Source organism: Ixodes scapularis, unplaced genomic scaffold (assembly GCF_016920785.2).
Source record: "Ixodes scapularis isolate PalLabHiFi unplaced genomic scaffold, ASM1692078v2 PGA_scaffold0__279_contigs__length_252992795, whole genome shotgun sequence".
Taxonomy (NCBI): domain Eukaryota; kingdom Metazoa; phylum Arthropoda; class Arachnida; order Ixodida; family Ixodidae; genus Ixodes; species Ixodes scapularis.
In genome coordinates, this window is record NW_024609835.1 from 235,515,761 (window position 1) to 235,587,849 (window position 72,089).

At 47.3% G+C, this 72,089-nt stretch overlaps 1 pseudogene; it reads right to left on the minus strand.

Moving 5' to 3' along the window:
• Positions 1 to 33,810: 33,810 nt before the first annotated feature.
• On the minus strand, positions 33,811 to 56,384 carry LOC120844519 (annotated as a pseudogene).
• Positions 56,385 to 72,089: the final 15,705 nt, after the last annotated feature.

Here is a 72,089-nt window from a genome sequence, read left to right on the forward strand (position 1 = left end):
GTATGGATTCCCAGCATCTGCAGCGTGCTGGACAGATACGGCTGAACCTTTTCAATCGGGTTGCTGTCTTTGCCACCTGTAGTCGCCTGCATGTTCAGAATAGCAGGACAAGCCCCTCCCACAAAACTATGCGATTGATGGGTTCCTCCTCTCCAGTGCTCAGTCTGCTAAAAGGGAAAGGGTGGATAGCTTTGTGGAAGGTGCTTGTCCTGCCATTCTTAATGTCGCTCAACATGGCAAGGCATGACATGTTGGTGAATGAAACTGTCATCGCACAGCTAGTGTCCAGACGGAAAACTAATTCATGACTTCCTCTTTTGTTACACCAAAATCTCGTTTTTTGTCTTTTCTATAAAATTTATCATTTAGATACTTCTGTAACAACAAACTAATGTTAAATCCAGCTTTCATTTCACCATTCGTAGATAATCCATATAAAGTCAGGATTCCTCATTGTGTTACTTAGCCTATTACATCTCATTAATTCCCAGCACTTTCTCAGACTGGAACAACCTTCCTACAGAACTAGTAAACATATCATCCTCCGATGTATTGAAAAATGTGGAGACCACTTATGTGAATATTACGACCTCTCTGATTGCTTTGTTCTATAATTTCACTTGTATACACTTTTCTTTGTATTTTGTGCGTTTTTGCTACCTGGCTTATGTTTGTATATTCCTGATTGTATAATATTTTGTTTGTACCACCCCCCTCTCTAATGCCTTCAAGTCATAAGTGTGTTACAAAACGTTTCAGGGAAGATTGGTGATGCCTGAATAAAATCCAGCACAAACCTGCGGTTTCATGGAATTCTAGGGAGAGTAATCTTAATTAAACACGAATTTTTTAAACAGCATTTCATGTGTCAATTCGGATGTCCAATTACAATGCAATTTTAATTGGATAGTGATTATCGAATTGAAATGTTTGCACACCCCCAGTTTTCATACATTCACATACGTTTGCAGAAGCTCAGGCAATGCTTTTTTCTTAACATATACACAATGAAAGTGTGAAATTAGTCACCCTTGAAATTTGGGTTTCTTAAAAATGCAAATTAGGCATTTGAAGCCAGCACGCACGCTTAGTCTCCGTCATCAGCACACTCCCATGAATGAAACAATCGGCGTTTTCCAAAGTGAGTAGCGCTAGCACTCGAGTCTGACCTCCGTTTTCCCATGCACGCAGTCGTCCGCTGCCTTGGTACTCACAAATTAGAAATGTTCTGCACAGGTCATCATTCCTGTTTCTGGGGCGTGTTCCGAAATTTACTCGATCCTACTCCAGGGTAAGGTTTTTTTTTACCTTGGCGTTCTAAAACCTACCCGTGACCAGCGTTTTTCAATCTCTGTTGTCACGTGACACGACCCACCGGAGTAACTCGGATTCATTTGGAACACAGCCCTGCTCTCTTCGCTTAATAAAAACAGGAATATAATAGTCTGTTCCGTCCGCAGCCCTGTCGAAGGCACACGGGTGCGTGTGTTTAGTACAGTGGGAAAGCAGGCTGTGAAGCTACGCGTTGGCGTGCCACATCTGCGCAGAAAACTCAGTCTAGTAGCGTCGTAAAGCCAAAAGCGCGTAGATTTGCATCACACACTGATAGACTCTGGCTATAATTGCCGAGGGAGGCGAGTGTGAATGCGAAGCGTCGTAGCTTGTACGCGCGTACTAACAGCCAGAGTCGCTTTCTCAGGTAGGAAATTGTTCGTGCAACTTATGCACGTGTGAATATTAGGGCGTTCGCTCGCGTCCTTAGACCCCACGGAGGTCAGTCGTCTATCGCGAAAGTCGGAAAGACGTTTGATAATGGCTGGAATACAGCAGTGGCGATCAAGAAATCGGTTAAGCGCAAACAACTAGCTAGCGGCACCGCGCTGTGCTGCGCCAGGGCCGTAACGCGACAAAACATTGGCGTCATCGACGTGTACACCTGGGCGTGAGGTGGTGAGGAAAAGTTTATTTGTACACGACACGGTAAATAACTTCGGCGCGTCCCCCTTGCGGGCGCTAGGCCTAAGGCAGCGAGTAGCTATACACCGACACGCGGGCTTGACGTCACGGAGCTGCGGCGGCGCTGCGATCGCGCCGGAGCCGGGGGGTGTGGGCAAAAGCGCGCACGTTTCGCATGGGCGTCATAGCATTTCAGCATGCCGCGAAGCTGTGTTGCCGTTAATTGCGCCAAAATGTACAAGAAAAGCAGCAGAGTGAGTTTCCACAAGTTCCCGGTAGACTCTGAAAGGCATAGAAGGTGGATAATATCCGTGGATCGAAAAGTATGGTCGCCTCGCGCGAACGACCGTTTGTGCGGCAAACACTTTCTTGGAGGCAAGTGCGGCTTCCATTTCAATCTCCGTCCCGAGGCTTGCTTATGTGCAGGGAAACCGTTGTCTGATCGAGATCACCCGGATTTTGTTCCCATGGTGTTCGCGCACAAAACACCGGCCAAGCGCTCGTCGGAGGCTCGTTACGCCCGTGCTACCCAGCAGAAGGGGAACAGCGATTGAACGGCAGTGTTGTAGGCGTTACCGAAAAAAAAGTAACGAAATACGTTACTCGTTACTTGCAAATAAAAGGTACGCGTTAGTGAGCTACGTTACCTAAAAATAAAAAGAACGCGTTACCGCTACCGATAAAAAGTAACGCACGTTACTTCTGATTCTGCGTTACTTTTTTTAAATTATGATTTAACACATTTTACGGTTTTGACGATACAGGTCATATATCAAGCAGAAGCTGAACATAAATACTTTATCTCTTTTTATGGTTTCACCTAAATACTTACGAGAAAAAACGCAAAGAAAACATGGCTTGACGACTAAAACACGGAAACAATTGAAGTGTAATTTCTTTAAGGCTTGGGAAGTAGTAACGACTAACGTAACTACGTTACTTGAAATAGTAACATAAGTACGTTACCCGTTACTGTGTCAAAAACGTAACGAGTAGGTTACTACGTTAGTGAAAAAAGTAACGCGTTCCTGGTAACGCCGTTACTTGTAACCTGTTACCGCCAAGACTGCAGAACGGACAAACCTTGACTGGTTGTAAAGCCTTGTGGTCACGAGGGTATGAAAAATATCATACCTTGACTTGAAGACGCTCTGTGTATTTAATCAATTAATGAATACACACACTTCCGCAGACCCACAGTCTGCTGATCCCGCCGGCAGTGCGGAAACCGACTCGATGTAATCGTAGGCCTCGAGAGACTTGTAGGCCTGCACCGTGTCGGCCGTGAACTGACTTGGCGAAAACTAAATAAACGACGACTTGAGCCGTCGACTTCCGTGGCAGCAACTTTACGTCGGAAGTCCAGCACTGTTTACGGCGTACGGATCCTCGTAGGCAACGCCGTCCACGCACAGTTTGTTTCGATACCGCTACCGTTCAGGCTCGGGCAACGAGCTCAAATAGTCGGGCATAGCATACGACATACGTTATGAAGAAATACGACGCACAAATAAAGATACAAGCGTCCCTAGAACGTCAACAACGAGCGCACGCCATAGAGCGCAATGGCGAAAACACGGAGAGGCGGGATGCTTTTGCCCACATAGCTACCGCGCATGCGCGGCCTTCCGGCCGTGTTGGTAAACAGAGCCGCTCCGCGTGTCGGTCTATATGCTCTGCCTAGGTTTGCTGGGAGTATATTGGGCGTGGCGTCTACTGTGAGAGCGTCGATCTCACTTCTACATTTTCAGTTTTCTGGATTACACACTCGCGGCGTCGTACCTTTGACTTGACTTCGGCGGGGCCGGCGTGGCGTTGCCCCAGAGCCAGCCAAAGGCCGGTGGCGGCGGTGGCCGTCTGCTCGTGGGCGCGGTTTGGCGGTGGGGTGACGCCGGAACAGCCGGGTGCGCGTACCACGTGACTACAAGGGCCGATCAACGGCGGTCTCTCTCCCCCTTTCCTCCTCTCTCTCTCTCTTTTTTTTCCCCTCGCGGCTCTGTGTTCTCCGGCAAGTGTATATACGCGTCCCGGTGGTGCCGGCGCCTTGACCTCGCCCCCTCCCTCCACGCTTGTCACCCCTGTCACATGACCCGCAGCAACGCGCGAGCTACACGCTGATAAGCGTCGAGATCCGGAAGGGTGCGCCTGGCAGCCGCTTTTTTCTTTGTCTGCTTGTTGTCAGTACCAGCTCGAACTTCGCTCGTCCACCTGCTTCCATCTGTCGTCTAACCCTGCGGTCTTATTAGGATCAGGGTTGCCAGGTTGGGCTATAAATAGCCAAGTTGGGCTAGTTTTATTTGCAGTTGGCGGGAAAAAATGGTAGTTGGCTATTTGGCTAGTATTGGGCTATTTCTGACCCGTGCTGGGCACACCAAGATGCCTCGAAGCACTTGGGTTTAAAGGTTCTAATATGGTATTTTAGAGTACAGCAAGCAAATTTGTCTGCTCTTTGCGCACCTTGTGCAATTGTTTACCCCCGAAATTTGTCCGCAAGCAAGCGTGTGCTGTTATTCCTCCATCTCAACCAGTGACGGCGCAATTCCTTGCGGCCCCAACAGCACCTGCTCTTCGCATTCTTTAGGTTGGCGTGCACGGCGCACCTATACTTTGTGTTTAATTCTGCATAATTTTGCCGTGATGTCATTCTGGTCACCATGCCCCGATACCAAGCGTCCTATTAATACAGTGAAAGGTACGTTGCCATGCGCGTGTACGAGTGTTTAGGAAGTTCGCCGAAGGTGAAAGGGACACCATTTCTGGGGCGTTTTGGCACCGTTCCAGAACACACAACACGGTGTTCATCATTTATTCTCTAAAATCTTAAAGACTGGGGACAAAAAAAAAAAAAAAAAACGGTACGACACCTGTATCGTTTTTCCGCAGTGATGTATTAGTCCTCTGCCGTTGGTTCTGCGGAAAATAAATGGGTTGTGTGCATGTTTATACAGCCTAGAACTTGGTCTGCCTCAACGGGTGACGTGTCTCTAGCTGTAGGCGAGAAATTAAGCCAGCGCAGTATAACCGGTAGCCTGGGGTCATACACGACTAGTGATGCAGGTGGTTTGAAAATTTCTATTGGATATGTAAAAATTTATTGTGTGTTTTTTGTGTTTAAAACTAGTGTCAATGGTCAGTTTTCATTTTGGCTATTTTTGGGCTATTTTTTGGGATTGACATTTGGCTATTTTTGGGCTATATCTCGTAGTAATTTGGCGGGTCAGAGTACAAACACTTGGCAAACCTGATTAGGGTGTCTCGACAACGTATTGGATGTGCACCAAAGCTATCAGTGTTCGAAAAGTCCTACGCCTCTATCGGCAACAAGCGATTCTTCAAAGTCAGGAATTCTTGCGGTTTGGTTGAGTTCGGCAAATGACAGCTTGTGCGCCACATCGTGTGTAAACTTCCAAGGAGCAGTTCCCTCACGTTTGTTTTTGTGTGGTTGTCCTGCGTTGTCCGTGTCGACAAATATCACGGAGTACATCTTTGAAGTCCGCTATTTTTACGGTAAGTGCACTGCAACCTACTTCTTGGCAACAATTGACCGTTCTTCTACTCGTACTCTTCCAGATTATCTCTATAATTATGCAACCACTATTCTCGCGGCAGCCGGGCGAATAATTTCCCGAAAGTCTACCTTCATAGTCTAGAATTACCTCGGTTTTTGTTTGCTTTGCTATCTTCTCAGTTGTATAAACGCTTAGAGTGCCTCTCAGATTTCACAGATCGCTTGCACGTTTGTACTTGTCTACAGAAGACGTAATAAACTTTGAGGAGAATTGAAAATAATCTTTTGTGTCTGTTTTCCTGTCCATTTGCAAGCACCTACGTGAGCACATTTGTTCTACGTGTTTCCTCCCTGTTATAAATAGGTTTATGAGTTTCGGAACGTCTAAATAAGTTTAAGATAAGCAACCTACCAGACGATTCCTATTTAGGGGTGGCGCATAATTTCCCGATTCGAATGGCACGTCCAAACGTGTGGTCACGTGCAAGGTCGAAGGGGCACCCGTATCAAACGGGCACCTGTATCAAACGGATACCGTTTCGAGCGGGTGCCGTTTCAAACGGCTACCCGTATCCCATAATCACGTTTGATCCAAACGGGTCGATAAGTTTGCACCCGTTTGATTTAAACGGGTCGATCCGTTTGAATTTCAAATGTTTTTTGTTTTTTTTTTCTTTTTTCAGTAGGGTCGTAACTTCTCGGAACTTTACTCGGAACGCCTCCGGGAAAAGCCTGAACTTTCTCAGAAGGCTTTCTTTCACTTTGAAGTAATCCTGCGCACTGTCTGGGTCGAGTCGGACCACAACGTCTGCCGCCTTTCCTGGCAAAACACTGAGAAGTCGCTGTGCCCAGTCCGAATCCGCCGACCCCAGCTTGGTACAAGTGCGCTCAAAATTAATGAGGAATAAACCCAGGTTACCACCGACACGAAAAGGCTGCAAAAAAGCTCTGATGTTTAAAGTTTCCACATTTCTGGCCTCCTCAGACGACTTTTGCAATTTTGCCTTCATCATCCGGAGTTCCGCTTCCTAACGTGTTTTCCTCCTCTCGACCTCATCCCAACATTCTTCTATCTCGTCGACGTCGGCCCCGGAAAACTTACTAGCTTTGATTACTTCCGCTTTTCTTATGGACTTCAATACTGTTATACCCAGCTCTTCCGCTAGGTTTAGTAATCGAGGCTTCGTAATCTTATCGAAGTCCATGGCACCTTTGCTCGAGAAACAAACAAAAATGGAGCAGTGCGGTATTTTGCTTTTCCGGAATCCGGTCAAAATCCTACAAAGTTACACTCGAAAACTCGGAAAAACGACCAGCACTCACCGACCGAAGCCGCAGGCCCCCGGCGCCGCTCATCCCACGGCTGCCACCAGCTGGAACGCTTCGGCCGGGATGGCCGGAGTGACGACACCTTCGTTGTGGCAGGCGACTTTATTTCAGTCCCACCTCAAGCAAAAAGCGCTCCCACGGCCGGTGCAGTGGCATTTTATCGAGTTCGCACCGAAAACGGGGCATGCGCCCCGTCCCGCTTATCATGCCGATAACATATGTTACACCTGTGGGAATCCCAGCGTTCGTGCGAATTTCTGGCGCTTTGCTTACATTTCGGGAAAACTGAAAATCCCAACACTCTGCAGGCTGTGATATTGTAAACATAGAAACTGTTTCTAAGCATCTTTCAGCATCTGCTCATCAGCGCTAATAAAGCATTAGAAATGAAATATAAACATATTGCACCAGATTTCGCGTTTTGTCACAAAGCTAACAGTGGTTTTCTTTCGACTTTTTTGTATAACTCCTAATTTTTTTCACTTTTATTTCTCACGTGCAGCGTGAGCGGGCGTGGTGAGGCGCGGGGCGATTCCGAAGAAGTGAAAAACGCACGTGTACACCTTAAAAAACAAATTGGGTTGTGTGTATATTTATACTGCCTAGAACTTGGTCTGCCTGTACGGGCGACGAGTCCCCCAGCTGTCGATGAGAAATTTAGTCAGCGCAGCAAAACCGCTAGACTGGGGTCTCTAACGTGCATCACACAGTAGCAATACACGAACGAACGTCGGTACAATGCTCATGGCCTATGTTGCTGCTGCGCCATAAAACTCTAAGTTTTTTCACAATGCGTATGCATATCGAAAGGAGCAGGTGTGAGGATTGAAACTTGAATCCATATGCTGCGCTTTTTGGACTCTCACAGCAACTAGGGAGAAGGAAGTGACGACAACAACGCAGGAAACACAGATTGAGACGTTGCCTCCTCTTTTACTACCTTCTGTTGTGTTCTCTTTCTGCCCCAGTCTCAGGTTTACAATCATCTTCAACCTACACCAGCTCGCCAGCACTCTGACTATTTTTTCGTTAAGAGATTGGATGTTGAATAATGAAAGTCTCTCATGACGAATTTCTGCAGAAGAAAAAAAAAAGTGAGCTTTGTTTTCTTTTTCGGAAATTCGTCATCAGCGGCTCTCACCAATCAACATCCCATCTGCGTTTCCTGCACTGTTGACGTCACTTCCCTCTCCCTAGTCTCCGTGGGAGTCAACCTTACTAACCTTACTAGATCAGCTCAGTTGAAAAGCTTCGCATTAGCCGCGCTTCAGAAAGGGGGCCTCCTCGGTTCGCGCGACAGTGGTGGCGCTGTCGTCGCAGCCCGCCCGGTCCGCGAGGACGGCCAAGCTCTGGGCAAGCTCGGGACGCTGGCTTTTCATCGCGAAATCAGGCGGTCGGCGGCACGTCGGCGGCCCTTCCGCATTTCTTTTTAAGAACTGCACTTTGGAAGTAGATTCTGCTGCAGTCTGACGATTGTAATTATGCACGCTATTGATTTATTCGATTTTATATATAATTCATCGGACAGCAGCATGGGTGCCTACAGTAATTTCTCAAAGTATTGAAAGTGCGGAGCGGAGGGGGCGGGGGGGGGGGGGGCATTAAAAATACAGGAGTCGTCGCGAATTAAGGGATGTGCCTTAAGAAACAAAAGGAGGGAGGGGGGTTTACCGCGCTTAGGGTGTGTGTAGGGAAATCACTTGGTGCCTAGCTTTCGGTCTGGCTTCCGAGCGCGATTCTATGTTCGTGTAATATCAAAATACACCGGGATTTACATCATAGTTGATGTCTCTCATATTCGTCTTTGACCAGTATCGACTAACAGGGGCTCGCGTGCGCTTTCAGCGTCGTATGCAGTTCTCGATAAACGGTCCCATTTGTGACAAGAAAACGAACAAAATACGTTTTCTGCCTTCTATTTGTTACCACAAGAAATCGTCGGCAAGGCTAGAATTGCTGATGAATACTGTGCAACGTTTATTTCTGTTTGCATGGAAAAAATTTCGAGCAGAATGCAAAATACCAGGACTGAAAATACCTGTAGTTGGCGATCACAGGGTTTCAGCTTTCTTGTTTGCTACAGCCACCTTTTCCGTCATTTCTTGATTAATGTATCTCGCCTTAACATAAATCGAATTTAAATTAACGCGCGCTTATAAACACGTCAACAAGCATGTTGCTGTCACGCACAGGGAGCATCCATACACTTATACAAATGAACTCGTTTCACATAGCCAAAGAGAGTGTCTCACAATTCGTGCACTGTTGCCGCGAAGCTGTAGCAGGTACTGTAAAATAACGCTTTTAATATCTACCGCACGTTCACGCGTAAATCTTCAAATATACGCACACGAATCCGCGCTGAGCAGCTGATCGGAAGTGATGTCTTGAAATTCTTACCCCTTAGTAACACGTCTCCGAAAGGGCACGCACACGCTAATGAGCGAGGTTGTTACACACGTAAAAAACACACGAGAGCAATCACTGACTTGTTTTCACCAGTAGGAGGCCTCGACGTAGCCGAATACAAGTACAAAAACAGCCTGATTCATTCGAATGATGAAGACGTCTTCAAATTGTCATTCATTCCGACTGCGGCTTTGGTATGTATGCAGCGGTCTACGCTTGAAATTCTGACACAAACACAGAACACCAGAAGAGGGAAGCTGACTGCATTTTAGTCCGCAGACGATTAAAAAACAACTGTTCATGTGCCGGAAACCACGAACGATAGACGTAGCCATTTCGCCGAGCCTCTTGCCTTGGTGCCGAATGTCGCAAAACTGCCAAAGCTAGAAGGACCGGCGGGCATAAATTTACATCAAAAGCACCAGAAAATGACTCAATCCGGACATTATCACACTGGCAACAGTACTTAGTAATACAATTTGTGAACCCACACGAAAACGATGTCTAACGGCGTATCCAGTCCACGGGTACCGAGGCCAGCCAGACCGAACGGGTCGGGTGGGCTTGGGCACGAGCGCTGCAACGCGGCTGTGAATGGCAGCGCGTCACTTTTTCTCAGAGCTTGTCAACTACTCCTATCCAGTAACGTTGGTGGAGTCCAAAAAGCGCAACATAGAGCCCCTGGATCCCTGGGCTTTGCAGCACCAGCTTTCACTACACGTGCTCCGAGCTGGTGTGCGTTACTGTCACTGAATACTCTGTCAGAGTAAAGCCCCTTCATGTTTCAAAAGTAGTAGGATAGAGGAGCTTTATGTAAAAGTACCGCAGTCCAATTCGTTTAATGCTTTGCCGACAACCGTAGCACTGTAGCCGTCTATGTTTTGATTTCCTGTGGCATCGCTGGACGGCAGTATTCACGTGTGCCGTCCCTCTCATCGACGTTGCTCTCATTATCATTTTTTCTAATCGCCGCCATGAGCCATCATATTGGGTGTAGCCAGCGTCTGCTGCGAAGCTCCGAGTCGCTTCTCAGTCACTTAGCATTGAGGCGCACGTATTCCCATGGGATCACACCTTAAAGAGGCGATGCACTGATATTTGTCTTTTGCGCAAATACCGCTTAGAACGAATCCCTGACGTAATGATCTGTGAAATGCCCGTCCGTTTTCACCACACGCAATCGAAGTCGCAGAAAAAAAATAAAGAAAATCGAGCAGAGTTAACCCCCTAAACTCGCAGCCAGAACAAGCGGCCCCGTGATCTGGAGCCGATTATATGCCGGCAATGTTGATCATAGCCATGCGCTTGGGTTGGCAAGGCACAGGACACGCGCTGGGTTCCAGACATTGTAATGGTTCGGCTGTTGTCATCATTGCAGCGATTGGACACAGTACACTACCCGAATGTTTCTCGAGCTATCGATTATCACGAGCCCAAATCGAGTGTCCACGCCATGCTCGGGTCCAATCTATGAGCCGTATTCAAATATCGTCACTGGGCGGTACTGCTACCGCCCAGCTATGTCATCAGGTTTCTCGAAGGAGAGATTGAATGAAAACGCTCGTTTTTGTCCTCGAAATTACAGCGCAACAAAGTGGTTTCTTGGTCAGTGGCGTTGCGTGCAAGTATCATTGAGTCCCACTCGAGCCAGTAAGCTCGTGTAAAGTGAAAAGCAGTCCAATTGAATAGCGTTGCACCGCCCCTTTAACGTTCCGTATTTCGCGACTCACATATGCCTGCTTGCTGCGCCTTCGGGGGCCCAAACACGTGGGAGACCGGCAAGAGGCTCTTCCGATTCCAGTCAGGCAAGAACGCTCATGTAAAGTCGAGAAGTGCTTGGCTTAATTTCCACTACAAAACGGAAGATTACAAAGCCCACTGCAGGAAGAAAAGTTTGTGAGTTTTGTGCATTTCACTTGTCTTCTCCGAGTATTGCTCGCCGCCTCGCAGCCGATCAGGCTGCTTCCATTGAGCGTGGTTCGGCACGGACGATGCTTGAAAGAACGTCTGCTTCTGAATAAGCATTATCTTGCAGTGCTTTTTATTCAAACTGCTTCGAATCTAGAAGAGCGTAAAAAAAAATACTTTTAGCCTTTTCACGTTGGTGAAGAAGAAAGACCTGCGGAGCTGTACATTGGAAGGTAATGGCCGGCCGCTAGTCGTCAAGCCAGAGTGGAACGGTTGTTGCCATCTATGAGCGACGGCGGCAACCAGATACGTGACTTGCCGCTGTCGCTTATGGATGGCGGTAGGTGTCCAGAGTACGGTGTCTTCGTTTCTTTGCGGAGGACAGGACCCTGCGGAAACCAGCTTTAAGGTGCAACCCCACCGTGCAAGACGATTTGGTGCTTTTTTGACGGCTTATAACTTACTTTTGTATGAATCTTATAAGTATAAAGTTAATATGAAATTGAAGAGATGTTTTTCAACATTATTTTATTGTCTCAATATTACGATTTTTCTTAGTTGTTAGTTAATTATTAAGTATTTATTAGACTACAGCGTATAATATTGAAAAACTATTCGACAAACTATTCCTCGAGGTATAACGTCCCATCGTCCACGATATTTGACGTGAGCGTTCGTTTGGATGTAATAAATAAAAAAAATAGCAACGAACTGCACTGATAATGTATATTTTAAAATATAAAATAAAGTTTTAAATAGTATTATTTTATGGCTCTATAAAAACGGAATCACGCAAACTAATCAAAATAACGATGGTTTGACTATATTTTGTTTCAAAAAGCACCTCAGTGGCTCTTAAGTGGCAATGATATTAAAACAAAACACAAAATAATAAATCTTCTCACTGTATCGGAGCCAACGCGCTGGCCCTTGAATCCATAGTTGTTGGGTTTAAATATCGGCCGAGGTGGCCGCAGTCCGACGGAGGCCAGTCTGAGATTTCGGATGCACGTCAAAAGTTCTCCAGTGAGCCAAAGAAACCCCGTAGTTTTTTTATTGAGGCGTGATAAGTGATTTTTGTTTGTTTGGCTTGTGAAACCCTAAAATTTGAATATTTGCTTCGCTTCACCTTAGTCCGGAGTGCAGCCAACGCTATGGGCTGATGAAGCCACTGAAGCAGCGCCAAGGGCAGAGGTTAAGCTGTTCATTATCTTTCTTTGCCTATGCGGTCGGGCTAAACTAGAGCCACTAAGGAAGCTACGCTTCATACAGATCTTGGTGCTTAAAATGACGGTTGTCAGTTATCTGAAGCTTTATCTTGTAAAAAACGCCTTTATCAAGGGGCTTTAGCAGGGACACGGCCCTGGGTTTAGTCGCCCATCTGTATCCTTCCGTCGTGCGATCGTGTACAACATAAACTGCGTAATGCACGTTAAAGACCCCGAGCTAACAGTTCTAGTGCATTTTTTTATAATCTTCAACGCGTAACAACGTCGCCTTACAAAACTGCTGCCCTTTAAAAAAAACTAACGACAAATTTAAATGCGCCGTTACGTTGCATTTTTAATGTGTGTTCGCGTGTTCGCGTTCTTTTTTTCTTTTCTTTTTTTGTCTGCATCTTTGATTATGCGGCTCTTACTTATCATGAAACAGACAATAGTTGTCGGACTTCTGCAAATACAATATATAACTAAGAAAATGGCACGTGAACGCAACCGGAGAAAAAAAAAACACAGGGGCGTACTTAATCAAATTAAATTAGAGTGGGCACGGGAGCGCCGTAACGACACCGACGCTCACGCACGACATGCTTCCCTTTGTGCAGCTCCCGTTGTTCAAGAAAGTCATCGTCCTAGCGCTGTCACTGGGCTCTGCCTCTGTCATCAGCTGTCCCCATGGGCCACTATCGCCAACGCTTCCAGCCGTGTCATCCATCGAGCCCCGCCAAAACTTCCGTCCAGGCGCAGTGACGTCAACCTGGCCGAAAACCCGGCCGCCGGCCTACATAAGGACGGCCCCAGCGCTGCCCCCTTCAGTGGGCACGGTAGCGCCGTAACGACACCGACGCTCACGCATGACATGCTTCCCTTTGTGCAGGTCTGTAGACGTTTCTCGCTACATACAAAAAATTCAAGCTACGTATTCATCTTATGGTTCCCGTGCCTCATTGTTTTCATGTTTTTGCTAAACTACTATTACTCTCTGGTGACGTTGAAACCAACCCCGGCCCTCCAAAGGTTGATCCAAAGCACATTGAGGATATGCAGGTATTGCTACTAAGACCAGACACCAATGTAACGAGCCTGACGACGGGTCAGGCTGCTCTAAAAAACGATGTTGAGAGGGTACTTCATAACCAGACGCAACTCGAGAACTCGGTCTTTGCCCTTACCACCAAGCTCAATTCTCTTGAGAGAGAAATGGCAACCATCGCGCAGGCGAAAACGGATATTTGTGCCCTTCAGCATTTGGCCACTGTACAAACAGCTGTAACTAAAGAAATGACGTCCCGGCTCGAAGATATGGAAAATCGTTCCCGCCGATGTAATTTGATAATTCATGGAATACCCGATAGCGTAGGTGAATCTTGGTTATCCACTGAACAAAAAGTAATAGATTTGGCCAAAAATAATCTAGGTGTTACGCTTGATAGCTCCCAAATTGAGCGTGCGCACAGACTGGGAGCGCACTCGCAAGAAAAAAACAGGCCGGTTATTGTAGGCTTTTCCTCTTACAAGACGAAAAATCAACTACTTCTTTGTGGGCCTAAATTGCGAGGTACACCTCTCTGAGGATTTCTCTGCAAACATCCGCATCGCACGAAAGAAACTTTACTCGTTCGCAAAACCGCAGGGTCTCCCATTTAAACTTCGGTTTGACAAATTGCACATGGGCCCTAAGACTTTCAGCTACGACGCACTTTCGGATTCCGCAATTGAAACTCTCCCATAGGACCGGGCAGGGAGTAGGAGCAGAAATGTTGCCGCTATTAGCTGCGCCATTGGTAGTGTTGCCCCTGTTACATCCCCAATTGTTGCCGCTGTTAGCTCCCAAATTAGTGTTTTATACTTAAACGCGCGAAGCCTAATGCCAAAACGAGAGGAACTTTGTTCTCTTATTTCCTCTTGTGATGCTAAAATTGTACTCATCTCCGAGACTTGGCTTCATTCCGGTATAGACAGCAATGAAATATTGCCGAGTCACCCTGAGTTTATCATTTATAGGCGAGATCGATGTGGCCGTCGTGGTGGTGGCGATGTAATATGCGTGCATGAAAGTATTCAAAGTTCCCTTCTCTTTATCTCGAACACTATCGAAGCAATCTGGGTATCAATGAAATGCGGTTTTAAATCAATCCTGCTTGGCGCCTGTTACAGGCCACCCGATGCGTCATCTAATTTTGTGCCTTCTTTGCATGACGAGCTGTCCACTTTATGTGTGCAACTTCCTGACCATCCTGTTCTTTTATTTGGTGATTTTAATTTCCCCGATATTAAATGGAATTCTCCTGATCAAGATTGTGTTACCAGTGACTGTCGTAAGTTTGTTAAATTTTGTTTAGATTTCAATCTGTCCCAGATGGTTTCTTTTCCAACGCGTGTAAATGACGTGTGGTCAAATATATTAGACTTGGTATTTACGAATCAACCTGAGTGTGTCTCGTCGCTGTCTGGATTCGAAGGCATAAGTGATCACAAGGCAGTACATTGTGACCTAGCATTTCAAGCACCTGAACGTATAAGAATTGTTAAAACGATAAGGCTATACAACAAAGGAAATTATGAGCAGTTTAACATGGACCTCTCAAATTACTTCTCAGTCTTCTTAGATAAATTTGATAGTAGGAATGTGAACGAAAACTGGTGTAAATTTAAGAGCAAATTATTAGAACTTGTTGAAATACATGTCCCAAGCACCACCATAAGTTCCCGATCTTCTAACCCCTGGTACTCGCGCTCGCTGAAAACAATCAACAATAAAAAGAAACGCCGTTTTCGGACCGCCAAAAATAATAATACCACTGAGTCTTGGGACAGGTATAATGAATGCGCAAATGAGTACAAGCGCATGCTTGCGGAACAGAAACGTATTTTCGACCAGGAAACCCTCCCATCCCTGCTCCTTAATAACCCTCGCCAATTCTGGCAAGTTGTTAATCATACCCCACGCTCGCCACTTAACCTGGAAGATGAATTTAAAAACAAAATAGAGGCGAGTCAATGTGCCTCAGTTTTAAATGACATATTCTCTGCTCAGTTCACCATCCCACGTCCTTTAGCATTGTTACCAACCATTGCTAACAACGTCCCTTATATGGATCCAATACATGTTGATTTTGACGGTACTGTAAAAATTATTAAATCTATGAAAGTGTCTTCATCCTGTGGCGTCGACAACATCAACTCTAAAATACTGCAGGGCACAGTGTGTTCGTCGAGTCTTTTTTTAACCAAAAGTTTCCAGCAGTCCTTGAATACAGCGGCAGCTCCTGACGATTGGAGGATCGGAAAGGTCATTCCGGTCCACAAGAGCGGTAATAAATCATCTCCCTTAAACTATAGGCCTATCTCTCTTACTTCTGTATCTTCAAAAATACTGGAGCACATAATCCATCAGAATCTATCCATTCACCTCGATTCCATTTCCTTTTTTAACAAGGCACAGCACGGCTTCCGTAGAAATTTCTCTTGTGAAACACAGCTTCTTTGCTTAACCCATGACCTTTTATCTAACCTCGACTCCGGTTTACCAACTGATGCTGTATTTCTTGATTTTGCTAAAGCTTTTGACAAAGTACCACATAACCAACTGCTACTAAAACTTTCATCGTTAAACCTCGACACCAACGTACTATCATGGATTAAATCTTTCCTCTCGCAACGAAACCAGTTTGTTTATGCTAACGACTCTTCATCTGCCTTGGCCCCTGTAACATCCGGTGTGCCCCAAGGGACAGTCCTTGGTCCCCTACTCTTCCTTATTTACATCAACGACCTTCCACTCCAGGTGTCCTCATCAATGTGTTTGTTTGCAGATGACTGTGTCGTTTATCGTAAAATAGCATCTCCCTCTGATTCTGCAGCGCTACAAGATGACCTTTACTCTATTAATAACTGGAGTAGTAATTCGCAAATGTCCTTCAACGTTAACTAATGTAAACACATGCGCTTCTCTCGTTCCACCTTCCAAACTTCCTCTACTCTTACTCTTAAAGATGTTCCTCTACAACAAACCGACAGGTACAAGTATATTGGTGTTCTTCTAACAAAAAACCTCTCTTGGGACAGCCATATCAATTCAGTGGTGTCTGCTGCTAACCGAAGCCCAGGTTACCTCCGTCGCAACTTCAGATCTGTCCCAAGTAACCTAAAGTGTCTCCTTTGCATTTCCTTAGTACGATCAAAATTAGAGTATGCATCCTCCATTTGGCACCCTCACCTTTCTTCACTAACAGACAGTATTGAGGCTGTCCAAAACCGTGCTGCCCGGTTCATTGCATCTGACTACTCACGTTTTTCTAGTGTTACTCGAATGAAATCTGACCTTTCTCTTCCCTTACTTGCTACCCGACGGAAAATCTTTCGTCTGTGCCTATTGCATAAAGTCTATTATTCCCCTCGACTACATCAGACTCTTCTCACTCCGCCAACCTATTCGTCTTCTAGACTAGATCATCCTAAAACAATAGCCCGGCCACGATGTTTATCCACAGCACATCAAAACGCGGTTCTCCCCGACGCAATTGTGGACTGGAATGGCCTTCCCGGTGACAACGCAGCCATCAGAGATTCCGCCGCATTTCGCGAAGTGATTCAACAACATTGTATTACGCACTCCCCTCTCTAACGCCTCACGGCCTTGAGGGTATTGTAAATAAATAAATAAATAATTTAAATAACACCCGAAGGAAAAATCCATCAATGTAACCCTGTTTGGCAGTCAATGTTTTCTAGTGGACCGCTGACTGCGCCTGACTGTACGTCAAGCACGTCTGATTGGCCAACAAGTTACTCTGACCGACAGTCAAACTCCAGTCAGACTCCACTTGTCGGCTTTCTGATGGTTTCCTGGTGGCAGTCGGCCGCCGCGAAATGCCATCAAGATGTCTTGATGGCGATTCTGATTGTACATCGATTGGCTCTGACTGTACGTCAAAAAGCTTTCACGTGCAGGCAGACGTACGGTAAAAGGACGTAAAATTCGATCGGATACCACTATTTCGTCAAATCTATGAATACAAAAAATAATCTATGCACAAGAAAACAATTTCGGGACGTGAGCCCATAAAACCGCTCATGTTAGAGATATGACACGCAGCCGACCGACAACCTTGATCAGAAGACGCCATACACGCCACTTCGCTGACTTCGCTTCTTCCATAACGGCTTCGCCGAGCTTTCATGAACTATCGCTCTCGACTTGTCTTGTTTGCCCGCTTGCTCCAACCTGTCGATCCTGCCCAGGCTCTACAATGTCTTATGTTTTAGTAGAATTTCTACTAGACAAGACCCAGCCTGTTGTGAGTTTCGATGATTTAAGGGACTTTAGCGGTGTAGCTGAAGACGACAAGGTGTACCAGGTCTACTGGGCCGGAGACGCGCGAAAAAAGGATCGTTCTACGGCGCGAAAGTACGCTACATATCAGGTGAGTAGAACTGAAGTACGGCGAGTGATGTACAAGTGCTTTTCATAACATGCTGAAAGCTTAACTGTATTTGCAGCCGAAGCATCTCGTGTAAAACGGAGGGCCAAATCGAGTTTCCTAAGCGGTGGAGTAGCATAGGCGTCCAAGTGTCCGATTTGTACGCAAGTGGTCGCGGGTAATCTTTTTTTTTTTTTTTTTTTTTCAAAAATTGTGTTTTATTGAGGCATTTGGCGATATTTATGAGTGCGTATAGCTTTACTGTTATATAAATGCTGCCCTTGTTGATGAAATTCCCTTGGCAGTGGCAGTCAGACGCCATCTGATGGACCATTAGATGACGTCTGATGGTCCATCACGTTCCACCAAGGCTGCTGACTGGCAGTCTGTGTCCCAAATTACGTATCTTGATGGAATTTTCAATAGGGTAGAATTGAATATAATTGTGTTTTCAAAGCTTTTAGTGCACCAAAAGCTATAAAAGCGAGCTTGATGCTTTGACTGGTTCGCTTGTTCACTGGATGTGCAGTTCAGTGCAGTACGCTCGCACTAGCATGTTCTGTGTTGCTCGCACGATAAAACCAAATACTTTAGTGAAACAAAGCTTACCTTCTGTATATGTGCGATGCCCTCAGTTTTCTAGTGCTTACACGCTTGTTTAATTTTATGGTTTTCGTTTTTCACTGCGATTCGCTTCGTGGTCTTTTTGTGTGCCACGTGGATGAAAGACCAAAGTAACCCACGAACATTCTATCTCGCAGATTGCAAAAAAAAAAAAAGAAAAAAAAAAACACTTTGCAACGTGTTATGTGTGCCACAATCAATACAAAATGTACCGCTTACCTGAGTAAACATTGTTGTTTGTCAAGAACAACTGCGATTGTATGAAATAACGTAGGAAAAACTCGTTCTAAGCACGCGACCGTTGGCATGGAGTGAATACTCATAATCGGCGCCGAGATGATTGGTAGCTGTCAGCAGGTGGAGTTTTCTATCAACTCAGAGTTAGAATGTCTCTTTTTTTCTGTTGTAAGCAATCAGGAGACAACTTACACCAAATCTGGGGGTAATCAAATACTATGAGCATTCAAACATAACGGCCTGAGCAGTATATGTGTATTAGCTTTAGCTTTTGATGCACCCTTAACTTTCGATACACTCTTCGCTAGTGTAAAATGTCGGCCAGTTTCATTCTTAATCAACGTACCATGTGCGTGCTTACACTATATTTTATAGAACGTCAAACTCTAACCTTTTGCATTTTTTTTTCATTTATGCACACTACTACTTGCGCGCATAAATCAGAAAATTAAGACTGGTACCGGATGTCACAAAAATATTGCAGGTTTTGTACTACCGCAAAAATAAACTACGCATCGCCTCACGCTCATTCTCCGCCCAGAGGTAGCGCTAGAAGTCACAACCAGGGCCCGTTTGCTCAAAGCGCTAAACGCGGCAAAAGTTAGCCGCAGTACCTAGGAGTGGGATTTTGTAATCACGTGACTGGTTCGATAGGGATGCGAGGAAACATGGCGGTGCCCCTGTGAGCGAGCGCCGCTCGCTTTGGAACTAATACGTCGTTGTAGCTACAATATCGGGCGCGTTAGTCAGCAACGAATGGTACGACTGTTCGCAAAGCATGAGCAATGACCTCGCTGCATTTTTCTAGATTGTCTTTTGATTCCGGCCATTCCTAAGCCCAAATGAACGCGATAATTATTGGCATGGCAACGTCTTCGGAAAGCGGATTGTTTTGACTCAATCGGCCGGGTTGATAGCACACAAAAGCAGATAGCGTCCCAATAAACCTTTCTGAATTACCCAAGCATCGAGAAGAACGCTGGAAGTGTAATTCTACAGCACGCGCTCACTGGCCTTCCTCTGATCAAATATTCCAAGTAAATAATCATAATAAGGCTTTGACGAACGCGCGTGCAAAACAAAATTTGTTTTAGACTTTTTGCTTTAGAACAATTACTACTGCAGACACCAGCACGTGCAACGCGTGTAACTACACTGGTACCATGCACCTCGAGCTTGGGGGGACGCTTTCTGCTTTCTCTGCTATCAATACCCGGCCGATTGAGTCAATACAAGGCCGCAATGGCTTACAAACCTTGTTTCTTCGTACCTCAGGTCCTACTATACTTCGTTTCACCTTAGGTCCGAGCGCGGTCAATGTTATGAGACGAAGGACCAATCAAACTGCGCAAAAAGCGCAACGTCATGGCGTGCTCTCTGCGCTTGATAGAACTAGCCGGCGGACGAGCACGCACAGCGAGACGGCGAATACCGGCTTGTCCTATCAACTGCAGAGAGCACGCCATGACGTTGTGCCTCTTTCGCTGTTTGATTGGCCCTTCGGCTCATAACATCAGCTGCGCTCGGACCAAAGCTGAAACAAAGTATACCACTCCTGGCTTACTGCGCGTCCCGGTATAATGGTTTCGCCTTCGACTTCATCACCATGGATTCGCTGCCGCAAGTTCCAGTCGGCGATTCCCGCCGACATGATGACGTAAAGCAGGCCACCTGGATCTACGATTCGCCTCGCTTCATCAAAGAAAACCCATCGACATCGACGACGCCCGCAGCGCCAGATGTAAAAGGCTGGCAGTTCAGTGAATTCTCCAGTGGGCACGGGAGCAGCGCGACGGCCGCAATGGCTTACAAACCTTGTTTCTTCGTACCTCAGGTCCTACTACCACTCCTGGCTTACTGCGCGTCCCGGTATAATGGTTTCGCCTTCGACTTCATCACCATGGATTCGCTGCCGCAAGTTCCAGTCGGCGATTCCCGCCGACATGATGACGTAAAGCAGGCCACCTGGATCTACGATTCGCCTCGCTTCATCAAAGAAAACCCATCGACATCGACGACGCCCGCAGCGCCAGATGTAAAAGGCTGGCAGTTCAGTGAATTCTCCAGTGGGCACGGGAGCAGCGCGACGGCCGCAATGGCTTACAAACCTTGTTTCTTCGTACCTCAGGTCCTACTACCACTCCTGGCTTACTGCGCGTCCCGGTATAATGGTTTCGCCTTCGACTTCATCACCATGGATTCGCTGCCGCAAGTTCCAGTCGGCGATTCCCGCCGACATGATGACGTAAAGCAGGCCACCTGGATCTACGATTCGCCTCGCTTCATCAAAGAAAACCCATCGACATCGACGACGCCCGCAGCGCCAGATGTAAAAGGCTGGCAGTTCAGTGAATTTTCCAGTGGGCACGGGAGCAGCGCGACGGCCGCAATGGCTTACAAACCTTGTTTCTTCGTATCTCAGGTCCTACTACCACTCCTGGCTTACTGCGCGTCCCGGTATAATGGTTTCGCCTTCGACTTCATCACCATGGATTCGCTGCCGCAAGTTCCAGTCGGCGATTCCCGCCGACATGATGACGTAAAGCAGGCCACCTGGATCTACGATTCGCCTCGCTTCATCAAAGAAAACCCATCGACATCGACGACGCCCGCAGCGCCAGATGTAAAAGGCTGGCAGTTCAGTGAATTCTCCAGTGGGCACGGGAGCAGCGCGACAGCCGCAATGGCTTACAAACCTTGTTTCTTCGTACCTCAGGTCCTACTACCACTCCTGGCTTACTGCGCGTCCCGGTATAATGGTTTCGCCTTCGACTTCATCACCATGGATTCGCTGCCGCAAGTTTCAGTCGGCGATTCCCGCCGACATGATGACGTAAAGCCTCGGTTGATATCGAACGCGCTCACCGTTTAGGAAAATTTTCCGGCTCAAGGTGCCGCCCCGTAATAATAAAATTTTCTAGTTTTAAAACTAAAGAAAAGGTACTTCAGGCCAAAGCTAAACTGAAAGAACACGACGTGAGTGTAGCTGAGGATTTTTCACCCGCGACGCGCGAAGTACGGAGGAAGCTGACCGAATTTGCCAAAACGATGCCTAACAGTCCCTCCTTCCAGCTGAAATACAACAAACTGTCCGTTAATGGAAAATTATACACGTACGACCCTGTCTCCGATAAAATTTGTGAGTCACGACTTCCGATATCACAATCAGCTACTACCGATACACGAACAACTGTGCCCTCGGGACAACACGCTGCGTCATCCAGGCAACGTGATACGTCATACACGTAGGGGTTACCGAGGGGCTGTGGTTATCGTGCATCCTTATCACAAGTCTTTATTTTATTTACTAATATCAGAAGCGTTGTCAGAAACCGCACCGAAATGTCTTCTGCTATTGATTCTTGCTCTGCCGATATTGTCGTGTTAACAGAGACATGGCTTAACAGTAACATTCGTGAAAATGAAATATTCGATTTGTCCAATCAATTTCATTTCTACAGACGAGAGATAGGGAAACGAGGCAAGGTGGTCGTGTACTAATAGCGATTAAAAAGGAATTTGAGTCATTCGCACTTCATATTGCGTCATGCTTAGAGATTATATGGGTGTCTGTAAAACTAGCTCATTGTAGAATGGTTGTCGGGGTTTGCTATCGCCCCCCGAATGATTCCTCTACCTTTGTTACTGAGCTCTATGATGCCATAAACATCGTTATCACACGGTACTCAACATCCCCTGTATTCTTGCTGGGTGATTTTAATTATCCAGGAATCAAATGGTCAACGTCCCCCCCTTCACTAAATTCGTCCTCGTCTGTTTGCCAGGAATTTATTGAGTTATGTTCATACTTTCACTTTACACAGATTATTTCCGAACCAACCAGAGTTACACCGACAAGTGCGAACCTGTTAGATTTGGTATTAACTACTTGTCCCGAGTTATGCTCAGAAGTAACATACATGCCGAAAATAAGTGATCACTCTCTACTAAATTTTTCTGTGACTATTCCTGTAAAAAAGTTTTCTAATAGAACTAAAGTGATACGTAATTATCCTAATGCTGACTTTAACCAAATCAATGATGAACTGTTTTTATTTCTACAAGCGTTTCTAAACGGGTTCGAAGCACGCTCAGTTGAATATAATTGGAAGCTTCTAAAAACGAAGATGACAGAGCTTGCTAACCGTTTTATTCCAGTTCGTGTAATCTGTTATAATCCCCAAGCACCATGGTATAATTCATTTATCAGGCGCCTTTCCAATCGAAAAAAACGCATGTATAGAAGTGCAAAAACGTCTAGTGACCAACATCGATGGTCTCTATATCGTACCTCGGCTGATGAATATAATTCTGCAGTCAAATCGGCGAAGGAAAATTTTCTAACCAACACATTACCAAATATGTTGCTGAACAATCCAAGAAAATTTTGGAATGTAGTGAACCCGGCTGATAGTTCGCGAATTGTACTAACGAATTTGGACGGTGAACCAATTGATGACAAACATTGTTCAGATACGCTTAACAACGTGTTTTCCAGCGCTTTTTCGTGTGTTTTTTCTGACGTTTTGCCTTCATTTAGTAACCCTGAGTATTTACCCATGTATCCTGTGCAGATTGAGACTGATGGTGTTGCCAAAATTATTGACTCTCTCAAACCTTTCTCATCCTCTGGTGTTGACTGTATTACTCCCATGTTCCTAAAAAACACGAAAGCCTATACCTCTGTCGCCCTCGCTGAAATTTTTCAGCAATCCCTCAATTCTGGTGAGCTCCCGCAGGACTGGAAAATGAGGAGGGTGGTTCCCGTGCACAAATCTGGCGACAAGCACTCACCCTACAACTACAGACCCATATCAATCACTAGCGTTCCTTGCAAAATTCTAGAACACATACTTTTCTCCCATATCGCGAACTATCTGGAATCAAATTCTTTTTTTCACCGCGCACAGCACGGCTTTCGCAAATCTTTTTCGTGCGAGACACAACTGGCTTTATTCACCTATGAGTTGCAATCTATACTCGATAACCGATCATCCGCCGACTGTATATATCTGGATTTCGCGAAAGCATTTGATAAGGTATCTCACCAGCTCCTGCTACTAAAACTAAAAAAATAGGTATTGATATTAACATACTAAAATGGCTTGAATGCTTTCTCACACATCGTCAGCAATTTGTAACCGCGAATGAAGTCAGCTCTCTCCTTCACCCTGTAATATCTGGCGTACCCCAAGGTACTGTACTTGGGCCATTACTTTTCCTTGTCTATATTAACGATCTACCAAACTGTGTATCATCTTCGATTCATCTATTCGCAGATGATTGTGTTCTTTACCGGGAAATAACCTCTATCAATGACGTGCATGCACTTCAATCTGATATTGACGCTATCACTTCTTGGTGCAAAACGTGGCATATGACACTAAATGTTAACAAGTGCAAATTCATGCGAATCTCTCGTTGTTCCGCTAACTTACCTTCATATCACCTTGATAGTAGTCTACTCGAAACTGTCGAATCATACAAGTATTTAGGCGTCCATATTACTTCTAATCTTAGCTGGCAAATTCACATCGACTCCATTACTAACAAGGCTAACCGTATGCTTGGGTAGCTAAAACGCAACTTTTACTCGGCCCCTACTTCTATTAAATTACTGTTCTACAAAACAATTGTGCGCTCACAACTAGAATATGCTTCAGCGATATGGGATCCTGGCATCGGAACTCTCGTTAATCAGTTGGAAATGATTCAAAATAACTCGGTTCGATTTATATATTCTAACTACCAACGAGCTGCTAGCGTATCCTCCATGAAATCTAACCTAGGTCTTTCTTCCCTAGCGTCACGACGCAAAAACGCACGACTTTGTTTGTTCCATAAAATTTTCCACCACACCACTTTACGCGGTGAACTGTTAACATCACCTTCATACATGTCGTCACGGATGGATCACCCACATAAAGTAGGAGTCATTTCATGCAACACTAATTCCTTTTTTTTATTCCTTCATCCCACGTACGTCTAGTGACTGGAACCACCTTCCCTCTCTGATAGCCACTATTACTAATTATGATTTGTTTCAATCTGCCTTAAAAAATATATCTGATTGATTATTTAACTGTATTAGTAGAAGACGTTGTGTTTCCCGGCTTCAGGCTAGTGGACTATATAGTATCAAAGTGTATTAATCATATGTAACCGTTTTTTTTTTCTTTCGTGTATGCTTTCCCAATTATTATTCCATTTTACTTATTGTATTTGCTGTACCACTCCCCTCTATAATGCTCCATTCCTTGAGGGTATTTATAAATAAATAAATAAATAAATACCCGGCCGATTGAGTCAAGGCAATACACTTTCCAAAGACGTTGCCATGCCGACAATTATCGCGATCATCTAGGCTTGGGAATGGCCAGAATCGAAAGACTATCTAAAAAATGCGGCGAGGTCATTGCTCATGCTTTGCAAGTTAAGTGAGGTAAGGCAAAGCGAAAGCCTCCTGCACCATTCGTTGCTGACTAACGCGCCCGATATTGCAGCTACAACGACGTATTAATTTCAAAGCGAGCGGCGCTCAGTCATAGGGGCACCGCGATGTTTGCCCGCATCTTTATCGAACCAGTCACGGGATTAAAAAATCTCTCCCCTAGGTACTGCGGCTAACTTTAGCTGCGGTTAGAGCTTCGAGCAACCGGGCCCTGATGCCAGAGTTTCATCTCGCACGGACACCTTATTCAAAAGTTATGTGATTTGCTGAAAAGTTCCATGGGAAAATGGAGCCTATTTTTGCCCGTTTACGGTTTCTGGTGCCATAGAGCCCCATGTATTCGAAAACTCCGTCGGCCACCATTTTTTCATAGAAATTTTCAGAAAATCACTTATAATTTTAAATAAGGTATCCGGACCGGGTTGAAACTTTCACAACTTGTTGTGACCTCTAGCGCTACCTTTGGGCGGAGAATGAGCGTTTGGCGAGGGCTAGATTATTCTCGAGATAAAAAAAACTGTTTTTTATGACACCCCGTACATTGTTTAAACCATGTGCAAAAGCTATCCAGAGACCCAGAATATTTTCCTGGCCTGTCATTGCATTTATCACTGAATTCGTATTAAAATTATTTCATGTCATTTATTGATGTGAGTTGATTTTTAACCTCGACATTTCTTTTATTATTACCATTCCCGCACCAGTCCTACTTAGGGTTCACCAACCTCAACATCTAATCCTGAGTGTCACTTCTTGTATTTTCCAGTCTCGTGGTTTTAGTCAAAATAAACTCCCAGCTACCTAAATGAGACACCTGACTGCCAAACAAAAGCTCCTTTGTTTTGATTTTTTTTAGGTGGCTAATTCTTCAAGCTATAATTTTAAAATCCACGTCATCACGTTTTCCTCGAAATCGAAAAAGAGCCAAACAAAAGGTCTGGCCCGTCATATTGCCGCCAGGAGAACCGAGAAAGCAACGCTCGGTCACGAACTTCTAGAAGATTCGCGTTCATTCTTGCACCCTATGTAACTTTCGCCCTGATTTCTTGTTCTCGAATGCGCCAGTTCACCCTCGCCCCGAGCGACGCTCGAACCTTCTTTTCCGGACTTTCGAGATAGTGACGCACTGTAGATAAGCAGCTGCCCATGACCCTATCGAGTCAGTCTCGCTCTCGCTCTCTGTTACGCTGCCGAATCGCCGCCTGCCCTTGTGTTGTCTCGACGCCCTTTCTTTACTTTTTTTGTTTGGCACAAGTTCACCGATTAAACCTCTATTTCTTAGTTCACTGTTCGTCCTCTTGTCATTTTCATTCGTGACAATATACATCTGATCGCACTGAAATATTTGTAATTGGCCTCTCAAATCTCCGATAATGGCGCACAGACAATTTTATATTTTTTTAACGCGTCGGTGACTTTGTTGTGCATATGTCTCGCCATTTCGCGTTTTGTTCTGTCCACATTTGCTGGAGACGTCAGCTCGGAGCAGAGGCAACTTGCCCCCTTGTACGAGAACTGGCGCAGCCGTACGCGTTCCAAAGAAAGCTCGTTCAGAAAAAAAACAAGCAAGGGGCCAGGGATGAAAAATTCAGGATATACACCTTTGCAAGTGGGATCCCGGCTTAACCTCGAACCGCGCGCCATGGTGAGGCGGACCTACTCTCCAGCCAGGACGTTTGCTTGCCAAGCGTCTCTCGCCGAAGCGTACACCACTAAGCGCAGAAAGAAATTTAAAAAATAATTATAAAACGTACACGTGTCGTCTTCGACCGGGAAAGAGCAAGGACAGTTAAATATAATGCCTAAACCGGTAACAAATCAAAAAAATTCAAAAATATCTGAAGTCTCAAGGCGCTCTTCAGAATGCGTCACAAGTCGCATGGCCTTTGCATCAACGATGGCTGCGCTCGCGGCACCTCTGGCTTCCACAACATGCAGGAACAGAGGCTGCGATCGTTATAAAGTCAGCTCCAACCCTTAAAGATGTCCCGCCCTACAATATGTGACGCTACGATACTGTGTGGATACCTCCTCCTGCGTTCCGAGACAGAAAGTGTGCCGCTAACGATAGCCATCGGCGATGCAGCAAACGGCACCATCTTGTCATCGCGCACCCCGCTGACGTGCCCCTGGCGCACCCCAGCATGGCGGAAACGGTACGGGGCGCCAGCATCGCTCAAAATGGCAGCGCACAGAAGCCTTTCTTGCAAACGTGTATAGAAAAATACCCCACTGTAGTGAAGCGCCACCACACACGATACTCGCATTGATGTACAGGTCTGAAAGGCGATTCCACCGCCATCTGTTGATTTAGAATCACACTAACCAAGGGTGGAAACGCACCTTAAGAGCTCCGCAGTAAAAAAAAAATGCAAGTAGCTTTGCATGCAAAATTCGAAGCGCAAACATCCGGGTGACTCATAACACAATTTAAGCGAAGTCTTGAGTGAATGAGCACTCAAGCGGCTGTCATTTGAGATTTTGTTTTTATTTATTTGCTGCTTCCTTTTTTTGTGGTACAAAAATAACGAATGAACCCATGACAGCGCGGTATTAGCTAGGTATGCCACTTGGTGCCTTGAGTGAATGAGATGCATCTTGCTGCTCAGGTAGAATGAATGACGACACAAACATCCTTGTTGTTTTCGATTTAGAGAGTCATTGTTCTCACTTTGAGAAATTATCGTAACTCACCGTCAGTTCCATTTATCTGCATTAATCATTTAGAGAGATGGCGTCGACTGAAAACTGCCTTGATAATCGTCACGGGAAAATCATTGCTGAGCTTCGCTGCAAGCTTAATCTGGCAAGCAAAGCAATTGACAAGCTATCACAAGGGTTTATACTATGTTTCAATCTATCCCGTTCCTGTCCTGTCCTCAGCATCTAGCATGCAGTTGTAAATAAATGAATGAAATGCTTCTGCATTTATACGACACCCGTCTAAATTCTCAAAAAGCGTAAACAAAAATTACCAGCTGCCTATTGTGATTACAGAAACAAGAGGCTATGCTCTGAGTGATAGGGAACTGGCCTTAAAATGAGATATTTTACCAGTGGGATATGGCTACTAACCTTTAATGTGAACCACCGAGTAATGAATCGTTAAACGTGTGCAGCTAGACTGCATTGTTACTGATAAGGCAAATGATTTGAAGTGGCTATCCACAGCGCCATAGGTATACATGAAAGAACGTTCGGCACCGCCAGCGACGCGGTATGCGTACAGGTATTGTACAGTCTACTATTCAAGAACCCAAAATTGCGACCGGGATATGGATGAATTTGAGCGCCACGGCGCGGAGCTGGGGAGTTTCGATACTGTGGAATCCTATTCAATAACTCTAGCGTGCACAAACCCAGACGGCCACCGATTCCCCTGATTTATACCCCTGTCAGACGGGCTAGTTTAGTGTCACTTCAAGCGAATGCAGTTCAACCCGTCGAAACACACCCCAAGTGTGTTGGTACTACACGGGAAAACTTAGTGTCTCTCCAAAATTATGCCAATGACAATGGGTAAGTAATGGGCACGCAAAATATTACAGTGCATACGCATTTTTTCATAAATAACTTCGTCGTCTTATTAGAAACACTTACCACACATTGCTGCGCTAAGTCATGCCCTTGGAGGCAGACCAAGTTCTAGGCTGTATAAACATACACACAACCCAATTTTTTTTGCGCTAAGTCACGAGCTTTAATCTAAATATAAATTCAATTTAATCATTACGATCAGCTATTACAAGCCAGTGATACACGTCCGCACGCCGCGACGATGCTCATCTATGCTCTGTTTCACTTTATGGTGTACCGCAGGAAAGGCTACAAGCCCGAGCTCCTTGCTCTATGGCTTATCTCGGCGGCACAAGCTCTCGTGCGTTAAGAGTAGTTCCCAACGCTATGAGCTCGCGCTTCTAGCCTTGTCTGCGGTACAACATAAGGTGAAACAGAGTATAGATGAAACGAGCAGGGGTAGGGAGTAGGGATTAAACCCAGGATTCCTGGGTTCTGCACTCCGCGTGCTCCAAGCTGGTGTGCGAGAGCCCACTCGGCCACTCGCCACTCGCCACAACAAAACATCATGAAGTGTGTGGAGGACGAGCTCGAGAGCGATATGCGCGATGTTGGACAGCAAAAGCGCGTGGTTGGGGCACTTTTCTCCGTGAGAGCCCAACGCCTTTCGGATGAGAGGCAGCTGGACCTGGATGCCGACGCACAGGCAACAATTTCAAGTGACATCGATCAGCAGCTGACATCGATCAGCACCTTCACCATAGCCGCTCTCATGACCGGCATCCTACCCGTGATCACTGGAGAACGGTGGACATTCCAGAGGAACGAACGGTGGTTCGAAGACACCTTGCCCCATTTGAGTGTATTCCATTTCAAGCAAGCCTTTCGCGTCTCTCCTGCCACCTTCAGATTTGTGGTAGAGTCTTGCAGGTGCCTCCTGGCCGTCGCTGGCCGTCACGCAGGGGCCAAGGCTAGAAACTAGATTAGCCGCTTGTTTTTTCTACACCGCCCTGCTTTCCCGCCAACAGAAAACAAGTGCGCATCTAATATTACTCAAATCAAAATAATATTAAATTTACGCAGCGTTTGTTTCTTCTATTATTTTTACACCTTAAACACTGATATCGAGATTACACACTCGGACTACCGGAGCCAGCGTAGTGTGCTTCCCGAACTCACTTCATCGGAAGTGTGTTCTTCGGGTAGGGCTGGCGATTGAGCTCAGGATCACTGGGTTCTGCAGCGCTAGCTTTCTCTTAACGTATTCAGACCTGGTGTGGTGGCCCGCTCGGCCACCGATGCCTCTTAATAAAGAAACTTAAAAAAATAAAGATTAGACGTTTACAATTCTCTGTAATGCCGATTTGGAGCGCAGCTCTTGAGGAGGAAGGGGGGCAAGGGTACAAAGAGGAGGGTATGCCAGCTTCTCCTCCTCCGTGCGCTCCCATCCTCCTCTCTTTTTCTCACCCCACTTAGCGTAAACATTTCGCAAAATTCCCAACTAAATTTAGCCGGAAAATTTTCCCGCTGAATTGACGTGTGACGTCTCATGACACCTCATCTAAAATTGTAAGTGCGACGTCACGTGACGTCACACGGATAACATTTTTCCTATAAATTTAGCAGAAAACTTTTCCGCAAACTTAGCAAAATCTTTTACCGCAAAATTTGGCGGGAAATTTTCACCCTCGTGAGGTCACACGGTACATCACACGTGATGACACACGTGACGTCAGGTGTGGCGTCATTTTAGGAAACAGCCCGTAATGCAACGCGCGGTTGCGCCGACGCCGCTCAACTCAGAAACGGGTGCCTAGGAGCTGTGCTCTTAAACAACGTTACATTAACGAACGATTTTCACGCCAATTGGATAACTCTGATCGATCATCGCAAGCCAAGATAAAGAACGAAGGATATCCAACCTTGGCGTTCCGCTTCGTTCCACGGAAGTCTAAGAGCAGGCCCTGACACTGCCTAATCAGATCATAATTATCGTGTCGTCTCGAATAGTTAATGCTGAAAAAAAAAATACACTCTATCATTTTCTGCTAACCAAGATAGCCATGAATGACTGACTTTGTCGTCGTATTGTAATAATTCACATGTACGGTAATCTTGATTCAGATCTGCCTAAACTCCAAGTCCACGCCACTATGTTTTTTTTGCAATGACACTCTTCTACATGTCGTGTCTTTCACGAATTCCTTTTTCTTTATAAAATAAAACTTACGCCACGCTTTTTGGTGTTTTTGTTGTTATGTTTTAGTGTTAAACATTGCTATTGATGCCACGTGCTCGACTGAGCGAAGTGAGTTCGTCAAACTCACTCCAAGCCAAGTGTGTTCCTCAGGAAGGAGTCGTGTGGCACTCGCTTGTAGTGACACTAAACTAGCCCGTCTGACAGGGGTATTACACCTTTGAGCGACGCTCAAAGCTGCGCTACACCCTAGCTGCGCGACCGCGTGGGCGACTGTGGCATTGGCATCACAGCCAGGGAAATTTGGGATACATTTGTGCCAAGCGAATGGTGCACGGCACACACAATATGCCTTGACAGCGGACGCAGGCGCGATCGGTTTTAGTGGATAACTGCAAGATTTTCTTGCCGTCTGGAGAATGGGTCTGAATAAACCCACTTGAAACAATCAAAGGCTGTGCATTTGAAATTTTTATGTCATCACAATGATATCTAGAGCAGACACGAATTGGACACCAGCGCAGCGTCAACGTTCGATTGGAAGTAGCGTCCAGCAAACGTGTCGAAGGATGCTCTGTGTAGGGCTTGGGCTTAATTAGTGAGTGGGCGCCATTCGAGTTTGATGGTGTACCGTTGAAAAATAACGCTGTAGTTTTTGGTCTATTGGGCCGCTGTCTGCTTTTTTGTGCTATCAATACACGGCCGATTGAGTCAGGGCAATCCACTTTCCAAAGACGTTGCCATGCCGACAATTATCGCGTTCCTTTAGGCTTAGGAATGACCAAAATTGAAAGACTATCTAAAAAAATGTGGAGAGGTCATTGCTGATGCTTTGCGACTTAAGTGAGGTACGGCACAGCGAAAGCCTCCTGCACCATTTGTTGCTTACTAATGCGCGCGATATTGCAGCTACAAAGATATTGTCACGAACGACAGTTGATGAGGCGATGGTAACTGGAGGAACTAAACGTTTAATGGGGCGAGCTTGTCCCCAAAAATAAAAGGGGAACAGAAGAAAACAGAGCATCGCGGGCGTCAAAGTCGGCGTGAGAGCAGAGTCGAACGCTGGGACGAAACCTGACTCCGGCTCGCAACGCGGAGCCCCTTGTGTACATGCGTGGGCTTCTGGAATGATCGGCGTAGAAGGTTCGACGCATTGAACATTCGGACCTCGAAGAAGCAACAAGATTCTCCAGTTTACCAGAACACTAATTCGAACTCTGGCTTTTGGCGTGGGAGGCAGGCACCTCAACTGTTAGGCCGCCCGCGCGCTGCCTACTTGGCAGCTACGCGCGCGGCATTACAATCCCCTTTAGAAGGTGCATCACCCCGATGCAACACAAAACTAAACAAAGCAATTAAAAAGAACGGTAAACTAAAGAGTCATATAAACACACTAGGTCCACAGTCCTATCGAGCGTAGTACGGCTTCAGGCGCACGACGTGGACGACTTCAGGATGTGGTGGGCGGCGTGTTGATGTTCTTTTCCGTTGAGCATCACCTCGTAGTTCAGATCTACGAGTCGACGAAGTACCTTGTAGGGTCCAAAATACCGTTTCAGGAGTTTCTCGCTGAAACCACAGCGGCGAATCGGTATCCAGACCCATACCCTGTCTCCGGGCTGGAAGTGACGTCCCGACGACGAAGGTTGTACCGGGTAGCGTCGATATGTTCTTGATCTTGAATTCGGAGTCGGGAGAACTGGCGAACGTCTTCGGCTCGTTGAGCAATCACCTGGGCGTCAGGGCTTCCATCGTCAGCTGGTTCGCGGGGTAACATCGCGTCGAGCATGATCGTTACTTTCCTGCCATGCACCAGCTGAAACGGGGTTGCTTCTGCTGTCTCTTGCACCGCCGTGTTGCAAGAAAACGTGACGTAGGGTAACACCGCGTCCCATGTCTTGTGCTCTACGTCGACATACATGGAGATTATGTCGGCGATTGTTTTGTTTAGCCGTTCTGTTAGTACATTTGTCTGCGGATGGTACGCAGTGGTTCGACGGTGGCCGTTGCCATTGAGACAAAGAATCTCTTGCGTCAGCTGGGCCATGAACGATAACCCACGGTCGGTAATGAGGACTTCGAGGTCGCCGTGCCGGAGGACAATGGACTCGATGGGAAGCTTGGCGACTTGAACAGCCGTACCTGAAGGAACGGCTCTCGTTTCGGCGCACAGTGTAAGATAATCGGTGGCGACGATTGTCAAGCGGTTTCCCAACGTTGACGGCGGGAAAGGGCCAAGTAAATCCATTCCGATCTGCTAGAACGGCGTGGACGGGGGAGGAATTGGACGCGGAAGTCCTGACGGCTTCGTCGGCGGTTTCTTGCGTCGCTGACACTCCTGGCATGATCGGGTGTAGAGATGAACGGTCTTCGGTAGCCTCGGCCTGTAGTACGTTTCTCGAATCCTGGCGAGCGTCCTGCTGTAGCCAAGGCTGGGCTCGAAGGTTGGAAGGAATAACCAGCAGCCATGCTGTTCTGTTGCTGACGAAGTTCTCTTTGTACAGCACCCCTTGCCGTATGGAGAAGGTAGGTGTAGTTTTTCTGATCGAGCGGAAGCCAGGGGCCCGGCGTTGAATCTCAAATATGGAATGACACCCGCCGGCTGCTGGTCATGGTCTCTGAGTGTCGAGCACACCAAGCGTAGGTGCACGGCCCTGTTTATTTCACGCGCGGCATCGACTTCTTTTTCACTGTCGGCTATATGGACCATATACAAACTCTACATATTCTCTCCCTCCCTTGAAAAAAAAAAAACGAGGGGAGGAAAATACCACTAACGCTAGAAAAAAAGATTATACTGCTACCCCGAAAGTTTCAAGAAAAGAAAAAAAAAAATAGTCCAAAAATTCAAATGTCCATGATTTCATGAGATGTGGATGATGGGCTCATGTCCAAGATATTCTTGACATAGTCTTTAAATAGTTCTGGTAAACGTGTATGACATCTTGGGCGTCTTTCTACTTGAAATGTCGATGGTAGAGGTGTTCAAACAGGCGTGGCGAAGCCCCATTCAGTAGGCGTGTTTGCAGTCAGGTGTGGTGGCGATGAGCATGATGGGGCACCAATAACGGCATCTGTGGTGGACGCGGCAATTGTATTAGGCGTAGCTGAACCTTCGGGCTCAGGACCAGCAACCGAAACACAATCAGGCGCAGTGTCAATTCGGAACTCATGCACTGGAGGCGTAACGCCAGCCTCGGAATTCACAGAGGGGGGCCCTGGTGATCTGCCGCTCGAACTGGAGTCTGGCAAAGAGCTGCAGTACCCAAGTCCAAACAGTGAAGAACTTGGACCAAGAGATGAAACAGGAGTCGGGGTTGCAGGACCAAGAAGGTGACGAACAGCTCCGTCGAGGCATGGCGGAGAAGCACTTGGCGGGGATGGACCACGACCATGAACATCTAGCGCCAGGCAGCCGAACCCAGTACCTGCAGGAACCTGAGCACCTGCAACTGCTGAACAAGGAACCTCAAGGACTCCGCGAGGAAAGCAGCCAGGAAGCTTTACTCCAAGGGGTGAGGGAGATAAGGGGAAAATATCGTCCTCTAAAGCCCAAGAATACACCTTCGAAGGCTGCAGCGTTTTTCGAGTGAGCCTTTCAGCGTTCCACGTTGTTCCATCGGCGAGTTTGTATGTCGACGTACCAATCCTTTCACGGATCTCCTGCGGAGTTGAATATTTATGTCGCATTTTGCCTTTTCGTTTTTACTTGAAAATCTTTACGAAATCTCCAGGTGCAAAGGATGGAACCTTCAAGGGCTCTGCGTGAGTCAGAGTACTGCTTCATTTTTTTCTGATAGACCTGAACCCTATTCTGTAACCTCTGTCGAGCCTCAACCTTTGGTATTGAAGGCTCATTGTTATTCTGTCCTTGAAGACGCAAAACGTGTACGATGATTGCGACTATGTAAGAGAAAAGCTGGGGTTTCTCCAGTGATCGCATGGCGTGTGCTTCTATATACACCAAGATACTCAATGATTGTATCGTATATAAAACGCGCTCGTACAAGGGCCAACTGAATAGTAGATTTCAGAACCCTGTTAAATTTTTCCACTTGACCATTCGCTTTCGGGTGATATAACGCAGACTCGGTGTGTTTTGCCCTATTAAAAAAAAACAAAAGAAAAACATTTGAAATTCAAACAGGTGGCACCTGGTCGAGCGGTTTGATTCAAACGGGTGGCAAACTTGTCGATTCGTTGGAATCAAACATGATTATATGATACGGGTACCCGTTTGAAACGGTACCCGTTTGAAACGGCACCCGTTTGATACAGGTGCCCGTTTGACACAGGTGCCCGTTTGATACAGGTGCTCGTTTCAGACGGGTACCGTATGATACGGGTGCCCGTTCGACCTGGCACGTGACCACACGTTTGAACGTACCATTCGAATCGGCAAATTATGCGCTAGCGCTAAACGGAAGGTTGGTTATCTTAAACTTATTTAAGACGTCCCGAAACTCATATACATATTTATAACATTGAGAAAACACGTAGAACAAATACGCTCGCGTAGGTGCTTGCGAATGGACAGGAAAGCAGACGCAAAAGATTGTTTTCAATTCTCCTCGAAGTTTATTACGTCTTCTGTTGACAAGTACAAACGAGCAAGCGATCATTGAAATGTGAGAGTCACTTTAAACTTTTATACAACTGACAAGATTGCAAAGCAAACAAGAACCGAGGTAATTCTAGACTATGCAGGTAGACATTCGGGGAAATTATTTTCCCGGCTGCTGCGTGAATAGGCGCTGCATAATTTTACAGATAATCTGGAAGAGTACGCGTAGAAGAACGGTCAATCGTTGCCAACAAGTAGATTGCAGCGGACTTGAAACATTTCATCCGTGATATTTGTGGACGCGGTCGAAGCAGAACAACCACACAGACACAAACGAGACGGAACGACTCCTTGGAAGTTTCAACACGATGCGGCGCAGAAGCTGTCGTTTGCCGAACCCAACCAAACCACAAGGATTCCTGACTTCTTTAAAGAATCGCTCGTCGCCGATATACACGTAGGACTTTTCGAACACTGAGAGCTTTGTGCACATCCAATACATCGTCGAGGGACATCCCAATAAGACCGCAGAGTTAAAGCCCGTTCACACAGTTGCGTGAAGCGCCAAACGATCATTTCGTTCGTGTTTGTTCGCAACGCAAGGAGTTGAGCCGGGCTGAACTTTTTCGTTACGTTCAGGAAAGACGGGAGCGACGGACCAATCACAGGTCGAAGAGAGTTCTCTCGCGCGCGTTGCACGCCGGTCGTCCCGGGCTCCTTCGATCTGCAAACATGGCTTCGGTGGTGATCGTCGCTGTGGGCGGCGTGGTGGAAGCTCATCGTTCCGCGTAAAAGCGCTATCCTTGACTGTGAATTTTCGTCGTGTGTCGTTATGATAGCCCAGCACGTACTAAAAGGGAAGATCCACCTACTCGTGCGACGATGTCGTGGCGGCACTCTCAAGACAGCAGAAACGCCCGTGCCGTCGTGTTTGTTTACTTCAACTACAGTGGTGCTTTCTTAGCATTTGTGTCCTCGAACATCACCCAGATTTCTTTTTTGGCGTATTTCATGCATGTGCTCAAGTTCAAGGTATTACTGGTGCGTACCGTATAAACGTAGCGATTTTTTACTCGTTTGCATCAACCGAGAAAGGTGATAAGTGTTAGCAATCCTGAACGTTCTCAACGTCTCGCTCGCAACGTCTATCTGATCACAAAATTATATTTATACGTTGCAATATTGCTGCTAAGATTACATCGCCTTTCATAATCGTAGAAAAAGCGTGTAGCGAGATTTGTACCATTGGCAAAGTCGTGCATTAAACGTCGTGATCGTCCAAGACGGCGTACTGCATCTTTCTTTTTTCTTTTTTTAATGCACTACCCTGCAAGCGTATTCTGAGAAATAAAACCAATAAAGTTTGTGGTCATAGAAGACGGTCTGTCTATTTTCTGTTACGCAAGTGAGTGGCAGCGCGTCCCCTTCTTTTTAGAGGCACCGCTGAAACAGCTGACGTCGGCGGAGAGGCGGTCGCCGTGCTGCCGACGCACTGCGCTTGCTGCAGGCTGCAGGGTTGCAGGAGTGTACGCGCGGCGCAGAGCGGTCGTTTCGGTCACGGCGGACGCAGTCATGAATAACGGGTTCGTTCCAGATGTCTGAACCAGCCTTTACACAGCTATTGTAGGCGCACAGCAGATCTTCGTGACTGTACGCCGTAGCCGAAACCTCCGGCTGCTCCGGTGGACCTCGCGTCGGGCAGGAAACCGTCCGCCATGTTTGTAAGCGTACCTGGATTGCTTACTATTGGGCAGGACCAGGAGCTGAAGCTCGTTTCTCATTGGCTGTTGATTCGTGTGGTTGCATGCGGTAACATGTGTGTGTACACGTCGCGCACAGTTGTCGTTGAAGTCGCAGCGGTTGCATTCGTTTGTAAGCATAGTGGTCGCTCCGAACGCAACTGTTGAACTGTGTGAACGGGCCTTTAGGCGACAGATTGAAACAGGTAGGATGAGCGAAGTTCAAGCTGCAACTGACAACAAGCAGACAACGAAAACAGCTGCTGCAAGGCGTGCCCTTCCGGATCTTGATGCTTATCAGCGTGTAGCTCGCGCGCTGCTGCGGGTCACGTGACAGAAGTGACAAGAAAGGAGGGAGGGGGCGCGGTGGTAGGCGGAGGACACCGAGACAGCTCCGAACGCTCTCCCCAGGCATTCCAGTGAGACGTGCTTTTTGTAGCCTCGGTAAGCAGGCGCGTGCGCATTTTAGCACGCGCAAACGCAGGGAATGGCGGCGGCCAGAAGCTCGGCTTGCGCCTGAATGAACGAAGTACTCGGCGCGAGCTTGTTAGACTGCTGCACCGTGGACTGCTGCAACAGCGAGCGTGCTATCGCAATGCTCGATGTTCTTGCAGCCGCGTGTTCGCACGCTACCTTCGCTGTGTCTTGAAATGAAGTGAAACGGACTCTAGAAGTACATTCCTCATGCGGTCGCGTCTTCTGCGAGAGAGATTCTAGCTGAATAAATAAATTGAGGCGACAAAGACGGACGAAGTTTCATAGTTCTGTCAAAAATATCGGCTCACCAACGTCGCGCTTTACATAAAAAAAGTGTTGGTTTTAGTTGCAGTATAAACGAACATCAGCGGAGTTAAAATATAAATATAGTTACTTGCATTACGCGGACGATCTGAAATCGATGAACCGGCGCTACCAGCCTTCCAGAAACATTGGCTGCCACAGCTGAAACAGTCGTGCCCACGCCGCCGATCGGTACGTTCAATATCAAACGGGCTCCCGAGAGCCATTTGATTAAACCGGTACAGTATACCAGTCACCCGTCTGTGCAACATGGTCACCGGTTTGAGCAAACGTGTAACAACTTTGCTCAAACGGGTCGCCCATTTGCCCAGAAGAGTGACCCGTTTGCCAGCGAAGTGACCTGCTGGCCCAAATAGGTGACCGTTATGGCTCATACGGGGGACCCCATTGAGCCATACGGGCGACCCCTTTGACAAACTGGTGACCGGTATGGCTAAACTGTTACCGGTATGGACCCGTTTATTTTCATACAGGCGCCAAATCGTTTTTTTTTTTTTTCAGTAGGGTATTCTACTTGTCTTGAGGAACTGCGAAAATTATCGCTGGTAATCTTCTCGGGTAGTCCCTCGCGAGAAAAAATCAATTTCAGGAAACTGATGACCGAATCAGCCGTGACACTGGAGACAGCTGCCACTTTCGCCCACTTGGTGTAGTACTCCACTACAGTGATGAAAAGTAGATCCTTGGCAGGTGCTTGTTCGAATGGGCCAATGATATCTATGCCAAGTTTGGTCTAAGGATGTAAAGGAAACTCTACCGGCTGCAGAGGCGCGGGAGATGACTTAACTGGCTTGTCGGTCACTTGACCGACTGTGCAATGCAGCACGTAGTCCTTAATCTGCATGGAGATGTGATGCCACTAGTAAAGTTCGTTGATAAGGATTGTGGTCCTAGAAATTCCTCGATGCGTTTTGTGACCAACCTCAATCACTTGATTCCGAAGGCTAGATGGAACTACGATCTTCTCTCCTTGAAAAAGAAGTCCGTCGATCACGGAAAGCTGCTCACGAACGAAAAAGTATGACTTCAGCTCTGAAAACAGCTTGTTATGCTCTGACCATGATGAAGAAATAAACACCATACCTTGGGGGACACCGAGATCCCTTGCAGTTACTTCTTGGAAATCCTTTTGGTTAAGGCAAGCGCAAATGATAGAAACAACCTCTTTAAAAACTGTGACGCTCTCTGTATCTGACACTGGAAGGCGAGACAAAGCGTCTGCGACGAGATTGTTGCTGCCTCTCTGGAATTTCATGATACAATTACAATTAAAAAGTTTGGCAACCCAACGGCTCATACGATGAGGCCGGACGCCAGTTCCTTGAGTTCTCATCAAGGTCACAGGTGCTTAAAGGACAGTACGGATGTTGAACTGCCGACCCCACAAATAAACGTGCCATTCTTCAGAAGCCCACCGTATAGCCAGAGCTTCCTTTTCGCAAGTAGAATACTTTCGTTCAGCCCCCGTGAGAAAACGGGACGCGAACGCAACGGAGTTCAGCTGTCGTCCGCGTTGTTCTTAGAGAACAGCCCCTAAACCGTAATTAGAGGGGTCGGTCGAGACTATGACAGGAATGGTAGGGTCGAACATAGAGAGTATTGTTGCCTGCTGAAAGCAGGACTTGATATTTTTTGAAACTGGCAGCTACATCAGGGGACCAGACAAAACATACACCCTTGCGCAGAAGACGAGGAAGGGGTTCAACGACCGCGGCGCAAGGTGGAAGAAATTTACTATAATACTCTGCAACACCCAAAAAGGCCTTCAATTGGGAACGTTCTGCTGACTCTGACAAGTTCAGGACTGCGTCTGTCTTCGACAGAAGGGTTGCTATGCCTTCTGCAGACAAACAATGACCCAAAAAAGAAAGTTCATTAACATTAAAACAGTTTTTCGATTTAAGTTCATTCCTGCCTGAGCGATTCTTTTGAGTATATCTCGCAGTTTATCATCGTGCTCCTGTTGGGTTGACCCATATGCAATGACATCATCTAGATAGAACTGGACGCCTCGACAGCCTTTGAGGATTCTGAACATTACTTGTTGGAAAGCCACAGGGGTGGAAGCTAATCCAAAACAAACCCGTTTAAAACGGAGAAGTCCCTCATGCGTCACGAAAGCAGTGAGGCCGGGACTATTAAGGCCCATACGCACATTCGCGTTTGAGCGCGGTGCGTTCCGTAGCGGCAAGCGGACGCGTTGCCTTGCGAAGGCCGTTTGCGCCAAACTTGTACGCACAGTTGCGTTAACACGCAGTCAACCGCAAATAAGAACGCGCTATTGTCGCTAGTGGCTCACCAATAGTAAGCGAAATCCAAGGCAGCATGGCGGCGCACAGCGGCAGCGTCGAAGTGTTCGATCTTGGGACAATCTCGCCGACTTCCCCGACGTTTTGTCAAGCTTGAACCATCGCAGCCTTGAAAAATACAGTCCCCACAGCTCCCCAAAACGAAAAAGCAAGCACTGCGACCGGCGAACCGGATACGTCTCGCCGAGTCGACCGGGTGGGGCGAGCGAACACGTCACCCCCTCTCCTCTTTCGGCTTCTGATTGGCCGAACGCACCCGAACGCACCGCAACGCTTCGGAAAGTTGAGCGAATCTCTACTCGCTTGCGTCGCGCTGCTGAGCGTTGAGGGAAGGCGCGCGTCGCTCCGCAAGCGACCTCGCCTGGCCGCAAGGACTCCGCGACGCACTCAAACGCGTTCAAACGCGAATGTGCGTATGGCCCTTTAGGGTCGAGGCGGACATGATGGTAGGCGGATGCTAGATCCAATTTCGAAAAATGTGACGCTCCTCGAAGCGAGTTTCACAACTCGTCGATATTTGGGAGTGGAAAAGAGCCAACGACGATAGCTCGATTTGGCGCACTCAAATCAACACACATCCGGATTCCGCCATCTTTCTTTTTTATTAAGACGATAGCTGACACTCATTCCGAGGCATTAACGCGCTTGCTGACGCCTTGACGCTCAATTTTTAGAATCTCTGCTGTGACCGCATCACGCAGAGTAAGCGTTAAACGACGGAGCTTTGACTGTACGGGTGGAACAATGTGCCGTACACTAACTGTATAAGTGTGATTTTTAACCAGTCCCAGCTCAGAACTGAAAAGATCTTCAAATTCTTCGAAACCAGGGGGCTGTATGGAGAAATCACTCACCTAAGAAGACTTTGGATTCTGTTCCGAAGTATCAGATGAAGGAGCAGTTGAAGATGATGAAAAATGGTCGCTAGCGGAACCAGAAGGACCTCAAGTCTTGTAAAAAGATGGTGTGAGCGGACTACTTGGAGCACCAGCTGAACTTGGAACTTGTGAAGTTGAGGCAGAGGAACCCGCCGTACGTGGTGACTGTGGGACGTCAGCCGATATCACATGTCCGTGGTGGGCTGAATGGGAGTCAGCTGCCTTAATATAATAATAATAATAATAGTTTATTTCCATGAAGCATGGTGGAGCAAAGGGTAAAAGCCTCAAAGAAGGCTTGACCAGCCCTCGGCCCCGTACATTGGCATTGCAGCGAAAAATATTATATATATATATATATAATATTTTTTGTGTGTATATATACGTGTGTGTATGTGTATATATATATATATATATATACACTTATATATATACACACACATATATATACACACACATATATATGTATATTACATGCACCAGATTACAAAACAGCCATTAGTCACCTAAAGAGATGGCAAGCACAGTCGTTGCAGACAGAAATAAAAAAAAACACAAAAAGAGTGCATTCTGTATAGCATAAACAAATTAGTGAATCATTTGAGTGGGGAAGGAAAATCACTGCTACATATAAAGAGACCGCAAAGCCTTGAAGGACATTAAGTCAATGCAAATTTCTTTTTCTAGAAGGAAATTTAAGAGTTTTGGTATGGTATGTTGCAACTTTTGCCTACCATAGTTAGTAGAACAGTGAACAACCTTCCAATACTCCATCTGTCTAGTTAAGTGAACGTGTAGATTTGGTGTCAATGCCGCTAGAGTTGACAGCAATTTATAATGTTTCTTTTTTCTGATTTTAAACTCAGAATCAATCTACATTCATAAAGGCTATGAAATTTTAATAACCTAAACTTCTTAAACAAACTGCCGGTATAGAAATCATAAGGCACGTTGCATATTATTCTAACCATTTTTTTCTGCAATAAAAATAATTTTTGCATGTTTGTGAATGTGGTGTTACCCCAGACGAGGTTGCAGTAGCTGAGATGTAAATAGAATAAAGAATTGTAAATTAAAAGCTTCACACTGACTGGGAGTGTTTTGCCGTTACGGAATGTCAGACCTATGATGGTAGATAATTTTGCAAGTAAGTGGTTAATGAGACTGTCCCACAACATATGTTGCGAAAATATGACTCCAAGACTTTTAAAATTACTGACAATTTCAATTGGCGTATTGTCAAGCACAATGCTTCTCGTTAGATTTACGCACTAATTTTTGGGTTGAAAAATGATAGCTTTAGTTTTATCAGTATTAATTTTTACGCAGATATCTTTTGTCCACACCCCCAGTTTGGAAAAAGTGTCATTGGCGATTGTGACAAGATCGTCGCTATTATCTGAAGAAAAGAATAGGCTACTGTGGTCGGCATATATGACAAATTTTGCAGGACTTATGTTTACAGTGTCATTTATGTACATAATAAAAAGAAACGGTCCAAGAATACTCCCCTGTAAGACGCCTGAGTGAATAGGTTTAACGTCAGAAGAAAATTGGCCAATAGAAACATATTGGCAACGGTGTTGCAAGTAGGAACGTAGGAGTTCTAAAGGCAACCCACGGACACCATAGGGCTCAAATTTTTTAAGTAAGATGTTATGGTTGATAAAATCAAAGGCTTTCGTGAAGTCAACGAATACACCTAAAACCTGCTTTTTCTCTCCGAATTTTTTTTTTAATATATTCTTTTTGCTCTAGTAATGCTAATTCTGTCGATCGACCTGTCCTAAAACCAAATTGGGCGGGAGTCAGCGGGTTTTCTTATCAGAAAATTGAACTAGGCGAGTATGTATTATTTTTTCTAGGCCATTGGAGAATACCGGGAGGATAGAAAGAGGTCGATAGTTGCTGAGAATATTTTGTCACCCTTTTTATGCAACACTGCCACTTTCGTAATCTGCATCTCTTCAGGAAATAACCCGTTGTTAAAGACAGATTAAAAATGTGACACAGACAGGGTGCTACTAAGTCAAATACGTATTTAATAGGTCGAATTTGCATATTATCACAGTCACAGTTACTGCTATTTTTCAGTTGCATAAAAACGGAGCAAACCTCAGAACTTGTGACAGGTTGAAGAAAAATAGAATGGTTATTTCTATACTCCAAGTAACTGCGGAACGCATCTGTGGTGGTATTATCACTAACTAAGCCTGCAAAGTAGTCATTAAAAGTGTTAGCTAAAGAATTACCATTTAAGTACACTCCTTCATGGACAATGCTATTTACAGGCTGCCGATTTGGAACGCGATTTAAAACGGAGTTTAATTTTCTCCAGACAACATCCGCACGTGTAGATTGCGCCTGAAAAGAGTTAGTGTGATACACTGTCTTAGCTTTCCGTAGTATTTTTGTTAATTGATTTCGATAAACCTTAAAACTTAAAAGCTGCGACGGTTCTCTAGTTTTAAGGAATTTCTGGCATAGCATATTTTTTTTTCTCAATTTTCTTCAACAATTCAGGCGTTATCCATGGCTTGCGGATCTTTTAGACACTTTCAAGGTTTTCCAAGGAAAACGACGATTGTAAAGAGTTGTAACGTCCCACAAAAATGTATTATACGCAAGATTAACATCCTCACAGTTGTATATTGGGCTCCAATTAATTTCAGAAAGATCTGCTTTAAAAGAATTTAATCTGTCGTTTGTTATGTCTTGAAACACAAATGTTTCTGTGTTTCTAACTTCTTTATATGGTTTGGTATTTAAGCAGAGGAATATTGGAAGGTGGTCACTAATATCATAACCTAGCGTTCCGGATGTAATCTTATCAGGCAGTGCGTTTGTAATAAAAATATCGATCATTGTTTCACTACGCACTGTGACTCGTGTGGGAGATTTAATAACGCTGACACATCCGTTTGTTTCGATTAAAATATTAAATTCAAGTTTACAAGCGCTATCTTTCAACATATCAATATTGAAGTCTCCCCCCAAAATTAAATCGTAATGGTTAGCCTTTACGACCTGTAAAAACCGCTCGCAAAACTGAAAGAAGGAAATACTGCGGCCATCTGGTGGTCGCTAAAGCACACTTATAGCAGTATTCCCTGTTCTCACAGAAAGCACTTCATAGTCTTGAGTGATACAGCAATAATCAGCCCAAAGTTCATAATTTATTGATTTATTTACGAGCAAACACACACCTCCCCCGCGACTAGATATGCGATTCAAGACGTAACTGGAGTATAATGGCATTTGAAGTGCTTCGGTTTCTGTTGCATAGCATGTTTCGGTTAGCATTATTATATCGAATGAAAATTTAAACTGTGCAAAAGGAACTTCTAATCTAAGCTCTCTATTTTTAGCAGATTGTGCATTAACGTGAAAACATTTTAAAAAACGCTCGTCCTCGTCACCAAGAAGCTGTTTCAGGTCCCGAGGAAGCACATTCTCATGATAAAGCATTACAGAAGATGGATCCTTTTTTTAACCTTTCTCGTGGCATCTAACGCAGTTTAAGCAGAGAATCTGCAGACTCAATCACAACCGCCCGTTCACCTGCTTTTCGTCTCACGAGAATTTTGCCATTCACATGCCAAGCAAATTGATAAGACTTCTCTTTCGCCCATTCTTTTGTAGTCCAGAGTAGTGCTTTGTTTTGCTTTGTCATATATTCCAGTAAATATATGTTGTCTCGATCAACCTTTTTCTTGTTGCGCAACCTATGATTGCGAGTAGTCTGCCTCAAAAATCTTACAATGATACCAGGCACTTTGTCTGGCTTAGCTTTAAGTCTGTGAACGGCAGTGACCTCCTCCATCGTCAGTGGTCGCGCATCAATCATTTGGGCCACCACATTTAGCTTGGCAAGCAGGTCTTCCTTTTCTGAATACGGAACGCCATGTACCTCGAGGTTAAGTTGTTTGCTGCGCCATTCCAATTCGTTCACTTCGGTCCTGAGTGACTTCATTTCCGTATTAGAAGCCGCTTCAGCTTGTTCAATGTTAACTACGTGTTTTTTAGGTCCTTCATTTCTTTGTCTTGATTTTTGACGTGTGCCATTAGGTCATCATACTGTCTAGACATCATTTGAACAGAGCTTTCGATGAGAACCACTGTCTCTCTGAGGCTTAGTAGACTGTCCTGTTTTTTGTTTATTGCAATAAGCATGCTCGCCACACCAATCTCTTCGTTTATTTCTTTCTCGCGTTGACTCACCCTTGCCCCTGCCGTGGCGCTCGTTCGACACTGCCAAACCTGGCGGAAGGGTGCACCTTTTGACCTGTATTCTGTCTTTGTAACACCAGAACAATCACCAGTGTGATACTGGTATTTGCAGTCTACACAAGTAAGATAAAACGTACCTTCTGGTAACGATTCGTTACACACCAAGCTTGTCATGTTCGTACACCAAAGCCAACAGCGAACAACAATATGGCAGCAGCGGCAGCAGCAAGGGAGTAAAAGGTACGGAACTCACACTTGGATGCAAAATGAACCAACCTGTGCGTAATGAAGAGAGTTCTTAGCGTGGTGTACACTCCGTGCCGCCGCCGCTGCCAATATAAAAACATTTCAGCTGTACCCCAGACAAAAAAGCTTGAGATCACGGACGGCGTCTGTGTAGAGCAGAGAAGGTCCCTTGCTCACAACGTAGAACAGAATCGTCGCAAAGCGATCGTTGAAAGCGACATTTGCTTGAAAACAGCCTCAGACTGGGATGGATCTCTGAAGGTAATGCACCAAAGTGCGCGGTGGTTTCATTATTTGAATTCGACATTCTTTGGAAGGTTTCTATCAGAGATGATAGAAACTGCCGATCCAGTGTCAATTATCAAAAATATTAGGATGCCGTTTACCTCTACATCGGCAATGAAGTTTCGTGGTTGTCGACTGGCTGGCTGCGGAGACTCATCGTAAGACCCAACAGTGTACACGCTGGGTCGTAGGTCATTGTCGTCGTCTGGGAACGTCACGATGCCATGGATGGGAGTCCTGGCATGACCAGCTCCGGAGCGCTGGTACCGGCGCCCAAAGGATTGGCCACGTCCAACCGGCAAAGCTGGTTGACGTCGATCGCTGCCGACGGGTGGAGGTGGGTAACTCCGGCAGACGTTAGCGAAATGCCCGGACTTGCCACACGAGAAACACGTTGCCCGCGAAACAGGGCACATCTCTCAGGAATGGGGCCGATGGCCAAAAAAATTGGCATGGCACTTCATCACGCAGAAATGTGTGCGCTCCCGGAGGCGCATCACGCGCAGAACGACGGTATGAGGCACGGGTGAGCACCCGAGGTCAGTGAAAATGTGAGTAGAAAACGAAGACAGGATGCCGAAGCCCGCCATCTTGACTAGGGCTAGCAACGAACTGCTGTGGAGAGCGGCCATTTCTACAGAGCGGAGCGACTACCCGATCAACGGAGAAGGACAACCGTGATGCGTCAGAACGCGAACCAGCTCCTAATCGATGGTACATATCGCAGTCTCGAGATATCTTCTCGAACTGTTGAGCAACGGAGACAGCACGTTCAAGGCTCGGTGCGGTAGCCCCCACAGGCTCTCGAATCAACCGATCCAGTTCTAGCGATGATATAAGTGTCCCATCAAAAAAATCTCCGCGATTCTATCGTCAGGAGAGTCACCATAGTCGCAAAGCCGCGCTTTGCGACTATGGTGACACCATAGTCACCATAGCCGCGCTTAAGGAAATCCAGTACGCTTTCACGGGGCGCCTGGACACGGCTGTGAAACTTTTTCCGCTCAAGGACCACGCTTGTACCAGCAGCGAAATAACAGTCCAAAGCCGTTAATAAAACGTCAAACTCTGTGACGTTCTCGTTCACGGCGGGTCCTGCCATGTTAAAGGTAGCTACTATTCGTTGGCCCTCCTGGCCAAGCAAGCTTATAAGTAAGGCACGTTTGCTCTTAGCCGAACACTGATCCGCTTCAGTAACATCGAGGTAATTCATAAAACTCGATTTCCATGTCTTCCAAGGCTCTATGGATGTGCTTGGCGTTGGCAAAAATGGCGGGGGAGCTAGGAATGGAACAGCCGCCATGTTTGGACACGCTCGAACGTTGAGCAGGAAGTAAACTCAGCGATAAGTGAATTAGTACTGGCGAGTGTCGGCCACCATCCATCCGCGGCGCGGAGTTCGTTAATAAATTCCCATCCTCGTCACCAAAATGTAGTATTTCTGATCAAGCGGCGGCCAGGGACTCGCCGTTGAAGCTCAAAGAAGCAATGACACCCGCCAGCTGATGGCCATGGTCTCTGAGTCTGGAGCGCCCCGAGCGCGGGAGCCCGGCCCTCTTTATTCCACGCGCGGCATTGGCTTCTTTTTCAGTGCCGGTATTATCGATCATATACAAATACTACAGTAGGCAGGATTCGTGAGAAAGCCCGGGGAACCGTACTCGCTTGCCCCTCTAGGTGCTCGATGAGCGCTCGTAGTTCAGGGTCGTCTCGTTGGAGTGCTGCCATGTCGCTGACATCAAGAGCGCCGAGGAAACGCTCATTGTCGTCGTCGACGATGCAGGCAGGTCCGGCCTCGATTGGGGCCCTTGACAGGCGGACGGCGTCATTGTGCTTCCGGCTGGATTGGTACACCACGGTCATGTCGAACTCCTGCAGTCGTAGGCTCCACCGGGCGAGGCTTCTGGAGGGGTCCTTCAGATTCGCGAGCCAGCCGAGCAAGTGGTAGTCCGTGACGACGCGAAAAGGACTTGCATACAGATATGGGCGAAACTTTGTTATTGCCCAGACGACAGCAAGGCACTCCTTTTCAGTCGTTGAGTAGTTCTTATCTGCCTTAGACAGCGTCCGACTCGTGTATCTGATGACTCGCTCTGTCCCGTCTTGCATTTGGACCAGTACCGCGCCAAGTCCGGTGTTACTGGCGTCCGCATGGATCTCTGTTTCAGCGAACAGGTCAAAACAGCCAAGAATCGAGGGCGTCCGGAGTCTTCATTTTAGCTCATTGAATAACCGCTGGTGTTCTTCTGTCCATTTAAACTTCACGGCGTCCTTCGTGAGGTTCGTCAGGGGTGCAGACAGCTTGGCGATGTCCCGAACAAATCGTCTGTAGTAGGCACATAGTCCGAGGAATCTTCTCACGGCCTTCTTGTCAGACGGCGGCGTAAATGCAGCTACGGCACGGGCCTTCTCGGGGTCAGGGAGTTCACCATTGTTTTTCACGACGTGGCCAAGAAACTTAAGTTCACCATAGGCGAATAGACACTTTGTTGGCTTCAGTGAAAGGCCGACGGTATTGATGGCACGGATCGAAGTCGTCTCAGGTGTTCGTCGAAATCTCGTAAAAATACCCCGAAATCGTCCAAGTAAACGAGGCAGCTCCGCCGTTTCAGACCTGCCAGCACGGTGTCCATGACTCGCTGGAAAGCGCCGGTGCTGCACAAAGTCCGACCGGCATCACTTTGAATTCGTACAGTCCGTCGGGAGTGACAAAGGCAGTTTTCTCCCGGTCGCGTTCGTCGACTTCAATCTGCTAGTAACCACTTATCAGGTCCATCGACGAGAAATATCGGGAATGACGCAATCGGTCTAACGTATCGTCGGAGCGGGGGCGGATATACGTCCTTTTTAGTCACCGCATGCAGTTGACGATAGTCTACGAAGACTCTCATGCTTCCTTCCTTCTTCTTTACAAGGACGACTGAGGACGGCCATGGACTTCTTGATAGTTCAATGATGTCGCCGTCGAGCATTTACTGGACTTAATCTTGAATCACATTTTTTTTTCTTTTAAGGAGACTCGATACGGCGACTGGTGGACAGGGAGCGCGTCATCGTCGGTAATAATGCGATGTTTCGCTATTGTTGTTTGGCGAACTTTCGATTACGTGGCAAAACAGTCACTGTATTCGACGAGGAGATCAACCAGTTGCCGGCGCTTAGGAGCTGGGAGCTCGGAATCGATGTCGAGTGGCGGCGGCGACGTGCTTTTCTGCTGTGACGACGAGCTTTCCTCGAAGATTGCGGTGACCACGGCTGGCGCCTGAAGCTCCTCGACGTGAACAACGGTGGTACCCTTCGTTACGTGCTGCTCCTCTCAAACGTTAGTTACGAGAACAGTTTTACGTCGTTCTTGAAGCTCCATTACGCCTCGTGCGAAGCCCATTCCTTTTTCAAGGAGCAGTTGGATGCTGCCTTCCAAAAGAGCTTCACCGTGCATGGCTGCGTCGGTTATGACGGTGATGAAAACACTGGACCGCGGCGGCCGGTTCACATGGTCGGCAATACCTCGGATCGCGGTTGACGTCGTGTTGTCCTTCACCGGCGGCTGGACAGGCTTTCGCAGGGAAACTGATTGCCCCGAGGTCGATGACGGCGCCATACTGGCAGAGAATGTCCATTCCGAAAATAACGTCCTTTGCGCAGTCTTGCAGAACAACGAACTTGGCAGCGCACGTCTCACCGTGGATATCGACTCGAGCAGTGCACCTTCCAACAGGCGTAATGATGTGTCCGCCAGCATTACGTATCTGCAGCTCCTCCTACAGCGCCGTCACTTTTCTAAGCCGGCGAGAGAGCCTCCCAATCAAGACTGATTAGTCTGCTCCGGTGTCCACGAGTGCCGATGTGTCGGGGCCGTCCATTGTAACGTTTAGGTTGTAGGACACTGTTCAGTAAGCTAGGTTACGCGTACTTTCGCGTTCCGAAGGGGGGGGGGGGGGGTTCCAGAGGACGACGAAGTAAAGAACACTTTTAGTCTGGGCTCGAAAGAGAATGGTTGTGTTTTTGTTCCCATGGGCTAACACAACATGGTGGCAGCAACTGGTTAAGGACGTTCGCCCTGAGAGGACATCAGTAAAAAGTGTACCGGGCCGACTACTACAAACCGATGGCAGCAGGAGACCGCAGTTCTCAAGAACCTGAGTTTCGGTTCGCCATGGCGGCTCCACTTTTTGCATGCCATCCACCGGAAGAGTTTGACTTTTCCAAGTCAGAGGACTGGCCCCAGCGAATTCGGAGGTTCGAACGCTTTCAAGTGGTGAGTGGACTCCAAACAAAAAGCGGTTCCGAACAGGTCAGTGCCTTAGTCTACTGCGTGGGAGACAAGAGCGAAGATATTCTTCTCTCGCTGAAGCTGACAGAGGCGCTAATGCAGCAGTACGACGCAGTACGAAACGCGTTCGAAGAGCATTTCATTGTTCGAAGGAACGTAATTTACGACAGGGCCAAGTTTCATTTGAGAGTGCAAGAGTCATCCGAGTCAGCAGAAGACTTCGTAAGAGCACTTCATAGATTGGCCAAGTACTGCCGGCTCAACAACCTCCCGGACGAAATGATAAGGCACCGCATCGCAGTGGGTATCCGAGAAAGGAAGTGGTCCGAGCGGATGCAGCTCGACGCGAAACTGACATTAGAAAAAACAACCAGAATGGCACGCCAGTGAGAGACTGACGAAGCAGCAAACTGATCTTTACGTAGAAGACAGTCTCAGACGAGTGTCCGCGACGTCACCACCGACGTGCAAGCTGAATGCGAGAAGGTCTTCCAAAGAGGCTACTAAAGAAACGTGTCTGTTGTGTGGCCGGAGTTATCATTCACGAAATAGATGTCCCGCTGAACAAGCAATCTGCAACAAGTGCAAGAAAATAGGACATCTTCCAAAAGTTTGCCGCAGCTCCAAGACCGTAATAGAAGTCAAAGCCGAAGAGCCTGCCGTTCTTGGAGTCATGGAATCAGCCGAGGAAGACGGATGGAGGATTGTACTTACAGACCAAACAGCTCCGGTCTCTTTCAAAATAGACACGGGGGCAGCCGTCACTGCGATTCCAGAACGAATCTAGAGGCAGTACCTCAGTGCATTGCCTCTGGTTGAGGTCAAAAAACTAGTAAAGGGGCCCAGCCGAACAAACTTGAGCGTACCGGGTGTACTGAGAGCAGATATTCGCCATAGAGAAAAACGCATATTCGCTGAAGTCTATGTCCTAGAAGAGCTAGACGAACCATTTTTGTCGAGAGGACAATCTGTGGAGTTGGAACTTGTACAGAGACTGAGTGCGGTAGTCGACACGAAACCCAGGATAGTCGATTCAAAGGGCGAGTTTCCGGAACTTTTTCAAAGCCTTGGCTGCGTAAAGTAGCCTTACAAGATTAAGTTATGCAAGGATGCAGTTCCCTTGTCTCTGAGCACTCCACGAAGAATTCCAATTAACTTAATGGAAAAGATCAAGGAAAAGCTCGACAGTATGATCACCCTGGGTGTAATCGAAAGCGTGGACGAGCCCACAGGCTTGTGATCAGCAATGGTAGTCGTGACGAAGTCGAACGGAACCTACAAAGTTTTCGTTGACTTCACATAGCTGAACAAGTATGTGGATTGAGAAAAACATCAGCTTCCAGTGGGAGACCACGTACTGGGACAACTTGGGAATGCGTAGTTCTTCTCAAAATTTGATGCTAATTCTGGATTCTGGCAGTTTAAGCTTGCTTAAGAGTCCCAGATTTTGACCACCTTCATCACACCATTTGAACGCTTTAAGTTTAAGCGACTTCCTTTAGGTTTTGCACCTACTCCAGAGTTCTTCCAGAAGAAGATGAGCCGGCTTCTGAGTGGAATGAAAAGACAAGTTTTCAACATGGACGACATTCTTTTGTGCGGATCCAAACGAGCAGATGCCGACAGAAACCTGAGAGACGCCCACTCTCGACTCAGGCAGGCAGGAATTACCCTGAACGAAACTAAGTGTCGGTTCACATGAACTGAGGTAATGTTTCTTGCCATATCATCGACCAAGAAGGAGTTCGTCCAGATCAGGATAAGGTAGAAGCCATCGTGAAGATGAAAGCTCCCACTTGTATCGCGGAGCTTAAGAGCTTTATTGGAATGGTAAATTACCTTGAGAAATGTTTTCCCAATTTGGCCCAAAAGTCACACCCGCTGGTCGCATTGCTGAGTTCCAAAAACCAATGGGCATGGAACCACGAACAACAGAGTTTGAAAAGCTAAAGTTGATTTTGACATCAGGGCCCGTTTGGTCGAAGCTGGTTAACTAACCGCGGTTAACCGGATTTCCATACGAGGGGGAATTTTAGGGCACGTGACCTGCAGAGTAGGGACGCCAGAGTCATATAGTACCTAGCATCAGACAATATGGCTGCTACGGCTGCTCGTCACGCTTGGGAACATTTATTTTTACGAAGATGCGTCATCCTCGTGCCACGAAAGGAACATTTCAACACAGAGTCTATAGTCGGAGTCGACGGCAGCTCGCCCACCGCCGGACGGCGAGCGTGCTGTGGGAGCATGGCTACGCTTGACTGGTCACGTCAAGTTCGAGTTCACGCATCGCCCGTGGACTTGTTTCAACGAATGGTACAGTCAGCGGGATCTTCAAAATATATTACTTAGGTGAGTGGAGCGATGTTTCACGAGAAAGTTATGTGATCGTACCACTATCAAAACGTCATGTCAGCAGATCTTGCGTTGTAATCAGCGTCCAGCTTTCTTTTTTTTCACTTTTGAAACCTACCTTGAGCCGCAATCGCATGGTAGTGAAACAAATCTCTCCGAAAAACTGCCTCTAATCGCGGAGTCTGGTTTATAGTACAGTTCGCCGTGTATTGTACTTGCAGCGCATCCACAACACCGACGACCTCCTTGCAGCGGGAGACGGTTCAACGAAGGCAAGATGTAGACTAAAAACCTCGGAATCAAATATCCGTTACCTTAATATAAACTGCCGGCACGGATGCCGGACTTGTACAACTGGGAAATAAACAAGCACGGATGCCGGACTTGTACAACTGTGAAATAAACAAAGCTTCTATCATGAAAAAAGTGCCCATGTTTTCTCTTGCGCCTGTCTTTCGTCAATTTATTTTGTTTTGGGATAACTAGATGTTTTGTTAGGATTATAAGGAGAGACATAATTACGTAGCAGACGATCACATCCAATCTGAAATCGAAAATGAGTCAGGCGACATCAAGCATCAGCATGAAACGGCGGAGAAATTGTACATTGGATGAACAATTACAACTAATTTGGGTAGTGGGCAAGCCAAAAATATCAAATTATAGGGAAGTTCAATGCTGCGATCACGACCCAAAGACAGGCATGGACTGTTTGCGCATCCCAGACCAATTACAGCAGCGTTCGAAGAACCTTTTAAAGAAGACCAGATTGCTGTACAGCTTATACAAGCACGAACAGCGCACAGGTAAGTTCATTGTGTTCTCAAGTTTTAAAAAAATATTGCATTGCTTTAGTGATAATATACGGACAATCAGACTTTGAAACGTGCATGTGGACATTTGTATGCTGTATTCGTGCACATTTGCCCTCTGCTGGGAGTCGACTTGTCGTCTTCTAAGAACAGCAGTAAAAGCAGTGTTACAGCATCAGAAGACCATTTATTGCAGTTTATGTACAAGTTCTGCACAGGCTGTCTGGAACTCGTAAAACCGTTCTAGTGGAAGACCCAAAACTTGGGACACAATATTAACACACATTTTTAGAGCACAATGGTCCAGGCCAACCGATGCCGACAGGCCAAACTTTAAGAAAGTAAAAATTGCATGATTACATAGTCCACAGTTTCAGCAATGCTATGTCACAGCTACTGAATGTTTAAAAGAATGCCTCATGCAGTATTTGTTCATTTTGACTTTCCCATGGAAGATTCATTTACATACTTGGTTGAACAGTGAACCCCACCTCCTTTGTTTTTGCTCATGACTCGAGTAAGTAGTAGACGATACGAAATTACTATGCCTTAATTCATAGCTGCTGGGTCAAACCCCCATGTCTTGACGCCCCTCGTCGAAGCCGTCCTCGAGACGATCGGTGAGGACTTTCCCAATCTGTGCGGGTTTGGTTGCCACGATAGGTGACACGGAAGATTAGGTGACTGGTTTCTAGACCCGATTGTGTGAGGAGTAAATGGTGCTAAGGAACCGGTCATAATAAAGCAGAACTGTGGCTCCAGGCGAAGCTCTAAAGGACGAGGACAAATGTTGATAACAAGATGGGCATAACGAGGAAAGAGTCAAAGTACAGGCTAGCTGGTGGAAGTCAACCATTTCGTCGTTTACCCTGAGACTGGGGTTTTTTTTGAAGAGCAGAAGTGACAGAAAAAACAGACAGGTCTCAAGACAGGTTGAGACCTGTCTGTTTTTTCTGTTACTTCTGCTCTTCAAAAAAAAAACCCAGTCTCAGGGTAAACGACGAAGATGGGCATGTTGCCATTTGAATAGCATTACTGCCGAGCACTTTTATATAAAGACCAGAGGCTAGATTCCCGAAACATTCTTACGGCAAAAAAGTTAGCAAATTTATCTTACGACAAAGTTACAAACTTATGAGTATTCCCGAAGCAAAATGTTTTTTAAGTTTTGCGCACATTTCGACGAAATCTGTAACTTGCGCAAAACATGCGAAAATGTTGCTTCGGGAATACTCAAAAGTTCGTAACTTTGTCGTAAGATAAATTTACAAGCTCTTTTGTTGTAAGAAAGTTTCGGGAATCTGGCTTCAGTTTTATTTCAACCACAAAAGCTCAAAGGCGGGCCGAAGTATAAGTCACGAAACCGTCTTCCAGAGTACACTCCAAGATTTGACAAGACAGAGCGCTACCACATTTCTCGTTATTTTCAGCAAGGCTGAAAGAGTTTTACGGAAGCTACAAATTTATCAAATAGGACGGCACGCAATGAAAAATCAGGAGGTAAAGCTGTTTACCATAATCTAATAAAAATTATATGCAACAAAGTGACAATGGCTTTTTTATGCTAACTGTAACAGGTTTTCAATATGTCAATTAAAATATCACAAACAGTGCAACCATCCTGTTGCTAGTTTTACCAACTTAGGAAAATTGGCTCAAACACTACCTTCATTCCAGTTGTGAAGTTAACGACTCCCATGATGGTAACCTGTGAAAATAAAATCGATGCCAGTGAAACTATGTGCTGTAATGTTTGAAGTTGTCCTATCAATGTGCACAGTGCAACGAGATTTGACTGGAAATGTGACCACTAATTTTTTTAACTGTTAATCACAAAACTAGACAGCTTCATTCGAACCTTTAGCAGTGAAAGTGTATGAACACATGCCTGCAAATGCTCTTCACAACCAAATGCGCATTTTCCCACACCATGTATTGGGCGATTGTGCAAGAAGTAACGACACTGTGCTCCGACCTCAAACCTGCATGTAAGTATATAAACCAACTTAGCTACCAAACTTTGTCCTCTGCACCAACACGTATAAATAAATTTTGGCCCAGCATCGGCATCTTTATCAGGGTTACAAACTATGCACAGTGTGTTCTCTTTGCCCGTACTGACAAGAACAAAACCTGACCACTTTTTACATATGCATTTGTCGCAGCTCCAGGGGAATAGATTCACAGCCTGGTCCCTCTGGGAGCGGAAGTGCTGTACGAGAGTCTGCCACAGGAGGCGGTGCAGCGGGCTCTAACGAATGTGCCGTACAGCTGACGTTGGTGCCGGGAGGCTTCACAGCGGTTCCTGCAGGAGACAGAGAGGCAGCAGCAGCTGGAGGGAGCGAATCTCCTGCTGGAGAAGGAGAGCACAGAAAGGGTTAAACAAGCTGCCACGGCAACTATCGCAGCAGCAACTGCTGCAGAGGAGTTCTACCATCAGTCAAGAAATTACTAGAGGAACGAAAAAACTTTAAAAATATTTAATTGGACTGGAAACACAGCGTGCAGAATTGCAAATCAAATTGTTAAAAAAACAATTAGGAGAAGAGTAAACGTCGACATACTAGGCTGTTTTTAATTTGAATTTTGAATATATTTGTTTACATATGACAAAGCCAACACAGCTGCTGAGAAATAAAATTCATTTTACTTGCAACTGTCAATAGATTTCTGGATTCAGATCTGCTATACTCCGTCTCGTCCTACGATGGACTCGGCGGCCTGTAGCCCAATGCTACAGGCCGCCGAGTCCAATCACGAGCCCGTTTGAAACCATGTGGTATATTTGCTGTGGGCCCTAGTCCTTCGTCGGGTGAGATGAAATATGACTAAAGCATGTACAGTGTACTAAAAAGTTTTATATATCAACATTGTATCACAGAGGATAAGTTCTAAAAGGTAATGTTTGACGACTTTACATCATTGGGAGTACCTTGCCAACACAGTGCACTGGCATTCAAGACCATGCGAAGCAGCATGCTCAATATATTAGTATACTTACGCTCATCCGATGAACTGGCTAATGATGGCGTACCAAGCCTCATTGCTTTCATCACGACCCGCTGCCACGGGCTCGACGGGAACCTCTTCGGGGAGGACAGTGCTTGGCATGCTGCAAGGGTATGTCTTGGCCAGGTTGTGCAGGACGCAGCAGGCGACAGTGATGTCACAGCATCTCTCTGCTGCATCCTCAACTCAGCATAGAGGCAGTGGAACCTACGCTTGAGCTGGCCTATCGTCCTGCACAGAGTATAAATAAAGCAAGATCTGTTATCCTTTCGAAGGGGTTTAACAAAAACATCTAATGAGGTCGGCATGTGATGTCTATCATCGCTCCAGCCCATTGAAAACATGGTATTATGCCTAATATTTTATATTTTTTGCTGGAATATTTTAACATAGTAATGATATGCAAATTTTGTTAAGATACCAGTGATGGGATTGGTCCGAGTCATTTTGGCGCAGCTCTTGGAGCAGTCAAAAGTCAATTTTGGAGCAACAAAAAACTTCTGTAGCATAAGCACACATTAATTTTTATTCATACCAATGCAAGCATTATGTCAAGCTTAATTTTTCGGCCTGTCCAACTAAAAGTTATTGTCTACATTACCTTCTCACATACATTCAAACCTTTGTTAGCATCAGCTGCACAACAGGAGTCCCTCAAACACAAAACTATAGTGTTTAGTTGCATAGAGAAGCACCATGACAAGGTGACAAGAAGGTGAGTGATGAAGGACAACACAAACTGCTTTGAATGGTTATTTTAGGTACTGATGCCACTGAAATAATACAATAACATTGATCACATAACCTGATGCTTCCTTCAAGCTCTAGAGGTTGTAATAAAACTGCAATATATAATTCAGATAAAAAGCAAAGCACTTGTCATTTGATTATCAACATAAATTACATTTTATCTCTAGAACTTTATAGCAAAAACGGCACGTGAACGAAACTTAAAAACAATCCCGCCGAACTCATTCAGGTTCTTCCCGAGATTCCATCCACTGCTCCCGTCAATTTAGTTCTAATCTACTTACACCTATAGAAAATTGATAGCTAAACAAATGAGTTGGCAACTTGGCATAAATAAACAAACATGCAAAAGAGCACGTATAAATGTTCTTGCAATACCGAAGTACCCTTACTAAGTCTTGAATTCGAAAAACGTACCGCTAGTATCGCACAATCTATCATATTTACGAGCTGAAGTTGTATTCTGGAATTGTGTTGCGTCTCGCTTTGGAGGAGTGCTTTCCGCTTAACACGGAGGTGCGCTGCGGCGAAGCAGGACATGCAAAATCGCGATGCCTACTCCGTGGTGTTTGCTTCTCTGCAGTACACCAGAGCGCGGTGAAAAGCGCACTCAACGACACTAGTTAACCCTCCAGAATAAAAAGACGACTAAAAAGAAAATTATTACGAAACTTCCAGATATTGTCTGTCATTCATACAAAATGTAATCGAATAGTATGGTATTTGAGACGATAATCAAAAGTTTTCAAAAACCTGTACACTTGCGTAAGCGTATCATAACGGTCCGGCCGGGCAGCGAGGCCCGAGCTATTATATCTTCAGTATTATTAAAGTGACATTAAGTTTTGGCAGTATGTTGGAGCAAATTCCTCACATTTTGGTTAAATGTAGCAGAAGGTAGCAGGATAATCAGTTTGGGGCAAATGGCGCAGCAATCGCATCACTGATATAATGAAAATGTTCTTTGCAAAAACCTGCAAGGAAAATGCAGTTTGAGATAAGCAGTATTTAGGAGGATATGTTTGAATATGTCTGTACTCAAACTGTCCAAAAACAAGACCTGCATAAGCCAGTGAGTAATTTGTTTTTCACCATCGCAAGCATTGCTTTTTTTTTTCTAAGAACTGCTTTACATTTGGGCATTTCTAACAACTGTTTTTTTCTTTTTAAAAGTATGAACTTCTAGTAAAAACTTCTAGGTTAATAAACCCAGTCATACAGCACCAACGGGAAGGATATGTTTCAGAAAACTTCTATTCTGGAGTTCAAACAGAAAAGAGTGAATGAAATAGAATAATTAATGTGACATATAAAGTTAGCTGACAAACAGTTGAACCTTAGAATAAACTATACAGGCTATGGCAGTAGGTTATAGCCAGTAGTATAAATAATGTGGAGTAGAGATACGCCTTCCTTTCCTTGCTTCTGAGCAGCCGTAGCCTTCTATGCAAGAACATAAAAATGGTAACAAATGTAAAGTGCAGGCACAACCATATGAAAAGGTTTAGGTGCCTCAAGGTGCCGAAACCCTGAAGCGTCGAACAAGGACGCATAGCCTGGCTTTACCGTTCCACGGTGCTCCTCGTTGTGCTATGCGACGCATTGTAGGCGACCTCCGCTGCTGATGACGGAGAGAAGGGCATCATCAGCCATGGTTTGCCAGGTGTAACCGCTATCTCCGAGCAGCAGACCATCGTAAACGCCATCGGCCAGCTTGCCTGACACCGAGCCCTCTGTGAATATCCTAGAGCCGTGGGTGCTTCCAGGCATCAACAGCACCCGCGACCGAAGGAAGCCCACCGACCTCAAAGAAGGCCTGTTGCAAGGCATGACCCTCAGCTTCACCTGGCCACCTGCATTGTAGATGAATTTGAGTCAGTCTGTAGCACTATGACATTAACAGCGATGGTATTGTTGTTGGGATCACATGCTCAGAAATAACACACCTATCATTCACCTTCATCAATAGCGGGCAATAAAAACCTTGTCCGCAAAATGACAGTACTCAGTAGAAGCAAGACTAGCTCAGTAGCACCAAGTGCAAAGTGGGGAGTGTAGAAACCAGGCTGTTTATAAGTATGTGCACTCCTACTTTATTTGTAGTTTCGTTGCATTTGCACCTGCATCAATAATAGGTACTAAGGGAGTCATTTTGTACACTCCAGTTGGTTCGTGTAATTTTACTGCTCAGTTCACTGCTCTGCATGTCACGCTAATAACCAAAAAAAAAACAAATATCGAGTGCTGAAGCAACACTATTAATGTTCCTTTAGGGAGGTACCAGTATACAAGGGGATCGATATGCTGGCAGATATTCATGCCAGCAAGTCTACAGCTTAAGAAACAAAAACTGAAGGGTCATTGCACAGGTGGTGCGCCGTAAATAAATTGCAGAATATGCGTGCTGAGAAGACCACTTTCAACGAACTCAGGTATTCACGCACCAAAATTTCTATACAAACGGTTTCTGCAATAATGGTGATTGCTCATCGAGCAATCTAGGCTGAGGCTTTCTTCTTGGAAAACTGGCATGCACATGCGCCTAGTATGGGGACGCGCCAGGAGATGCCCCAAACCACTTACCCTATGAAGTCTCGGGGATGTAGTCCCCTGCAGTGATGAGGAAGTTCTCCTTGGCGTGGAACTACAGGGCGACAATGACCTGCTGCTCTGCAGAGAGGACGCGGCTGCGAGGCGTCGGCCGCTCCAAGTCCGGGCGCAGTGGGTCGGCGAGGAACACAATGCCCGCGCGACCGAATCGAAAACGTTCCTGCAGTTCGTCCTCGTCGTACCCCTCCAAAGGGTTCAAGAGGTCACAGAACACACGCTGCCGTCCCCTCATCACAACAGCGTACTGGGCGAACACGCGCTCTCTTCGATGTTGGCGTCGCGTCACAGTCGACATTGCGTCCCTTACCTTCGCCAATCCGTCCGCTAATCAGTTGTCAGTTAGTCGGCGGGCGAGTCGGCGGGTCGGTTGGGCAAACGGCAGAGAAGACAAACAGTGAAAATCAGCTGATAACTAAAGCGCGGAATACGTGCGTTGCAAGATACGGGAACAAAACAACAAATCTGTAAAGACCGTTGCCAGAACCGAAATCAACGCTATAAACTTATGCTGTGTTTGGTGAAACAATACATGCATCAAAATATTTAGGATATTTTGAACTATATATATATTTTTTATGCATAAAAAGAAACACTACAATAAGAAGTCGGTTTTATTTTTTTTTTAAAGACAAAACTAGCGAAAAAGTTTCTTAAAAGGCTATTTGTTTGCTTCGACCGGCAGGTGGCGGGAGCTACCGCATAATAATAAAGAACGGAGAAATTGTGCATCGAGTTTTTGTCGAACGTGGATAGGTACTCGGAGGTGCCTAGGTAGGGAAACGCGGTTAACTTTTAACCGCGGTTAGAGTTAACCAGCTTCGAGCAAACGGGCCCAGACCCGATACTCGTTCTGCTTGACCCAAGAAAATCAACCATGTTGTCGACAGACGCCTCTTCTTTAGGAATTGGCGCAGTATTGAGCGAGAAGCAAAAGAACGGGATTTACGGACCAGTGGCGTAAGCGTCGAGAACACTCAGCGAAAAAGAAAGACGATACGCCCAGATCGAAAAGGAAGGACTGGCGGTGGTCTGGGGGTGCGAAAAGTTTCGAGACTTTATAACCGGGATGAAAATACATATTGATACGGACCACAAACCGCTGGTTCCTATATCTTCGTCCAAGAGCATGGAAGACCTCCGCCAAGATTAGAGCGAATGAAACTCCGGATGATGCGGTTTCCTTATGGAATCACGCATGTTCCCGGAAAAGACTTCGTCGCGGCTGACGCCCTTTCCAGATGTCCCCTGGGACGTCCACCGGACATGGAGATGGAGAGCGAGATATCAGCACACGTGCGAGGTCTCACTGGAAATCTTCCAGCAACGGACGAAAAGTTGAAAGAAATTCAAGCTAACCAGAAAATTGACGCAGCATGTCAATCTCTAACGCACTTCAGTGAGCTAGCCAGCGTAGAAAGCGTTAAACCAAGAGTCCAGTGCCTACTGGCAGCACAGAAGTGACATTGCAGTGGAAGACGGCCTTTTAATGAGGGTGTCGAGAATAATTATTCCTAAGGCAATAAGAAAGCAAGTCTTGGACAGAATTTGTAAGGGTCATCAAGGCATCGTTAAATGCAAAGCACGCGCCCGTGAATTTCTGTGGTGGCCAGGCTTGTCTAAGCAGATATGCGAACAGGTAAGTTCTTATATCTGCATTCAGGAAGCAATCAACCGCCGAGAGACTTTGATACCAACTCTGTTTCCTGAACGGCCTTGGCAGCAAGTAGGCGTAATCTTTTCTACCTGAAAAACAAGTGGTACTTCATAGTGACGGATTATTACTCCAGATACCCCAAACTTGCTCCCTTGGCCAGCTTGTCAGCTGTTTCTGTCGTCGACCACATGAACTCCATCTTCGCAATATGTGGGGCGCCAGAAACCGTATACTGCGACAACGGACAACAGTTCTAAAGATTACTTGAATCCGAGTTCTCCAAGTTCCCCGAAGAATGGGGTTTTGTTCACAAAACTTCTAGCCCAATGTTTTCACAAAGCAACGGTCTTGTGGAAGCCGGAGTGAAGATTACCAAGAGGAGCTGAAAGAAGAAGGATAATGCGTACCGTGCATTACGATTATACCGTGCTACCCCCCTTGGAAACGGGTTTAGCCCAGCTGATGTTCTAATGGGCCGAAGAATTCGAACATCTGTTTCAATTGTTCCCTCTTTGTTCAAACCTGTTACTCCCTAGCCCCAGAAGCTACGGAAGCGGGAGGAACAAAACAAAAAGAAACAGAAACGTAACTTCGACACGAGACGTGCCGCACGTGCGTTGAAACCTCTGCAAAGCGGACAACGCGTCTCAAACAGGTCCACCTCGCTCCTACCAGGTCAAAACGGACCGTGGGATTGTAAGGCGCAACAGATTCCATCTGGTACCGTAGACTCCAGCCTCTTCTGGGGCTCCGGTTACCAGTGACAGGGTAAGGCCTCTACCAGAGCTGCCAGCAGCCCCTTCTAGTGGGCCACAAGCTCTGAGTGTCACTAGAATTGGAAGGACACTGAAGCAGGTGAATAGATTGAACTTGTTATGCTATTCACCAACCGACCAAAAGGGGGAGGTGTTCAGTAAGCTAGGTTACGCGTGCTATCGCGTGCCGAAGGGGGGGGGGGGGGAGGGGGCTGCTAGAGGACGACGAAGTAAAGAACAGTCTTTTTTGGGCTCGAGAGGGAATGGTTGTTGTCTTGTCCCCATGCTAACACAACAAACACCGATGCAGGGGCGTCGTTGTAATGCGTGGCATCGGGAGAGTGGGAGTGCTCCGGCATTTTTGGAGGCTTTTTACTTTGTTAGTCTTCGGCAACGCCACCTCCAGGCGATGGCGCACTTAGTTTTCCCGGCGACGCAGGGGAGACAGGCTCTCTTGGCGGGGTCGTGGCGCTGGAGGTGCTGAATGTCATGGCGATGGAGAGCGATATTCACGGCGTAGAGACGGAGCTGAGGTGGGCGAGTGTCGGTGGTACTCCTCGATATGGCGAGGGCGTTCACCCTCCCTGGGGCGTGGGTTTTTCGGGTGGTACCCACGCAGCCCCTGTTGTCGGTAAGGACAAATGCAGTAGATACGGTCGGCTTCCCCGCAGTGGTAGCACAACGGGCGTCGATTGGCCGTTCTCCGCACGTCGGTTTTCTTTGGCACAGCACCTTCTGGGTGGACGTGCGCCCGATCGTTTTGGCGTCAGGGATACTGCGGCGCTGGCGGTTCACTTCGAATAGGCGCCATGTACGGACGTGGGGCTGGTGGTTCTCGTCGAACCATTGCGGCGTAGGTTAGCGTCGGTTCCTCAGGAGCTGCCACGCTGATGGGAGCCTCTAGTTGGATGACTCTCTGGACTTTTTCCCACACAACCTCGGCGATGGAGAGCGAGGCCGGGCGTGCGGCAGTGAGCGCAGCGTCTTCAGCTCCTCCTGGACGACCTCACGGATGATGTCTCAGATGCCGGGGAGGTTGGAACCAAAGTCGGATACGGATGTGGCCAGGCTAGTTACGCCAGGGTGTCGCTGGTAGTGTCTGCCGCGCGCATCTAGGGCCCGTTTCATATTTGTCGCCTCCGTGACGAACTCCTAGGCTGTTGTCGGCGAATTGCGAATAAGACCTCCGAAAATTTTGGTCTTCACACCCCTCATCTGGTGGCGCAGCTACTTCTCCTTTGTAGCCTGAGGGTTGGCGCGTGCGCTCAAGCGAAGAACATCCTCGACGAAGCTGGTGATGCTCTCATTTGGACCTTGGTTTCTTGTTCGAAGGAAGTCTTCGTTCCTCCCTTGTCGGTGTTGGCTGGTGAACGCCTTCTTCAGTTCTTGCCTACACACCTCCCACGAAGTTAAAGAAATTTCGTGGTTTTCCAGCCAGTACCTGGCAGTCCCTTCCAGCGTAAAGGAGATGTTCTGCCAGCAGTGCTCAACTGACCACCTGTTATGGCGGGCCACACGTTCATAGTGTTGCAGTCAGTCCTCGATGTTCTCGTGGGCGTCTTCGTGGAAAGGCGTTGGAGTTCTGGGTGCGACGACCAGGTATACGACCGCAGGAGCGGCCGGGGTCTGGGCCGGGTCGGCCATCGCCGTCTTCTTCGTTTGCTTGGTCTTGGGTGGCAAGAGTCCTAACCTCGGGGTTAGGCCAAGGTTCCCCACTGAAAAAACCCGTACAAATGTATACCGGCCTATACCGGTTCACACCGGAGTCCTGTATTCTCATATCGGTAACCGGTAGCTCTGTACCGGCGACCTGTAACCACGTACTGGCGAAGCCGATACGCCGCACCGGCTGTCCATACCATGTACAGGCGGCCGGTAAACACGTACGGGCACCTCCGGTAGGCCACACCGGTAACCGGTAACCACGTACCGGCGAAGCCGATACGCCGTACCGGTTTCCCATATCATGTACAGGCGGCGAGTGAACACATACAGGCGAAGCCGGTACGCCTCACTGGTGGGCCGTAATAACGTACCGGTGGCCAGTAATCGATGCGCGGCTAACAGCAACCACGTATCGGAGCGACCGGTAACGCCTTACCGGCGCCGCCACTTAAACCGGCGGTCGGTAACCTTGTACAGGCTCTACCGGTATACACAATAGACCGATCTCACTAAGCGTTGGGCGCATGCGTAAAGCCGCCATACCTTTAGTTCACAGAAGGCAGACTGCCGTGCACGCGAGGGCCCGTGCCTTCTCGTGCTCTACACGGGAAGAGCTCCAGCGAGGTTGTCGCACGTGCCCAAACACTAAAGTTCCCTCGCTGCATTGCGGCAGCGGTGGCGTAGTCAAACTGGACGGTGTAGAGTGCCTTCATACACACGCGCGCTTTTGCTTGAGTGGTGACATCTCAGCCATTTTTCCGCCCAATCGTTTTTTTTTATGCACCTTGAAGTGTGCGCCATCCGGTGTCACTCAGCTCGAGCGCGTAGCTTTGGCTAATGCATAGACGCCATTTCACCGCCCAAGTCACGCACCGAGCGCGCGAGAGCGTCACGCGCTGACACATTCAGGGCAACAATGGATGTCTTCACACTGAGACAGACAGCCATGTAGGCACCCTAGGCCGGTGAGATCGGTCTATTTAACGCCACCAGAAATTATCAGACCTCGACGGGAACGCGCGCACCGCGAGACTAAACTGTGATATTTTTTTTCTATAAAGAATTTTAATCAGAAAATCACATATTAGGTCATTTCAGTTTAACATTTTCAGCTATCAAACGCAACCTATCATGACACGCATATTTAAAGTCATAACATGCGAAAACCAAATCTATGCGAAGCGAGGCCGGGATAAACGAGAGTTCGCTTCATAGCTTTGAGCCCTGTACCACGGTAGTTTCGGTTTCGGTTTATTGACATCGGATTGGATTGGATTTCATAGCTGCAAGCCAAAGTGCAGAAAAACAACCAACGACGGACAAACAATGTTTTTCTTAACAAGAAATAAACTTAACATGGTAAGTTTCTATGCTTTTAAATGTTTTAAAACTAATTTGAGTAATAATGGTACTAATATAAACTAAGGCAGATTATAACTTCAATCCAATCCAATCCTTATGTACCCGCGCCGCTGGCCAGCTGGCCAGTGCTCTTAAAGGGGTTATGACACGCCAAAAATAAAATATTACATAACTATACTGCTAGGACCCATTGTATGTTCCTATAATCCTGCTAAATTTGTTTTGAAAAAGGCGCGATAATTTCGTGGATAAATCGATTTATATGTGGGCCCCTCGGAGGGGCAGATCCGGGCGGACCTGGAGGCTGATGACGTAGCCAGCCTCCAGCGTGGTGTCTACTTGCACGCACTCACAGACTTGGCTCTCTTGGCGTATCGAGCCTCAGCTTCCTCGTTTACCTTCCACGTTACCAGCATCCGGTCTGTGACAATTACGTCTACGGCATCGATCGCCTTGTCGAAGTGTTCGACATTAATCACAGCAGAGATGAGAGTGATTGCTATCAAGAGGTGTTGGAAGCCGTTCATTTTGACTGCGACCCGCTGGTGACGAGCTCCAGCGACGACGAGTTCGCCGTGGTCACTGTCGTCCGGGAATGTCTCGCAGGCGCATGCAGGGTGGAAGGTCAACCGGCCGGGGGGCGAGGGCGAGATTAGCTTTGAGTTTACCGAGCTGTTTGAGCGGTTTTGTTCGTACCGCGACGAGAAGAGCATGGGCGATCATGGGGGCGCCTAGAATGAGAGGGTGTTCATGGTCACATGGTTTATGGACACCATGGTGTGACTAAGTTGAGCAGTGTTGCCTGGTCGCCAGATGAAAATTATAAAAATTCGTAAATTGAATATTGCAATTATCAGAGCTCTAGAAATTGCGTAACTTGGTGTATATACTAAGTAGCCTATGACCATTCCATTTAAAGAATAATCTATCCGTTTAATTTTTGTGTCATAACCCCTTTAACCAAAGCCTCATTGACGTTGGGGCTATCTCGATCGGTGTGTATCGGTGTCGATATGTACAGGGTGTCACAAAAGAAAATTTACACCGTCTTTTTTACCGCAAAAATAAACTAGACATTGCCAAACGCTCATTTTCCGCCCAAATGTAGAGCTAGACGTCACAACCAGATGCCAAAGTTTCAGCCCGATCCGATAGGTTAATCAAAAGTTATAAGTGATTTTCTGAAAATTTCAATGCGAAAATGGAGCCCATTTTTGCCCGTTTTCGGTTTCTGGTGCCATAGAGCCCCATGTGTTTGGAAACTCCGTCGGCCGCCATTTTCCCATTGAAATTTTCAGAAAATCACTAATAACTTTTGATTAAGTAATCGGCTCGGGCTGAAACTTTGGCACCTGGTTGTGACCTCTAGCTCTACCTTTGGCCGGAGAATGAGCGTTCGGCGATGCCTAGTTTATTTTTGCGGTAAAAAAGACCGTGTAAATTTTCTTTTGTGACACCCTGCTAAGCGTGCTTGATTTATGTTGATGGCGCGAAGGCAATAGTCAGCGTTAACCGTATCAAGAAGTTGAAACCGGCGAGCGTTGGCGACTTTGACCCCGACGTGCCGAAAAGCCTCTACTGGGAGGCTGTTGGATTCTGCGCCGGGGATTGGCAAGTTCTTTTCTACGCATCAGGGGCTCGAAGCACAACGTTTACTGCGAACCGTTAATAGGGAGTTTTCGTAGATCGTTTCCGCTGTCCCGCAGCGCCCTCCGCAACTCGCTATTTACCTGGAACTCTACAGTCAAGGCTATCGGCGCGCAGGCGCAGTAGTAACTTCTTCATTGCGGAAAGATTAGCGGAGGGGGAAACGTTTTCTACGAAAACTCCCTAATGTTAGAAAGCCCCTAATTTTTGACAAATTCTGCACGTCCAAAAATTAACGAAATTTAAGGAGACGTGCAAAGCGGAAATTTGGTGGGCCCCCGTTCCGGCGTCCCCCGTTCCGGCGTCTAGAATTCGCGAAATGTGGTGGGCACGAATATGTCCTGGCGCCGGATTTGTCAAGAACTGGGCGGTCAAAGCAAAGGGTTTTACATTGTTGAACTACAGGGCGCTCCAGATGGCAGCCACGACATTTAAAGTAAATCACAACAAATCGGCTTTGTAAGCTACGGAAACTCTACCACATAAGTTCGACTAGGTGGTGCATTTAATTTGTAAAAATATTGAACAAAAGACTTGTTGAAACAAGGGTTATAGCGCAGGGTAGCTGGTGAATGGTCATATTTATAAACTTCGATACAAGGGGGGGGAGGGAAAGGGGGACAAACCAACACCACCTGGACAGAAGGCCTCCACACGAGTCATCATAGTAAGATCGATCGAGGCGAGAAATTGGGCACGAGTGCTGCGTCAGTGTTCGGCTGCGGCTTGTGGCCAATCAGTGCGTCGAAGGTCGGGCTCGGCTCCAATAGCCGACCGAGCGCGATCCGACTGTGATGACGTTTCATAGCGGAAGAGGAAACCATGCGGAGGCCTTCTGTCTAGGTGGCATTGGACAAACACGACTTTGAAATGTTACTCAATGTGCATGTTTTGTCTTGCAGAGACACGAGGCGAGCTAGTTGCTGCTTTGAAAAAGAAGCACGTGGCCATCCCTATGATATTGGACTCAAGGTTCAAGGTATATGTGTGCCTTTAAACTGTTTTTCTTACCTCATTCTTAGACTCTGTTCAAAACCAGCTTCCTTAAGTTCGTCTTTTGTGTCCCTCTTTCAAATGGGCACCATACTTCACTTCTGTTACCAGTGGGCAGTAATTGTGGGTAAAATTGCACGGTTAGGCTAAGGAATATTGCCGCGCGCGCAGCTGGCCAAGTAGGGAGCGCGCGCGTGCGTGGCCAAGAGGTTATCGTACCTGGCTCCCACACAAAATTCCAGGGTTCGATTCCTGGGACCGGCGTATCTTTTTCTTTACCCCTGCAGACTATTATTCTGATAAATTCGAGAATCCTGTTGGCTTGTTCGAGGTCAGAATGTTCTACGCGTCTACGCCGATTATTCCAGAAGCCCACGCATGTACATAAGGGGCTCCGCGTGGCGAGCCACAGTCAGTTTCGCCCCAGCGTTCGACTCCGCTGCTACGCCGACTTCGACGCCCGCGACGCTCTGTTATCATCTTTTGTACCCTTTTCTTTTTGGCACAAGTTCGCCACATTAACCGTTTATTTATTCCTATTTATTTCTTGTTTATTGGTCACCACCTGTGACATTTTGGTGGAGGTGCGGAATAACCGCATGTCCGTGCAGCGCTCCCCTCCGTGTTCCCGCAGTGCTAGTCCGAACCCAGCCTCCCGAGGACCGAGCGAAGACCAGATCGAGACCCGATCCAGTCGCCGCACCCAAGGTCTACCTCCGAAACACGGACTTCGGCCACCCCGGACCAGGCAGCCAACGAGGCCGACGATGGACAACCAGTCGTCGCAGAACCCGTCCGCCGCCGCCGTCGTATACCTTCCCGTCGCACCCCCCACTCTGACGCCATTCCACGGGGAGGTCCACGAGGACGTTGAAGATTGGCTGCAACATTACGAACGAGTTGCTCGCCATAACGCATGGACTCCGGAGCAGTGGCTTCAGAACGTCTACTTCGCTCTGGAAGGCGCGGCACGCACCTGGTTCGAGAAGCACGAAGCGTCGATTTCGTCCTGGCAAGACTTCCAGGTGGAGCTTCGACGCACTTTTGCAAGCCAGTAGTGACATCAGCGGGCCGAAGAACTTGTTCAAGTAAGAAGCCAAGGGCCAAACGAGAGCGTCACAAGTTTCGTCGAGGACGTTCTCCGCCTCATAAACCGCACCGACCCAAACGCTCCTGACGAGAAGAAGCTGCGGTTCCTGATGCGAGGGGTGATTGAGACCATCATCGGAGGCCTTGTCCACAACCCCCAGCCACCGTCGAAAATTTCGTCAAGGAAGCCACAAACATCGAACGGGCCCTTTAAGCACGGGCCTCCCATTACCAGCGACTTCCCGGCGTCACTGCCTTCTCGACTTCCAGCTGCACCGGGGCGAACCTCCGCGACATCATACGGGACGTCGTGCGGGAGGAAATCAGCAAGATTCTTCCTGCTGCCGCAAGCCCTGATTCGCCCTCAATCGCCGTGATTGTCCGGGAAGAAGTTCAGCAGGCGCTGCAGCCACAAGCTCTTGTCAACGCCGCTCCCGAACAACCCACGCTGAGCTACGCCGCAGCTGGACGTGAACCTCCAGCGCCGCAGTTTCCCCGACGCCAGGAAGATCGGGCGCACGCCCACCCAGAACACGCAGCGCCACGAGAGACCGACCTGTGGAGGACAGCGGATCGACGACCCCTGTGCTATCACTGCGGTAAAGCCGGCCACATTTACCGTCGATGCTTCTACAGGCAACTGGGGCTGCGCGGGTTCCACCCGAGCGAACCGCGCGCAAGATACGACGAACGCCCTCGCGACATTGAGGAGTACCTCCGACGCTCGCCCTCCCCAGTGTCGTCTCTCCGCCGCGAAGCCCGCTTCCAATCGCCACGACGTTCAGAGTCCTCAGCGCAACGACCCCGCCGAGAGAGCGTATCTCCCCTACGTTGCCGGGAAAACTAAGTGCGGCAACGCCTGGAGGTGACGTTGCAGAAAACGACGGAAGCAAACAGCCTCCAAGAACGCCGGAGCGCTCCCACCCTACCGACGCCCCGCATCGTACCGACGTCCCTGCAACGGTGTCCAACAGCCTAAACGTTGTTATCGACGGCCTCGACGCATCGGCACTCGTGGACACCGGAGCGGACTACTCAGTCTTGAGTTGGAGGCTCTCTCGCCGCCTGCGAAGAGTGACGACGCCGTGGGATGCAACTCACATACGAACCGCCGGAGGGAATCTCATCACACCAGTCGGGAGATGCACCGTTGGCGTCAAGATCCATGGGGAGACGTGCCCTGTGAAATTTGTCATTCTACAAGACTGTGCCAGGGACGTCATTCTCGGCATGGACTTTCTGTCTGAATACGGCACCGTCATCGACCTTCGTGAAAACAGATTGACGCTACGAACCCCTGTGCCACCTTCAGAGAAACCCCAAACAGCGTCAGCCGCCATCCGAGCCGCTGCCGACCACGTGAACCTGCCACCGCGATCAAGTGTTTCGTACCCGCCGTGGCCGATACAGCTACCTGCGGCGAAGCTGTCCTGGAAGGCAACCTTCAATTGCTCCTGGAAAGGGGAATAGGCGTCGCAAGAGGAATAGCTGAACTTCAGGATGGGCGGACTGTGGTTTTCGTGACGAACTTCCGAAATGAAACGCAACAACTCACAAAAGGTGCCGCTGTGGGCCCTGTCGAGAAACTTCGGAACTCCGCGAAATCGCCGCTACTGCTGAAGAATCATCACCACCTCAGTAAGGCAGTAAGTCGCCAGCGCAGCTTGAAATTGACCCTAAGCTTCCGGGCCCAAGACGACGGCAGCTGATTAACTTTCTCACCGAATACGGCGACTGCTTTGCGACGTCCTCGAGGGTGCGCCAAACTGCCGTTGCGAAGCACAGAATCGTTACCGAGGACGACGCGCGCCCTCTGCATCGATCACCGTACAGATTCTCTGTCAAAGAAAGGGAGGTGATCCAGGAGCAAGTCCAAGAGATGCTGAACGACGACATAATCCAGCCATCAAGCAGTCCTTGGGCTTCTCCAGTCGAACCGGTTAAGAAGAAGGACGGAACGCTCAGGTTCTGCGTAGACTACCGGCAGCAGAACGCGGTGACGAAGACGTCCACCCACTTCCCCACATTGACGACACGTTAGACCGGCTGCACCACTCTCGATACTTCTCATCGATGGACCTGAAGAGCGGCTACTGGCAGATCGAAGTCGACGAACGGGACCGAGAGAAGACAGCTTTCGTCACGCCGGATGGGCTGTACGAGTTCAAGGTGATGCCATTCGGACTATGTTCGGCGCCAGCAACTTTCCAGCGTGTCATGGACACCGTACTGGCAGGACTGAAGTCGCAGAGCTGTCTCGTCTACCTCGATGACGTCGTAGTGTTTGCCAGCGACTTCGACGAGCACTTGCGACGACTCCGTGCTGTTCTTCAAGCCATACGGACCGCCGGACTCACCCTCAAGCCGTCAAAGTGTCGGTTCGCCTATGACGAACTGAAGTTTCTAGGTCACGTGGTTAGTAACGAAGGCGTTTGCCCCGACCCAGAGAAGACTCGCGCCGTCGCGTCATTTCCAGCGCCGAAAGACAAGAAGGCCGTGCGAAGATTCCTTGGACTTTGTGCCTACTATCGTCGCTTTGTTCGGGATTTCGTAAGGATTTCCGCACCACTCACAAACTTCACGAAGGACGCCGAGAGGTTCGAATGGGCCGAGGAACTGCAGCAAGCATTCGACGAGCTGAAGCGACGACTCCAGACGCCTCCGGTTCTTGGACATTTCGATCAGGATGCGGACACCGAGATTCACACTGACGCAAGCAACGCAGGACTTGGCACGGTACTAGTTCAAGTACAAGAAGGCACCGAGCGAGTCATTGCCTACGCAAGTCGGACACTGTCCAAGGCAGAGAGAAATTACTCCACTACTGAGAAAGAATGCCTTGCGGTCGTCTGGGCAATTACGGAGTTTCGTCCGTACTTGTACGGAAGCCCGTTCCGCGTAGTAGCGGACCACCACTCGTTCTGCTGGCTTGCGAACCTCAAGGACCCGTCAGGACGCTTCGCTCGATGGAGCCTCGGGCTACAAGAGTTCAACATGACTGTGGTTTACAAGTCAGGACGCAAGCACAGCGACGCTCACTGCCTGTCCAAGGCCCCTGTCGAAACACCTCCCGGCACTAGCGACGACGATGAAGACGAGTTCTTCCTAGGGGCAGTGAACATCGATGACATGGCACGACGTCAACGAGACGATCCGGAGCTGGGCGCCTTAATCGAGCACTTGGAAGGGCGCGTGAGTACCGTGCCCCGTGTTGTCTCACGAGCCCTGCCAACCTTCGCCATTCGACAAGGTGTACTCTACAAAGAGAACTTTGGGGACAAC